The following is a 72,089-nucleotide window of genomic DNA, read 5'->3' on the forward strand; positions in this document are numbered from 1 at the left end:
GAGAAGCTTTAGTCGAAACTTCATCTAGTTACTTCATGACAGTCTTTTTGTCTCTGATTGTCCTTTACTTTAGTACTTGTCTGGAGTGTAGATATCTGTAGTTTTTGTTTACGTGTTGTTATTGGTTTAACAGGCTGAGGAATAGGTAGTAAAACTGAATGACTATAGCAGTTCGTAGAACATCCAGGTTTGGGTGAAGCGGCGGGAACATCATTGCCTTCGATTTATTCTGCTGTTTCAGATCCCATGGAAGTATAAGGACGGTCTTCAATGGTAGTATTGTCTTGAGATCTCAATATTGAGGGACTTCCAGGTTCGGATGAAGTGACTTGTTATGACCAGGCAAAGCGAATATGGTATTCACTTTGCCCAATCCGCTTTGCCCTTCAGGTACATTTTTCAGGTTACTAAAAATTACTAACAAACCAGAGCATCTAAACTCGTCGTCTACGAATAGTTGAAAGCTACATAATCGTACATCAAATCCCGCTCATAACAAAGAACATGTCACAAATAGTATTAAAGTTATAAATGAAACACTAACCTCTGTTAACTTATATAATTTTCCCCAAAACATATTTTGTTCGCTCACTGGCGTCGCGTGAGGTGAGCTCGTCCCGACTTGTTTGCCCCACACGGAGCAGCAACAGGCGACCGTTGCTATGACAACGCGGCTAGCGGCCAACTAATTATTTGGGAGTTAAAGGCGAAATTCGCTTTGCCCGGGGTATCCACTTTAGCCGGGTTTCCCCTAAGTAAAACAGAAAAATGATTAGTAACCGTTGATCCTAATAGTTTTATAGACACAGAATAATTTTCAAAATTTTTCCAGTTTTTTTCCTTTGAAATTAAATAGAACATGTAGAAATTTCCACTAAATGGTCAACTACTGGCAAATCACCCTATTAAACAAAAGTAAGTATTTTAAATCGTATTAATATATTTTGCAACGAAAAATTGTGTTAAACAGTAAAATTACGGTTGAAAAAATCCCTTTCTTAAATTTTTAGATATTTTGTGCAATAGTGCCACCCAGGGACAACAATTTTTGTGTAAGTGCTAACAGGCCGCGTTAACTATTAATTGAAACTTAATGAGACAATTTCTACGTGGAAACATTGCCTTTTTCTATTGACTTCATCAATAATAATAGACTTCAAGCAAGTCCTCTTAGTTCCCAAAATTGGTAAATGAACTTGAACGCTATTTGTATTTGGCTCATAGATTACAGGATTCGTTTTTATAATTAAGCTTTGCCATTGTGCATTTATTTTAACACATTCAGGTCAAACTGTTAATTCAGTTCGGCTTTGTTCGAGTTAACCTTGAACGTGTGAAACGTACCAACGTGGCTATTCCCAAGCAGGGCCCAATTAAGATACCAGGGGGGTAAATGTCAAATTTTTTTGGATGGCTCCTGTATTCAAGCTTAGCAATTTTAGCCATTGGATAAAACATTTCTCGCCATTGACTGAAACAATTTTTGCAATTTGGGGGCTCAAATATAGTGGGGCCTGTAGGGCCGACAACCTGGTTATCCTATTCAGTAATCAAGGCTCGGATCAGAATTTTTTTTTTACTTTGTAACAGGCGGAGGGGGGGGGGGGCGCAGTGACAGGAGGACCTTCCAGAATCCTTGAATATATGCAATCTTGCCAACTCTGCTATGGTATTTTTTATACATACAAGGACTAAGGACCCTCCTCCTCCTCGCACACACAGAAATAAGGTTCTGTCTACACTAGGGGTAGAAAATATGTAACGCATGATTCTTTTAAATTCATCCGTTATGCTTTTCTTTGATTTTATAATGTTTATAGGTGTAAGCTGTATGAGGGATGAGGGTTCCACTTCAGCAGGCTCTATGTATATTTGTTTAGCTTTTAGCATGCAATCACACACAATGTCAATTTTTTTTCCATTATGGTATTGTTGATTTATCATGGCTTATGCAAAGCTGTGTTTATTCTGATTTGTTTGAATATGATTTAAACGTTTAAAAACCACGTGTTTTTTTGCTAGATTTAGCTTTCAAAAGACTTCATGCACAAAATGCAGCTAAGCTTATTTTATATTTTGAAGTCATTCCAATTCCTCCGTGCATTCCCTCTCAACTAAACAGCATGACCTCGTTAGTGTTAAAGCACGACATTTAAGTCTGAATGCGATTTTTACTACACAGTTGATTGTTTAAAAAATTTGTTTCAAGCGTGCTCATGAAACTAAATTTGAAGCATACATTTTCTGAATTCGCCCAAAAGAACAAGGCGATTGCTATGAGAACGTCTATTGCTTACTTTTATACCATCGCAACAAATTAAAATAGACCAGCCTGCGTTGAAATTCGTCACTTCAGTTTATACGTGACTTTTGTGCTATATCGGTAGGTCGTTCAAAGAACGATTTTTATGCTTTGTGATTAGTCGTTTATAAAAATTATAGCACGTGCGTGCTTCTGAAACTAAATTGGAAATACTTTTTCGGAGATATATTTATAAGTAATTTGCCTTTCTTTAAAGGAACATGTAGCTTGTATTTTGCCGCAACGAAATTGATTCTGTAACTAGTATTTCATTAAGGTTATTTAATTTATATCACTTATGGGATAAAAAATATTTTTGCTTTTGCAAACTCCATATCATTTATTTATGAGATCTCTGCTATCGCAGTGGATATTCGTTTCTCGCATTAGAATTGCCAGAAACGAATAGGCTGATAATGTAGCCATAAAAGGAACTAAAATTTAACAACAAAATAGGAGTAAAGCATACATAAATATAAAATACACGAAATGAGAATAAAAAGTGTTATGAAGGAAAAGTATGGCATAAAACTGCAAGAAGAAGTTAGGAATGGGAACGGAAACGTTTCCTGAAACGCAACAAGTTCCATGAATGCCGATTTTATACTACATTAGAAAATATTTTTATCTATCAGTGTAAAAACATATTAGGCTTTCTCATTTGGTGTTTCAAAGTCTTCTTAGCTGCGGTCTCTCCGGATTTAACGAGCCCAAATTTTGGACGAAATGCAATTTCTAGATATTATAGAGGGCCGTGGTAGCCCGATCGGTAGAGTGTCGGATTCGGGGTCGGAGGGTCCTGAGTTCGAACCTCGACGGTCGAAGACCCACCGTCGTCATTAAAGGGGACTGGGCAACGTTAACGATACCTCTGGGGGTGCTAGCACTAGGTAGCTATTAGCTCTTGGACTAGTTCTAAATTCTCATTAACTCTTCGATCCGGTGATGGTCTATCTATCGGTATAAAAATAATGGAGGCAAGGCACTTAGTATGCAGCCTCGACATAAATACAGTTGTAGTCAGTTGTGACTCGGAATCAGATGAAGATATTATAGCTTTAAAGGAATTGCTTGCAATTCCGTCTTAGCTAGGGCAATATTTGCTTTAAGAGCTATCCTCGTAAATCAGGGGGGTTCCAAGCTATTACTGTATGAGTAGAGGGAAAAGGAGAGTTCTGGGCCAGGAGGCGGCTCTGCGGCTCATAGCCGCCTCCCACTCCCCCTCTGGCCTTGGAGATGACCTTGGGCTGCCCCTCCACCCCCTGCCGACCCCCCCTCCACCTCCTCCCGACCTTGGGGTTGACCTTGGGGTTGCGCATGAATCTTGAAGAAGATGACGAGGGTATTTTCCCGCGTTTTTGAATATTTTCGCGCCTTTTTTGGACTTTGTCGTTTTTCTAGTCATAGAAGACTAGGAGGTTTTTCACTTTTTGAATGGCAACGTCAAAGTTTTTGATTGTTATGACAACCGGAGTTTTTTAGTTTTCAGTTGGCAACACTTGTTGCTATGTTTTTACTTTTCGATTTTTACTTTTAAGAACGTTCGTGGCGCCATCTATCGGAACTTTGAATATTTTTTTCCGGACTTTGAATAATTTCGACGAATGGTTGTCAAGACAACCAAAGTTTCGCGAATTTAATTATTTTTATTTTACAGAGTGTCGGGAATCGAACACCCAAACTTTGAGTTAGCAAAAACGTATGCTAACCACTATGCTATATTTTTCATTACTCTTTCAGTCTTAATGTGAATCTGTAGCATGACAACGAATATTACAATTAAATTAATTTTAAAACCATCAGTTAATTCACTCTTTAGTACTAATCATGGCATATCATTAACTGTATTTCAGCTCATAATTGAAACTATCATCATTATTATTATTTTTCATAATAACAAAGTTTTCACTTAAGTAAAGATTTATTTAAATACAACCCATTCGAGATTTTAGATTTGGTTCAATGCTTTGTGGACTTGAAATATATTTTAAACTTTCATTTTCTTTTTCATGCATTTCAAACTTTATCATTTTTATTTTTTCTAACTTGTTAAATTTTCTTAACTAATTTCATTTTTCTTTGTCAAATTTACAAATATTTTTTCTAACTTGTAAAAATTTCGAAGAAATAATTTTCTTAACTAATTTTTTTTTTGACTTTCATACAACAAAATATTTTTTCTTACTTGTTAAATTTTCAAAGAAATAATTAACTTAAATATTCTTTCACACATTTTGAACTTTAACGTTTTTTCCTGTCATTTAGCACTTTGATTTTTTTTTTCACTATTTTAGCGTTTTTCAATTATTTTCAGTCTTTAACTATTTTCTTAACTTTTTAGTCTTTAACTAATTTCAAGCATTTCAGACTTAGATTATTTTTTCGTGATTTCAATTTTTTTTAGTATATTTTAGAGTTTGATCATTTTCTCGCTTGTTTTTACTTTATCGTTTTTTTTTCCGATATTTTTAAACTTAGAAATTTTTCACAAGTAGTGACAGGAATCGAACCTTCAAATTTTTCAAAACGTTATCATGTCTTCAATTTTTGCAATCATGTCAAACTTGCAATCAATTTACTCGTAGTAGTAATTAACACTTATCATTAACAAATTTTCTCAGATTTTAAAAAATCAACTTAATTAATTTTTTCCAGTAAGCAAATTGCGCACTCAAGTTACATTCCAACACTGCATATACGTTTCAAGAGTTTCATTGAATTTATCACATTCCATTTAATTAACTCTAATAATTACTTTTTCATTAATACTTAACTTAATCATTTTATCATACATTTATTCCAGTTACAAAATTATGCTTAAAAGTTATTTATTTTTCTTAGCACAAGAGATTTTAACATGTTCCTACTAAAATGCTTTTCACTCTAGTTTGAGTTTACTAAAATAGCAACTCATTTACGATTTAGATTCATTTAATCGTCTTTGATTCTTTTTTCATTGTTAATATTTTAAATTATCACATACGTTATTATTTTTATACATTTATCCATTTAATTTTCCAAAATCTACAATCAATTTACTTTTCGTATTAATTAACACTTATCACTATCAAATATTTTCATGAATTTTAAAAAATTATCTTCTTAAATAATTTTTTACTGTAACCAAATTTCCCACTCAAGTTATATTTTATCACTACATACGCTTTTCATGAGTTTCACTTAATTTATCGCATTTCATTTAATTAACTCTAATAATTATTTTTTATCATCGATATTTAAGTTAATCATATTTTCCTTTCTTTATTTTTTTTTTTCATGCAAACACTCTTGATGGAATAAAACAAAATTTTCAACTTTCATGAATTAAATCCCCTCTGAATATTTTATTTTACTTTACCATACTTTACTATTTTACTTACTGCGTTTTACTATTTATCATTCATTACAGCTTTTCCAAAATATTACTTTACAACCAACCAATTTCATTAACAGAATTTTCATTACAATTTATAAATTTCACTTTTATTTAATTATTTTTACCTACGGTAAAATAAAACACATAACACAAAAATGTTAAACATCAATGAAGTACCCAAGAAATGTTAAAATTATAAGTCGAGTATCAAAACTTCATGTCAGCAAATTTTAAAAATAGACTTACCGAAAAATAACTTCTACTGAAATTCATTTCAAAACTTGGAATCAATTTACTCTTAGCATTAATAAACACTTATCATTAAGAAATTTTCATGGATTTTAAAAATCAACTTATTTAATTTTTTTCCAGTAAGCAAATTTCGCACTCTAGTTACATTTCATCACTTTATATACTTTTCAAGAGTTTCATTTAATTTATCACATTTTATTTAATCAACTCTATTAATTATTTTTTTGATTAGTATTTAACTTAGTCATTTTATCGCATAGTGTTTTACTTTATTATTATTATTTTTTTTCATACAAGCACTCTTGTTAGAATAAAACAAAATTTTCAACCTTCATGAATTAGAATCACTTTGGCTATTTCATTTTCCCAATAATATTTTACTTTAACAACTAATTTCTTTAACAAAATCGATATCATTTATTTTAGTCTTTATCCTTTTCGAACGATACATTCAAATGGACGTTAAATTAAGAAACTTAATCTAAATTTTGACAAATTAAGTTATAGCTAAATACTGACTAAAATTAAGTACAAAAGACTAACCTTTTTGGGGTGAAATCCCTCAAGTACCAGCTATCGCGAAGTTATTTAAAAACAGTGAATGAAATTGTAATAAGTGGATTGTTAATTATAACTCAATCTCACAAAATTACAATTACACGCATGTTTTATTTGAAATCGCTGCATACGGCTGGCTGCCCATCGTCGATTTGCAGAACGCATGCCGTGATATCGCAAATCAACTCGGCTGTTGAAAAAAACTACCGTAATCCTACAGCACTTCGGATCGTCCACACACACACCGAGGCGAATTGAGAAAATGACTTTATCAATATTGCTATCTACCCCTTTACCGATAACAGATAACAAACCCCACGTGCTAGTATTATTCACCACCTGGCCTACGTCTTTCAAGTGATGTCACTGTTTCTGACCAATTAAAATTAGTTCACGTTTCTCAAATATCAAGCACATAGATTGACAATAGCCTGATGTCAGGTTTTCCAAACAAAATTTTAGATTTTAATTCGTAGTTTCGAATTAATTTCTTTTTCATTTCAAACTTATAAAAAAAATTTCCAGCTTGTAAGAATATTTCTTTCAAAAACAGATTTTTGATTCAAAACAGTATTTTTTCAAACTTGTAATATTTTTCTACTTAGAAAATGAAATCAAAAATTTTTGTTTTCTTTAATCATATAAAATGTTTTTAAGAAATAATTCCTCAAACTTGTAATATTTTTCCACTAATTAAAAAAAATCAATTTTTTTTTCAATCATATAAAAATAAATTTTTAATCTTACAACAGTAAATTTTTCCGCAAAAATATTTTTTTCAAATCAAAATAATAATAATAATAATATTTTTGTAACATATTGTTTTTTTTCCTTTCAATCTTTTTTTTTTCAAAAATTTTCAAACTTACAAAATAAAATTTTTTCAACTGAATCTTCAAACGAAATGATTTAATTAAATTTAAAACTCAATATCACTTTACTCTTAGTATTAATAACCAATAGCACTTAACCATTTACTCTTTGCACTCTAAGTATTAATTAACACACACGCATTACAAATAATAATAATAATGTTTAAGATACTTACAAATCATCCACTCAAGCTTTCAAATATCCATCTAGCATGTTATTGTTCATTCGTGTGAGGGAACTTGTAATAAAACTTTACTTATCAACCGAAATTATAAGCGAAAATATCGCATTTTTTAGCACTTAATATAATCCTACAATTAACAAATTGGTTTTAACTTTGAATTTAAGAAAAATAAAAACTATTACACACTTAGTAACATATCTATCGATGTATATTATTTCATGACAAATCACAAATAGGTGAGGATCTTTTATCGATCATGTGACCAACTAAGTTAAGAAAGAGCGTTCTTATCTCATATGAGAATTTATAAGTCTTTAATATTTCTCTTTAATGTAAGTGTATTGATACGTACGAGTTTGTGTATGTGAATATAACTGTGTATTGTTTTCAAACCATTGTCATGTTTAAGCTTTACGGTTCTAATTTTGACTTTCCACTTAGCATTATTTGAAGTCCTTCGCATGTATTAAACTATAGAAATATCACAAAAATTATATTTTCATTCAGTCTTAATTACAAAACCATACAATAAGATGAAGACAACACCGATAGTATAAAGATTACTTACAAGAAAGTGCATATAAAAAATATATGTAAGAGTGATTTCAAAGTATAATCCATCAACCATATTCAACAACTCAATAAAAACACAAGTCTCTTTTAAAATGATAAACACAATTTATTCACACACACAGTAAAAGACAATTAAATAAACTTACATCTTTAAGTAAAACTCTTCAAAACTTTCAAGCATATTTTTAACATCGATTGCATCAAATAAATCAGACACATGACATTTTAAACATGGACTATCAACATTCAAAGTAACGAAGTCACGAGTCAAGTTTTCCCAATTAACATTAAAAAGAGCCTGTTCGAAAAAAGTGTCGAACTTTCGACCCCTTGTTAATGATTCACATTCATGCACTCTCATGTAAAAAATGAATCCATTTTTACAACCCACACATTCTTTTTAGAAAGGTACTTTATGTTGCATATGAGCTCATCAAATAGTCACTTACGTAGAGAATCAGCCAGTTCACCAACTTCTTGTGATGTATATGTGCTGATTTTATCACATCGACAATCACAGGGATATTTTTTCTCAATTTCCGAAAGGATGTACTCTTTTAGAGTATAAGTCATAAGTTTGTCTTTGACACTACGTGAGATACAAGGGGACGCGTAACACAATTTGTCAATCTGGCTTTTCCAAAAGTAGAACTCTATCAGGCATCAACTGGAACACTTCTCGTTTCAGTTTGAACAATCTTTGCACACTAACACAGATGTTACCATTCGCACTCGACTCTCCTTTTTTATAACAAAAGCGAAATCACAGTCTTCGATTAATTTTTGATTTATATTTTTACGTAGGCTTGAAATAAGTGATCTCCACACATCTGGTTCTAAGGAAATACCATCCATAGTTGGTCGAAAAATACCATCTTTCCCACACGTATATCTTCTATCTATTATTTTGTAAGTTTGAAAATTTTTGAAAAAAAAAAGATTGAAAGGAAAAAAAACAATATGTTACAAAAATATTATTATTATTATTATTTTGATTTGAAAAAAATATTTTTGCGGAAAAATTTACTGTTGTAAGATTAAAAATTTATTTTTATATGATTGAAAAAAAAATTGATTTTTTTTAATTAGTGGAAAAATATTACAAGTTTGAGAAATTATTTCTTAAAAACATTTTATATGATTAAAGAAAACAAAAATTTTTGATTTCATTTTCTAAGTAGAAAAATATTACAAGTTTGAAAAAATACTGTTTTGAATCAAAAATCTGTTTTTGAAAGAAATATTCTTACAAGCTGGAAATTTTTTTTATAAGTTTGAAATGAAAAAGAAATTAATTCGAAACTACGAATTAAAATCTAAAATTTTGTTTGGAAAACCTGACATCAGGCTATTGTCAATCTATGTGCTTGATATTTGAGAAACGTGAACTAATTTTAATTGGTCAGAAACAGTGACATCACTTGAAAGACGTAGGCCAGGTGGTGAATAATACTAGCACGTGGGGTTTGTTATCTGTTATCGGTAAAGGGGTAGATAGCAATATTGATAAAGTCATTTTCTCAATTCGCCTCGGTGTGTGTGTGGACGATCCGAAGTGCTGTAGGATTACGGTAGTTTTTTTCAACAGCCGAGTTGATTTGCAATATCACGGCATGCGTTCTGCAAATCGACGATGGGCAGCCAGCCGTATGCAGCGATTTCAAATAAAACATGCGTGTAATTGTAATTTTGTGAGATTGAGTTATAATTAACAATCCACTTATTACAATTTCATTCACTGTTTTTAAATAACTTCGCGATAGCTGGTACTTGAGGGATTTCACCCCAAAAAGGTTAGTCTTTTGTACTTAATTTTAGTCAGTATTTAGCTATAACTTAATTTGTCAAAATTTAGATTAAGTTTCTTAATTTAACGTCCATTTGAATGTATCGTTCGAAAAGGATAAAGACTAAAATAAATGATATCGATTTTGTTAAAGAAATTAGTTGTTAAAGTAAAATATTATTGGGAAAATGAAATAGCCAAAGTGATTCTAATTCATGAAGGTTGAAAATTTTGTTTTATTCTAACAAGAGTGCTTGTATGAAAAAAAATAATAATAATAAAGTAAAACACTATGCGATAAAATGACTAAGTTAAATACTAATCAAAAAAATAATTAATAGAGTTGATTAAATAAAATGTGATAAATTAAATGAAACTCTTGAAAAGTATATAAAGTGATGAAATGTAACTAGAGTGCGAAATTTGCTTACTGGAAAAAAATTAAATAAGTTGATTTTTAAAATCCATGAAAATTTCTTAATGATAAGTGTTTATTAATGCTAAGAGTAAATTGATTCCAAGTTTTGAAATGAATTTCAGTAGAAGTTATTTTTCGGTAAGTCTATTTTTAAAATTTGCTGACATGAAGTTTTGATACTCGACTTATAATTTTAACATTTCTTGGGTACTTCATTGATGTTTAACATTTTTGTGTTATGTGTTTTATTTTACCGTAGGTAAAAATAATTAAATAAAAGTGAAATTTATAAATTGTAATGAAAATTCTGTTAATGAAATTGGTTGGTTGTAAAGTAATATTTTGGAAAAGCTGTAATGAATGATAAATAGTAAAACGCAGTAAGTAAAATAGTAAAGTATGGTAAAGTAAAATAAAATATTCAGAGGGGATTTAATTCATGAAAGTTGAAAATTTTGTTTTATTCCATCAAGAGTGTTTGCATGAAAAAAAAAATAAAGAAAGGAAAATATGATTAACTTAAATATCGATGATAAAAAATAATTATTAGAGTTAATTAAATGAAATGCGATAAATTAAGTGAAACTCATGAAAAGCGTATGTAGTGATAAAATATAACTTGAGTGGGAAATTTGGTTACAGTAAAAAATTATTTAAGAAGATAATTTTTTAAAATTCATGAAAATATTTGATAGTGATAAGTGTTAATTAATACGAAAAGTAAATTGATTGTAGATTTTGGAAAATTAAATGGATAAATGTATAAAAATAATAACGTATGTGATAATTTAAAATATTAACAATGAAAAAAGAATCAAAGACGATTAAATGAATCTAAATCGTAAATGAGTTGCTATTTTAGTAAACTCAAACTAGAGTGAAAAGCATTTTAGTAGGAACATGTTAAAATCTCTTGTGCTAAGAAAAATAAATAACTTTTAAGCATAATTTTGTAACTGGAATAAATGTATGATAAAATGATTAAGTTAAGTATTAATGAAAAAGTAATTATTAGAGTTAATTAAATGGAATGTGATAAATTCAATGAAACTCTTGAAACGTATATGCAGTGTTGGAATGTAACTTGAGTGCGCAATTTGCTTACTGGAAAAAATTAATTAAGTTGATTTTTTAAAATCTGAGAAAATTTGTTAATGATAAGTGTTAATTACTACTACGAGTAAATTGATTGCAAGTTTGACATGATTGCAAAAATTGAAGACATGATAACGTTTTGAAAAATTTGAAGGTTCGATTCCTGTCACTACTTGTGAAAAATTTCTAAGTTTAAAAATATCGGAAAAAAAAAACGATAAAGTAAAAACAAGCGAGAAAATGATCAAACTCTAAAATATACTAAAAAAAATTGAAATCACGAAAAAATAATCTAAGTCTGAAATGCTTGAAATTAGTTAAAGACTAAAAAGTTAAGAAAATAGTTAAAGACTGAAAATAATTGAAAAACGCTAAAATAGTGAAAAAAAAATCAAAGTGCTAAATGACAGGAAAAAACGTTAAAGTTCAAAATGTGTGAAAGAATATTTAAGTTAATTATTTCTTTGAAAATTTAACAAGTAAGAAAAAATATTTTGTTGTATGAAAGTCAAAAAAAAATTAGTTAAGAAAATTATTTCTTCGAAATTTTTACAAGTTAGAAAAAATATTTGTAAATTTGACAAAGAAAAATGAAATTAGTTAAGAAAATTTAACAAGTTAGAAAAAATAAAAATCATAAAGTTTGAAATGCATGAAAAAGAAAATCAAAGTTTAAAATATATTTCAAGTCCACAAAGCATTGAACCAAATCTAAAATCTCGAATGGGTTGTATTTAAATAAATCTTTACTTAAGTGAAAACTTTGTTATTATGAAAAATAATAATAATGATGATAGTTTCAATTATGAGCTGAAATACAGTTAATGATATGCCATGATTAGTACTAAAGAGTGAATTAACTGATGGTTTTAAAATTAATTTAATTGTAATATTCGTTGTCATGCTACAGATTCACATTAAGACTGAAAGAGTAATGAAAAATATAGCATAGTGGTTAGCATACGTTTTTGCTAACTCAAAGTTTGGGTGTTCGATTCCCGACACTCTGTAAAATAAAAATAATTAAATTCGCGAAACTTTGGTTGTCTTGACAACCATTCGTCGAAATTATTCAAAGTCCGGAAAAAAATATTCAAAGTTCCGATAGATGGCGCCACGAACGTTCTTAAAAGTAAAAATCGAAAAGTAAAAACATAGCAACAAGTGTTGCCAACTGAAAACTAAAAAACTCCGGTTGTCATAACAATCAAAAACTTTGACGTTGCCATTCAAAAAGTGAAAAACCTCCTAGTCTTCTATGACTAGAAAAACGACAAAGTCCAAAAAAGGCGCGAAAATATTCAAAAACGCGGGAAAATACCCTCGTCATCTTCTTCAAGATTCATGCGCAACCCCAAGGTCAACCCCAAGGTCGGGAGGAGGTGGAGGGGGGGGTCGGCAGGGGGTGGAGGGGCAGCCCAAGGTCATCCCCAAGGCCAGAGGGGGAGTGGGAGGCGGCTATGAGCCGCAGAGCCGCCTCCTGGCCCAGAACTCTCCTTTTCCCTCTACTTGTATGTACATATAAGTTTTCACAGAAGTTTCCTGATTAGTGTAGAAACTTGATTGGGAAGGTTTCTGAAATGTTCAGAAAGACTCCAGGTAAATATCAGAAAGGTTACTAACTTTTAGCTAAAAATTTTCCTGGTTTTCGCCAGGCATTTTACTGGCAGAAATTAGGCACATTAGCTGCCCATTTTTTCCAGAAACGGTTGTCTCGCAAAATATCTAAACCACGAGGGCCTAAGACAATAGAACCCTGTAAAAGCGATTCAGAAACGTTCCTGGAAAATAATGGGCAGCTGATGTGCCTAATTTCTGCCAGAAAATGAACTTGCAAAAACCAGGAACGTTTTCTGCTGAAATTCAGTAACCTTCCTAAAATTATCCCGGAAGCTTCCTGAAAAATTCAGAAATCTTCCCGTTAGAAGCCAGTCGTGTCTCTGAAACTTTAGATTAAACTTAGGAATTAATAGTATGATAGCTCGGCATCTTCCTGATTTACCAAGGTAGTTCCAAGGGCATTATTGGAATCATAGTCAAAGCTAAGCCAGAATTGCAAGTAAATGACGAGAATTTTACCCACCTGCAACTCTTGCAAAGCAAAGTAGTCCACACTTACTCACTCCCTTTGGAAGCTTAGTTAGCATGGACGGGCCGTAACTGAACTGAAGCCGATGCACTTTATAAATACGTTCAGTTAATCTTTAAACTGGGAGCTAAAAATAGTTTGACAACAGTGAAAAATCTGCATTCGTGCGACTTGTAGCAATTCAGGAAACTTTTTGACACGGATACTTGATTTTTCCAGGAAGTGAGTAAAAACCACTAAAATCCCGAGACGTAACTCGGAAATACTCAGTAACGTTTCGGAATTTTTTTACAGTGAACCTCGCACATTTGAATTAATCGAAAATCGAAAATTTGCGATGGATATTTGATAACATTTGAATCAAGAAAGCCTAAACATTCAATATTGGTGGGTTAGAGACTTGAGGCGGTCGACAATCTATTTTTTTTTTACACGTCTTGTTCTTAAAGAAGACGAGTTGAAAATGTATTGCGCTGTTCGGTCCCAGTTCAATACAAATACTGTTGTAGTGATTTTCTACTGTACTTCTCTACTGTTTGTGAACTCAACTCCATGCATACTTACAGAGATCAATGGTGTATACTTAAGTGGCTTTGCAATAAAAAAAATTCTAAGAGCAAAAAAGGCAAAATCAACTGTCATAAAAATTAAAACAGGTACCTTTTCATATTGAAATTCTAAGTGCACTCTCTCTATATATTGAAGAATTTTTCTTAGTTATTTCAGCAAAGTTGATATTTCGATCGATTTTCCTCATTTCTTTCATATACTTGACCAGGATAAATGTAAACTTTACACAAGTAAAATTTTCCAAATTTTTATGTACTTTTTTACTACAATATATTCTGGCAGGAGTTTGAGAACCTTTTTTTATGGTGCTGAAGAAGAAGTAAGAAAATCATTGTTCAATTTATCAGTGTTCAGTTATACATTTCAGCTTATCTTATTTAAATAATTGTGCATCGTGATTCACTGACTGCTCAAATAATTTGTAATGTTCCTGGCGATTTTGATCAGGTGTATCAAAAGTAGATTGTTTCTCACATAATAGTATGTATAAAAGCTAAAGCTTTAAACCTTCTGAACAAAGTGTTAACGTTTTGAAGGACAGTACAGCCCGTTAATGTCGTGAATCTTGGTTGCAGATGAATTTGACTATGTATTTTTCCTCTGAAGCAACAACTGTATGCCGAAAATATCTCCTACGCCCCTTGTTTTTATTGCCAAAAGTAATACTAGAGCAATCTCACATTTTACCTACCTAGGATGCGACCTTACTAATGAGAATGAGACTGACAACCAGAAAAAACTGCACAAATTTCAACATAGCTGCGGCACTTTGAACAATATCCTTAAGAAGAAGACACGTAAAGAAACGCAGCTTAAATTTTACAGAGTTATGGCAATACCTGTCTTGCTATATGGGTCAGAGACCTGGACCCTAAAGAACCAATACTTAAACAGAATCCAAGCATCATAAATGAGATAGTTCCGATCAATAAAAGGAAGTCACAATTACTGACAGAATACGCAATGAAGATGTTACAAAAGATATAGGAATATTTAGCTTATGTGAGAGTGAAGAAATTCCGCACCAAGTGGAAAAGTCATGTACAAGGCATGCCGAGTACAAGACTCCCTAAGGCTGTCCTCAATTATGCTAATGAAGGCAGAAGAGATCATGGCAGACCCAAAAAAATGTGGATAGATCAATGAGGCTAGAAATGGCATATTGCCTAATCTTTGGAACTGGTGATGATGAAGTAATTCTACACTTCTTACATTTTTCATGCATAATTGCCCCAAACTAGACAAGGACGGATACAAGAAAGAGGCGACGGGGGTGATCTCCCCTCCCTTGAGGCACTTTGTACCGTCAATTTTTCCTAATTGAAGTCCTAAAACACTAGTGTACGCCCGCGACAAACAGTGATGATAGGAGACCATCTCCTGCACACTTTGAAAAATTTAAGTTTTACGCGATTTAAGTAAGACGCGATCGTAGACATCTCAGGTAGTGTTAATGGGAAAGAATGGGTTCAGTGACTTTCCTCCAGTAATTTTTCAAAATTGATGTTCCATAAAGCGCAATATTAGATTATCTTTTTCAATAGAGAAAGAAAGGAATAGGTTCAGGGACCTCCTTGGTTAAATCTCCATACTTAAGTTGCTTTAGATAAAAAGTGATGTGGCAGCCTCTCCCTCCCCTCCCCCTCAGCATGTATAAATCAGATACTTAGAAAGAAGTAAATTAAAAAATCAACCGCTCCCTCATTGAAACGCTTCTAGATTCGTCCTTGGAACTAGATGACCATCAAAGTATTTATTGAGATAGAAATTCTAAATGCAAACGATTGAAACAAGATAAGTTACCTTCTACAGCAAACTCGATCTTTTCAATTGCGCTAAGGCGCTGTATATGCAAGAGCGTGCACAGGAGGGGGGGGGGGGGAGAAAGGACACCTGTTGGCCCGGGCCCGAGCCAGAAGGGAGCAAAATATTTTTAAAAATTGATTTTAAATATGGGGGTAAACAATATGAAGGGGTGCCCCGGAAAAGTCATTTGTGACGGGCAACAAATTTCTGTTCACGCCCCTGTGTATATGCAGAAATCTATCAAGCTGTCGAATGATGTAAAATTATTCACGAATACTATGGTGGAAAGTCGTGCGCAAACGTAGTGTTCCAAAACAGCTGATCACATGTCACTAGCATTACTATCTGTATAAAATATTAATCATCTGCATGTGAAGATGCCGCCATGGCAGATCAATGGGGCACTTATTCACCATTTCAACATTTGTTTTCGGTATTACTCGTTATATAATTCTTTGTACATAAGATTCTTCCTACACATGTATTCTCTATAAATAAATGAGTGAAACTGAAAGTATTTATAGAAACAAATATATATACAAATGTATAAGAGTTGAAACTATACAACTGTAACAAATACATTTAACTTGAGACGGGATTTTATAACTTATTAACGTGAATAGGAGGCAGAGACCAAGAAGAATGAATCTATTACGTTACTATCCTGAAACCCAGCCGACGAACTAGAACAACTAGGCTTCATCTTTTAAGACATATCTAAGCAGTTCAATGCCTTTTTTGAAAATCAAACCCTACCCATTGCTCTGATTTCCACAATCGTTTCATGAACACGGTAGATTAACCAGAGAATAAACACTTAAGCACGATTTCCTTTTCCTAAATTCATAGCATCGTTAAAAATGTACCATTTATCATTGACCATTTTAATTGGCATACGTAATTATTATTATTATTTTTTTAAAGAAAGATTTCTTTTTTGCTGTTCTACGTCGGGTTATTTAGGGGAACTCTTTCTTTATTCAATTGACGCTCTACTCAACCTTGTTTTTCATCTCAATTTTCGTTTAAAGTGCTAGGTTAACTTACTTTATAATAAAAACGAGCTGATGTGCGCATCACATGACTTAATTTTACGATAATTTAATGATAATGGTGCAATGGACTTGGAATAAGCAAAGAAACACTTTAAATATTTTCATCCCAAGTTTGTAACGAACCAAAGCAAAAAAAAAAAAAAAAAAAAAAAAAAAAACCGTTTTATACGGGTTTTTTTTTCCAATATTGGAAATTTTTTTTGTGATTCAATAGTTAACTCTAAATATCACCAATAATGGCCAAATTAAAACCAGATAAAAAAAACGCCAAATTCGTCGCCAAGTTGGTGACAAAACTTGGCTCCCAAAAGCTCGGCGATATATCGCCAAGTGTTTGACAAATTACAGCACCACTGGAGTTTGCATTGAATTTAACAATGATTTCCCCCAAAAAAGGTGTAAGAGACCCCCTTTGGAACATCCGAATGCAACAAAAAAGAAAAAAGCACAACTAGACCCCACGAGGAGTCGACGTATTGAATTTCAACTTTTTCGGACATACCGTTCTTGAGTTATGCGATGCACATACGCACATACTCACATACATACGTACAAACGGACGTCACGAGAAACCTCGTTGTAATTAACTCGGGGATCGTCAAAATGGATATTTCGGATGTCCCTATGTTCTTAGGCATCTATTCACCTGTGGTCGGGTTGGGAAAAAAAAACTCAATATTCATTCGGGGGCGAGCGAAATGGAAATTAAGGCCGATTTTATGAGTGAAATTTTTTTCACGAATACAATACTTCCGATACTATGTAAAAGGAAGTAAAAACGTTTTATACAGATTAATTTTCACAATATTAGACATTTTAATGTGATTCAGTTTTTAACTCTCTAAATATCGCCAATCGAGGCCAAAATGAAACCAGATTTAAAAAAAAAAAAGAAAAAGAAACGCCAAATTTGTCGCTAAGTTCGGGAAAACACTTACTGACCAAAAGCTTGACGATAGATTGCCAATTGTTTGCCAAATAAAAGCACCACTTGAGTTTGCATTGAAATTATCAATGATTTCCACCACAAAGGTGTAAAAGATCCCTTTTGGAACATCCGAATGGAGCCAAAAGAGGAGGTGCACAACTAGATCCCACTAGAAGTTTATGTACCTAATTTCAATTTTCTAGGACATACCGTTTTTAACAGCCGACACACAAAGGAAGGGGTTATAAGCTTGACATGTGTGTGTATCTGTGTGTGTGTGTATCTGTCTGTGGCACTCTAGTGCCTAAACGGATGGACTGATTTTGAAAAAAAAAAAAAAAATCTTCGAAAGGCGATTTGATCGAGAGTGTTCTAAGCTAAGTTGCATCTTTAGATGACAATAATTAACGAAGATATTATTTAAAAACCTCTAAAATGTTTTTCGTGATTTTTGCAGTGAAAACATATTTAAAACTTAAAAATTTAATACCAAAATAAAGAGAATTTTTTTCCGCGTCTGATAGAATGTACTTGTAACTTCCATGTTACATAGAATTCAATTTACTACGTTTTTTGAAGCAGATTTTAATATTGGCTAAGCCTTTATTCACGCGATCGGTCACCGAATTCATTGATGACCGACAAGGAAATTAAATGCAATGATTTGAAATTTTTAGCTGTGCCAGTTTCTATTTGTTAGCAAATAAAATAATTTAAATTGATTTTTAATAGTATAGGGCATTTAAAAGGATTTTCCTCTTGATTTTACAGTTGCGACTCAGTCGGGATTTTTTAAAATTTTTAATTTTACATGACTTGTTAAGTTATACGCAAATACATATATACATACGGACGTCACGAGAATATTTTTTGTAATTAATTCGCGGATCGTCAAAATGGATATTCGCTTGTCTATATGTTCTTAGGTCTGCATCACGAGTGGTCGGGTTGAAAAAAAACTCAATATTAATTTGGGGGCGAGAAAAATGGAAATCAAGGCCGATTTTTGGGAGAATTATTTTTCTCGACTGCAATACTTCCTTTACTTCGTAAAAGAAAGGGGGGGAAAAGTGAAATTCGATCGACGCAAGTTATAAGCAGCCTATCTGGATGAAGGTGCAAATTTTGATCTAGAATTGAAAACAAATTCTGTAGCGGGAGTATTTCTTGCCATCATCTTAAAATTTAAATTACCCAATGAACTGAATTTGCGCCAAAAGCAATTTCTATTTTGAATGGAAAATGAAAAGTACCACTCTCAAAGTCCCTTTTGGCATCCAAATACACTTCAGCAAAACACATGCTTTTTTCTTTCTATTAGCTGAAAGTAAACTCTGCAAGGACACCAAAGAGACACGTATTAGTCGTCCTAAACGCTTTCATTCTGACAGTCTAGCAGCAGCCCTAATGATCACTTTAATTATTCTTCCTCTGGGAAGCTAACTGAATGATTTACGTTTAGAGTAGTGCCCTTTATTTCAGTTTGCCTTCCCAACTGAAACAAACTCTATCGATGGAACTAAATGAAGTTTTCCAAAATATGCAGGATTTTTTAAGGAGGAAAAAAAATCCTACGGACCCTTAGCATTTTAAGCTTGAAGCAAATTTATATCATTTCTCCCTCAGAAATAGGAAAATGTCAAAGTTTTTTTTTCGTGTGAGAATGCAAACTGTTTAAATAAAATTAAAGTTTTTCAGATTTTCTTTATTAACTTCCCAGTGCAACCTTTTTTTTAAAATATAGTTTCGCTTTTTTAACAGAAAACAATAGCGTAAACACGCGGGCTCTTTTCTAGAAAAAGAAACTATTTTATCTAATTATTTAGAAATTGGTTGGTTAACCTCGTTTTTTAGCGCATCAAAAAAAAAAAAAAAAAAAAAACTCTTCAGTCTAAACAAAATTAACACTTCTGAAAACTATTAACGCTACACACAATTAAAGTCTTTGTTTGAAAATATCTGTTATTTGTTTCTGCCAGGCTTAAAGAAGTCAAATAAATAAAATGTATTGTGTTCCTAGAACTTTGTTTCACTAAGCATATACAACTCTTTTTGGTTCTTCGGTGTTTGTGACAAGGATATACACAAAAAAAAAAAAAAAAAAAAATCCGTTTCCTGCACGCCTTTCAATCTGTTGCGATTTAAGTACTGCATTTTTCTCTTTACTAATAAATTAAACTTTTTTTTCTGATTGTTCATGGATTTTTCTTCATTTTCTTTTATGTTTTTTAAGTTATTTGATTTTACTTTCAATTACTTTTTGGAAAACTGAGTATCTTGGAATGAAAACCCAGGACTTTTTGTTTCATTCAATCTCTTTGCCAACGCAGGCGGTTAAAATATTACGATGGCACTGTACATATATTCTAATCATTTGTTTAATGCATTAAAAGACAGCAACACATTCTATTTTGTTGAATAGCAGAGGAATGTGGGGCAGTTCAAAATAGATAAGGTAAGTTAACTTTTTCACAATGAACAAATCAGAATTTTGTTTTTAAACTAAAGTGCATGAAGAAAGAACAAGTTGTGAGTATTTTATACTAAAACATCACTTGCAGTATTAATTTTTTTCTTGGCAGTAAATTTGTAATAATTATAAAAGCGGAATATTTTAAAAGTTTTTTTTATATGGAGGGGGGTAAAGTTAAAAAAAAAGAGAGATTTTTTTCTATTCAAGTATTTTCTATTTGATTCTTTAAAAATATTTACATCAAATGAATAAATAACTAAACGAATAAATAAACAAATAATGAAACAATAAACAACTATTTGTATAAAAAAATTAATTCGTTAACGAGAAATAATAAATTAGCATATAAAACACGGAACGAAAACAAAAAATATGTTAGTGAACAAATAAATAGTGAATTCATAGGTGAATGAATAAAAAGCACTTAATTAATGAATAAATAAGTGACTAAAAATGAATGAATAAGTAAAGGAAATGAACTGTTTCACTTTCTCCCACGTAAACTTAACAACTTGCATTAAACCCTTACTAAAAAAAAGTACTGTACTAGATATATGTAGATTTCTTCTATACTTGAAATGTTAATTACAAAAACTTTACCATTTTATAATAAAAAACATATGTTTGATAAAACAAAAAATGTTACAACAATAATTATGAGCATCAAATTTAGAAAATTATTTATTATATCCTTCCCCTGATCTTCAGAGATATTTATTTTTTTGACTGGAATCAACAATATATTTAAGAACATAGTAAAATTACTCCTACATAGGTGGCGCTGCAAACTGTGGAAATGTTTCACCATCCCTATTTTAACCGCTATTTCGCTTGACCCCGTATTATTCTGACTTAAATTTTGAGAAAGGTTTAATTTCCACTGAGAAAACTTTTTCCCTCAAACCACGGATGGAGTATAAACAACAGTGAGGCTTTGACTTTAATATTGCATCAATAAACACAATTGTATGATAATTAAATTTAGAGCTCTTTTAATGATGAGGACACTGCAAATGAATTTTAAGTGTTTGTAAACAAAGAAACAGAATAAATATATTGGTTAGAGTATTTTAACAATTCATTTGGAAACTGGGAATGTTGTTTATTATTGACACAATTATGAAATTAATAAATACTTTGACAGAAAATCTAAGTTGTCGAATACCCGATGAAGTAATACTGAATTATGTCAAATGAATTGCGATTCAAGATCAATGGTAACAGTTTTAGGAAAGAGAATACAGACTGTAAAAGCACTTATTTTCGCGAAAATTAAAATATGGTGATATTGCGAGCGGGGATATTTCGATAATTGGGAATCTGGCGATCTTTCTTCATTGGCACCAATTTCTGGCTCCAGCGCCTGCGCGAGAGGTATTTTTCCTTGCAAATCAAAACAAGGAGATCGGAAACATCTATTTACACAGGGTTACTATAAATCAGCAGGGTTACCAAAATAAAATTATTTACGCCAAAAATGAGACGACCGCGTCAGATTCCCAATCATCGAAATATCCCCTTGCGAGCAGTCAATTTCGTAAATTTTATATGAACAAAACCGAAAGTTAATCACACAATTAAAGTTGAAATATTTCGCGAGGCTTAAAAACCTTGCGAAATTAAGTGCTCATGCGTTTTACAGTATTTAGCGTGTTGCAACATAGGAGAAATTCTGAGAAAAATTTCATCAAAAATTAGTTTAACTCATATTTAAAAACATTCATATTCGAATTATTTGAGACATTGAAGAAAGTGGGGCAAAGCGAAATACCGGGGCAATACTAAATGGTGAAATATATACACTGTTTTCAGCACACTTGTCTGGTAATATTTTAATAACGTACAAACGCGTCTCGGCTACTCTAGTCAGGAATAAGTTATCTTAGAAGATCAAAGCATATGATAATACAAGCAATTTTCAAACATGGATACTCATAATGTACTATTTTGTGGTAAGTCAAAAATTATTTTTTTATCATAAAACAGTAAAATTTTTATTTTTAACGTCTTAAGTATTAATTGAAACCTATTAATTCTCAGAACACTGTTTATTTAAAAAAATATTAAGCATATTTTTATTTTAAAATGTTTTGCCCAATTAGTCATGTGCATGCGAGGCAAAGTGAAATAGTGCATTCCGTTTGCTTATTCTATTACTTATCAAGTCACTTATGTATTTTTTTTTAACTAATTACTTCGCTTGAACTCCTTTATTAAAAAAAATCACTATTTTTTTCATTCCTTTACTTATTTTCTTATGCATTAAATATATTATTCACTATTTTATTAATTCTCATGCATTAATCAATTTAAGTTACCTATTTTTTGTTTATTGTTTCATTATGTGTTCATTTATTTATTATTTTTTTCAATTAGGGTAGATCGGGGCACGTTTACGCTGATTTTTTTCAATGAATTTTCTAAATTTTATGCTTTAACATGGAAAATTTTAGACATTGCAGTTTTCTGAAGCAGTTAGTAGAGTCAATATTGGTACATTCAGTTGTTGTTCAGTTTGTGTCTTTAACCGTTAAAAATTTTTTTTTTTTTTTTTTGAGTCCAAGTCGGTTGCGGAAACTTGCCCCGGACACGGGGCATGTTTACGCATATTTATTTTGACACCTAAAGTGGTTCTGTTTGTGTTTTGAACATAATTTCTTACCATCGTTAAAATAAAGCAAATTTATTACAGAGCGAATAGTGTATGAAGTAAAAGCTAAACGGGCATGAAGACAGAACTACATGATTGTAAGCTATAAGATACGAATTTTTAACTCAATTAAAAATTAAATGGTGATTTTAAAAACTAAATAGCCTGAAAATACTACAAAATTTTGATACAATTCGGAGCGAAAAAAGCGCCAGGGCACGTTTAGAAATAAGACACAGTAAGAACGTGCGTCAAGGCTATCAGACGTCAACGCGTAAACTTGCCCCATCGCCAAGTTTGGACTTACTTTAAACGTGCAAAAAAATTTAATAACATTTCAGTTCATACAAATTCAATTCTCAAAAAAGGATAAAATTCTGCTAGTTTTTATATATTTGTTCTTTTTTAACTAAGTATTATTTATTCACAATAAGCTGCAAAACGTTCAACTCAAAATTTAGTCGACTTGATGGAAAACAGATTATTCTTTCTGCACGCCAGACTGAAGCTCGACTGATGCTCAAAAACTTGTGAGGATATTTGCTAGGGAGCAGCATCAATATGTCATGACTTTTGACTCTCCAGTTATAACTCGTTTTGAAAAAAGGGCACCGCATAAAAAAATAAAGGGCCCCGGTCTACCCTACTTATTCATTTGATCAAAAATAATGTTTAGAATCAGACAAAAAATATTTAATTAAAAAAAGACTATTTCTTGATTTTGCTCTACAAAAAAATAAAAAAGCAAATTTTAGGACTTCTTTAAATGTACGAATTTACTGCCAAAAATAAAAATTATGTTTCAATGCAAGTTTTATTATGATATGCATTATTCTGTCCTTATGTAGTGAAATTTTCAAAACAAATTTCCAATTTGTTTATTTTGAAAACGTAAGGTATCTTTTCCTCTTCACTTTGCCAAACATTCTGCTTTATAACTAAAAATGACAGCATAACAGTAAAATTATGATTTCCTTTGAGCCCTTTGAGAAATAAGAATACGACGAAATAAATCAACATCATAGTCCCAAAAAATCAAACCTGCATTACAAAAATATAAAAGTATTTACTTTCACATATCAATGATCAACTTCCATGTAATAGGGGAACGTTGATACTTAGAGAATTCATCAACGCTATACTTTGTATTAAGACCTGTCTTTTTCAATGCACGTAAAAATGTTTATGACTAATATATAGACAAGAAACTGCTTTGGATAGTTATCACTAAATTGAGATTATTAAAAAAAAACTAACCTGAGGTACAATACATCACGGTACCTAAGACCCGTGTACAAAAATTAGGTTTGAAATCATAATGGCGGGAAAACAACCAAATAAAGAATTCATAAAACTAAAATGATTAGCAAAGAACGTTAGTTTATCATATAAAGGGTGTCCCAAAATTAACGCAAGATTTGAATTTGCCGCCATTTTTGCAATAAATGGTTGGCAACCCTGAAAAAAGAACAATTTGACAGCTGAGAGTTTAGGGTAATCAAAAATGGAGCGTTATACGATACAATAACGCGCTTTCATTATTGAACAATTGTTTCAAAAATAATGAAAGTTGAGACTGGTCAAGCAGTTGCTGTTATTGGCGCTCGGTATCGCAACACGGTAATGCACGGGTGGTTGTGGGCTTGTTGACATAAACCTTTGAATTCAAATAACCCCATAAGAAGAAATTTAAAAATGTTAAATCACACGATCTAGGGTACCAATTCTGATCATCGAAATGAGAGAGTACGCGACTAGGAAATGCCTTATGCAGTAATTGAAATGTTTCACTCTCTCTAGCTGTATGGTACAATAACACCCCATATTTACTAACCCTAAACTCTCAACTGTCAAATTGTTCTTTTTTCATGGCTGTCAACAATTTATGGAAAAAATGGTGGCAAATTCAAATCTTGCGTTAATTTTGGGACACACTTTATTAACTATTTCAGTTACAATGCGATAAATTTTTCGTGAATTTTAAATATGCGCATAAAATATTTGATCTTATCCTTTAAAAAATGATTCTAAAAATCAGCTGCGTACATTGTCGTTCGGCCGACTGGTGGCGTAATGGTGAGGAGCTGGCCTTCTATGCCTTGTACTCGAGTTCTGGCCTGAGGTGGCCAGTCGGTGGATTTTCGAGATGCAGAAAATCGTCAGCGCCCATGTCTTATGATTATGCAGCATGTAAAATATCCCTCGGGTATTCGTTTGGTTTTGATTCCCTCGGCAAAATTAAATTCCTAGTGCTGTTTTGCTTTGAAGAGAGCCCAGGTGCCTCCCATCTGGTGGAAACTGGGCGTTAAAACTACTTGTGCCGTGGCTCATGAAAGACCGATGCATTGTCGGGGAGGCACTAGGCCTGGTAAAAGCTAAATGACCTCTTACGCAGCCCCGTTGGAAACATTGTCGTTCTACTAACTTTGCAAAAACTTTCTCATTTTGGTCAGAATATACAGACAAGGGCCTAGTTACAAGGCAACTATCTGGTCTTAAGTACAACACCAGATAACTTCATATAAAATGTCTTCTTCTTGAAATATCCGCATTTAACTAACACTTATTTAACACTTCTTTCAGTTCCTAATGCGTCAAAAAAAAAAAAAAAATAAATAAATAAATAAATAAATAAATAAAATAAATAAATAAATAAAAACCCCTTTAGGGTCGGTATTTTAATGGTTCAACTTTAGATCCTTCCCTGTGTTTTGAATGAGACATAAAATACTGTGCATTGTGTCTGAGACTACACTTTCTAAGAGTAACTGAGCATGAAAGGTTTGACTTAATGAGTTTGTTAGTAAGAAAATCGGGTGTTCTTTTACACCAGAGATTATGGGTTAATGGAAACAGCAGATTTATTTCCCCCTTCAGATTGATGTAGGTTGATAATTGCTAAAATGCGGGAAGAAATTTCCCCAGCACAATTCGTTAAGTTTTTACACACGTGCTACTCAAAAGCTAATCAGTCTAAACTCAATAATATGGTGAAATATATTAACAACGAAAATCGCTTTATGCTCCCAAAATTTCAGTCTTTCAGTGAAATAAAATTTTCTGAAAGCTTAGCTTAAACATAATTCATTTTATAAAGCTGTTCCGACATTTTGAAGCCCTTCATTTGAGCAGTCCTAGATCCTCAGGATCATAGAAGCTGAAAATTTGCATGTCGTCGTCTCAAAGCAACAGTAGGATATGTTAGGGTATGTTCGAATAAAATAACCGGTTAACCAGTGTTTTAACGGATGTATTTTAATAGAGCTATCGGTTGATGATAACTACTGAAAATATCTATGCACACTCACCACCTTAACCACTGACGTCATCAAATCAACGGACCGGTGACACTGGTTGCTCTATGCGAACATGCTCTTACTGTTATACTGGGATTAGATATGGTTTTTAGTATTACTATTGCTTTGAGGCGTTGATGTGCTAGTTGTCTTTGGTACCAGATCATTTGCGGAAAATGTATAGCACGGGCTGCGTGCGGGATGAAATGAAGCCCAAAAATCAATTCTATAAATTTGGCAAAATATCAAGTGGTATGCCGGCTATCGTCCACTACGCTACGGCACACACAGCGCAAAATAGTGCAAATTTGTCGAAATTCGAAAATCAAAACTTTTTTATAAACCCAATACCTTTATCTTAACATTTTGGATATTGAAGAAATAAAATGTTAAATATAAACTCATGTTATGAAGTAAACAGGAAATAACTAAGTACAAATATTTAATCCGATCCCAGAATTCAAAGTATAAATTCATTACAGTTTCAATATGACGAAAGCTTCCTCTAATTCTTTTTCTTTTAAACGATTTACGGTTAAAATTTCATTAGTACGAATGCATTATTTAATTAAGAATAGCATAAGTGCACATTTTGCAAAGCGGCGGTTAGATATAATTTTTCATAATCAGTACAAAGCCATTCGAGAAATTACTCTCTTAAAGCTGTTTCGTAATAAAAGAATTTCTCCTTCTAATGTGTTCTTGCGAATAATTTGATTCTCGAAAATTGAGAAAGATTAATGCTGCATTTTTATTTTATGTTTTTACAAAGACAATGCTTCATATTTTCGAAACCAATTACAGGAAAATTAAAATATCCTCCTTCATCATTTACAAGGACTGATTTCAATGAGAAAATCAATGCACCACACAGAGAGCTGAGGGGTTTCGATAGAATTAAAATTAATCCTGTTTTTCGTAAGCAAATTGAATCCTTTCGATTCAACTTTTCTGCGACTAAAATTTAACCCAATAATTTAAGAGAATCAAATGAGCTACATACAAGAGGGGATTTTTTACTCAACAGGGAGTACAGAGTTGAGTATAAAAAGTTTATGTACAGCACAGTGCATTAAGTATAAAATCTGATGGCATTTATCATGTATTTACCTATCTATGTATGCCATTGTTACTAATCTTGAATAACAGAGAACTGACCGTTGAACCAGAGGTATTGATAGACTCGTAATTTTTCAGGCTACGTTGAATAATTGTACAAATTTAATTATTGGAGGTATTAATCTAAAACAAATTTCCCCCTATCTTTCTTCTTATGAAACACGGATTCTGCTACTGGCAAGTAGTCAATTTGTCGAAGTGGAACTAAATTGTAGACCGGAAGGTCACGCGGGTAAAACGAATGATAATCGTACGAGGAAGTGCTTTTTTTGGTACGCGGGGAAAATTAAGGTTTCAAATGGCTGAAGTCAGGGGTTCCCAAAGGTGTGCCGCAGGGAGAAGCTGGGTACTGCCGCGAAATGTGTTACAATTTCAAATAGATATGCATATTGGAGATAGACTAGGCTGCCTTAAAAAATTCTAATTCTTCAAACAGTGCCGTGAATCGGAAACTTTAGGAACCTCTGACCTAAGTATAGCGCGTTTTTGCTTACTTAAGCTGTCGCAAGGGGGCGAGGACGGAGTGAAGCCCTATAAGTCCTTGCAGTACTTTCAATAAATGGAGTTGCGCACAAGCCTTCTGCAAGCGGCGACAAATAGAGGGCGAAGCCTCTTGAAGGCGGTGCACACCAGCCCACTGTAGGTGGCGAGGTACAGCCGGTCGCCAAAGACGGCTAATCTCACTACCCTGGTGGTTAGTAAAACTCTTAATTGTCATCGGGAGAATTATTTTTGAATTGATTAAACACTAAATTTTTCTTTTAGAAGTAAAGTTTCAATCCATTGCCAAGTTTATATCTTCACTTTGAAATACTTTTCTTCGGGGCTTAACTTCGTGCAAAAGTGCGGGGAGCGGTATAGTCTGAAAAGCTTATTTTTATGAGTAAATAGCATAAACTTTACCTCCGGTGGGGGAAAGTGCAAGATATGAGCTCTTTTGAACTCACATGAAAATTTAGCCTTGCTTTTCTAGTTCAATATGTCAGCAATTTTCAAAAATCTACTACATCGTATTATTTCGACGAGATAAAAAGAATAGAAACCCTTCTTTCTATAAATTGTATTAATCTCCTTGTGGGGTCACAAGTGCTACAAAATCAAACTATTGCAGCAGATTGATTTAATGTTAACATTTAATGTCCTTATGATGTAAAAACCATCGTTTCCTTGTCTCTTTTGGAAGGTCCCCCGCTCTCCGGAAGTAGGTTGTTGGTTCTGTGCAAACCTTTTTGAAAAATCTGCTAATGTCGTTTCTTTATTTCCATGTACAAAAGAAAGTGAAAATTGTATTTAAAAACACTTTCCCACTCTAGTTTCTACCTAAATTTAAATGTTTAACCATCCTTGATTGCCATTGAATTAATTTGTTCAACAGTTTTCTTCACGTGCTTACCTACAACTCAAAAACATATGGGCAACCGAAGCATCCATGTTAATGATCTCATCGTCCTCTTTTACGAATTCTATGGTAACATGTGAGTTCTTTTAGTATGTAGGTGCAAGTGCATTTACAGGGGGTGAATTGATGCTGGAACGCCGTTCCGATACTGTTTTTCTACCAAAATCAATTCCTTTTCCGCAAAAGGTTGGTGAATCACTCACAATTAAACTATTTACTGCTCCGGAACTGGGTAATTTACAAATTCAACCTTGCTCCAATTGCTCAAAAATAATTGTGTTTTGAAGTTGATTTTTTTTAAATGCGGGACTTACATTGTCTAAATCAGAGGCCCCTTTTCGGTTTGCAGTTAACCATCGAGTGAAGTTTGCACGGATATGATCTCTTTATGATTTCATCTAGCCCTACAACTTATATTACAACTCAAAAATGGTTAGCTGTAGAAGGCTGTAATTTCGTACTTGGGACCTGCGAAACGCTTGGCTGTGAACCTCTGTTTCTTGTTACAACTTGATATCCCTGAAAGTTCTTGTTGTTTCTCATGGAACTGTGTATTGAATCCTCATAACTTGAAGACCTTGTACATTCTTCAAGGAATGGCAAGACATTCTTTCACGTAGCAACACTTTCGGTTGATAAAATTACCATTTGAGGGTTTAATGTCCTGTTCAGCCGTTAGAACATGACCTATGTTAAAGTACTCCTTATGTATTGATTTTAAACAACAGCAAGATTGTTTCAAATTTCCTCCTAGAAATATTTCTCAGTATTAAAATTTTCAAATAAATTATAATTTAGTTTGCTTTGGAAAAATAGAGTTCAAAATGCTTATGTGAATTTAACTTCAATGTAGTACTATTAAAGTTACTGTTAACTATTAGAAGCGTAAGATAATTTTATGAAAAAATAAAACAAATTAAATCCTTGGAGAAATTAGGATTTTATTGCATTATTCAGATGGCTTTTTTTTCGTACCACAACAATAAAGTATTGAAAAAAGACATTTATACAACCCAAATTCAAAATAATAGAATACTTCTCACTTTTTTAGAAAAAAGTTTGTTTTAACCAAATATAAGTGCAAATTAGGCATTGAAATGAACGTGCCACCTTTCTTAGACCTTAAAGTGTACATTCCATTTCAAATATACTCAGTTAAAAATAACCTTAGACATTATGATCCAAAAGTTTATAACGATGAAAGTTTACATTGAGTCAAAAAATTAAAACATTCAAATTAAAAAGGGGAAAAACACTTTCAAAAGATACTAATATCAATACTAGAATGTGTCATTTTTTTGCTGGATTCAATGCTTTAGTCCTTTCACCACACGGATTCTACCACCTGTTTATATTAATTGTTTCTCTGACACTGTTTCCATACCCTCTTCAATGCTGGCAACGAGCTCAATTTTGTAAGGGGGGCACCAGGTCTTGAACCGCTTTTTTTTTAGATTTGACAGTACCACAAATTTTTGATCGTATTGAGATTGGCAGAGTTGCTTGAACAGTTTAATACCGAAATTCCTCTTTCTGTTTAAAATCTATGAGTCGATTTAGAGACATGACACGGAGTAGAATCTTGATGAAAGATAAAATGTGTCATTAAATGTGTAACTACTGTGCTTCAGATGAAGTATCATGCATTATTATTTATTAAACAGCGAAAGTCACGCATTGTTGTATCATATAATTTCCCAATTCCAGCTGCCCTCATGCACCCACAAACCAAAAAGGATTTGTCAAATTGGAGAGAACGTCTTACACAAGGTTTTCTCATACGCTTTTCTTTTTAAACGTCCATACCCGAACACCTTTGTTTTGTTTACAGATATTTCAAAAAAAGATTCATCACTGAATATCCAAGGTTGTTGCTCCTGTATGAGCTTCTCTTTGCTCCAGGAGAGTCGTGCCTGTTCCTGCTTCATGTTAATCTTTGGTCTTACTTCGTAGATCCGCAATTGCAACTGCAGTTTATGCAACCGTCCAAGTGTAGTTGGCGTGGAAAAGATAACTATACATTCTTTCCAACACTTATGGACGTAAAAGGCATTTTTCGACGATTATTTTGGGACGATTTACTTTAATTTGGGTTCTTTTCTACCAGGAGTTACAATTTTTCTACCTCGTTTACATCGGTTACTTTTTAGATAGTCTGTTCTTCTATATTCCTTTAAATTCTTACATACCATAGATTGTAAAGCGTTCATTTGAATGAAGTCGGATAGTTTTTTCTAACTTTATAAAATGATACAAAATGTACACTTGTTGTTTTTTCCTATTTATCACCTTGACGACCCAATTTGAGCAATAAAAGGCTTTTAAAAGAGCGTAAAATTATCCAGGTGCCAAACTCCATACTTTTGACAAACTATCGATTTACAAGTATGCAAATATTTTCGCTACTTTTTAAAAATTCACATTGAAATTAATATATTATTCTAATTTTTAACCGATATAAAAAAATCTATTTTTCCAATGTGCTAATGATCCATAAATTGTTAAAAATAATATCTGAAAAGTTTTTAAATAGATTTACCCATACATGAATAACGAGTTTTACTCTTTAATTTGCATGCGTTTATTTTTTCCCGTCTCAGGGACAAGTTTTGTTCAAAAAGTTCTAATATTCTATTATTTTGAATTTGGGTTGTATTTCTTTTGCCGAGAAGATTTAATTAAACAGCGTTCAATAACTTCTCAGAGATAAACCTTGTACCGACGAATTAACGCCAAACCACTAAGGCACTAATTTCTCTTATAGGCACTTACAGGCACATTAAATCACTAAATTAAGACATTTTTCTTTCTAATTTTGTCGCTGAAACAGCACCTTTTCGAAAATTTGTGCTGAGAAATATTAAGCAGTAAAAATATCTTCGATGTCGTTAACTGGTTTTTATGCAACACTATTTCTTTCTCGCACGATTTTTCGCGAATAGCGTCTGCAAGTTATTTGTATTTAAACGGAAGAAAATTGAACGGAGAGCAGATTAAATTACGATCTTTTTAGTATCAAGAGAAAAAACAACCACTCAAGCTCTAATAGTCTTTTCAGCGCTTCAGCTGCTAAAGGAAAGCCATTTAGGAGCCTCTGCTGTTCTGAAGTAATTCTTTTCATTAGCAATAAACACACTGTTACGGAAAGCATTTATTTTGAGGAAAACCAGGAACACTTCGAGCAAATAAATTTCCATCGGATAAGATAAAGTATTTAGCGGACGATCCTATGTTTGACCATACATAACAATGAAGACCAGTTACACTGACCACGCCAAACGTACTAAATGAAGATTTAGTAGTCAGCTAATGTCCAGCATCATTTAAGTGTTTAGCTCTTAGACCTTGCGAGTATTTTATTGGATTTTGAAAATGATGGTACATTGCTAATTGTTTGCTTCGCAAATTCTGGTGACCAGCGTTTCATTCAAGTTGATGTATCGAATGAAGCCAAAAAGAAGTTAGAAATAAGAGGATTAGCTTTAAAAATTTGTACCTCAGAGCTAGACTAACGTAAGTCACATAACCGCTAATTTGCAGGAGAGTGAAAAAAACGATCTTTTGGTTCATGCAAAGGATTCTACTCGCACTTTTTTAACACTGACAAATTATTTCAAAGGATTTTTTTTAAGTTTACGTACGCTCATATGACTCGATGCGGAATAGGATTCTTTATAAAATGCACTAAAAAACGGAAAACCACAATTTTTGGACTTACATTAGTCTGCTGTGAGGTACAGATGTAACTTAAATAACGAAATATTTTTTCCCTTTTGTATGGGTTATTTAAGATAATTTATGTGTTAAAAACTTAATACATACTTTTGACCTAAAAAGTAAAAGATAATAGTGCAGCATTTAAAATGTATGAATTTGCAGGAAAATGTAGCCTCTTGTTTTGAACCCACTTTTTCGATGGGAAAGTTTTTACCAAAAGTCATGAGCTTAATCAGCAAAATATATTTTTGTATCAGTTATTTGAAACATTGATTATGTGTTACGAAATAAATAAATATGTTTGACTGAAAACTAAAGATTTACAGCGTTAAAATTGCATTAATTTGCAGGAAAGTGCAGCCACATGTTTCGGGCCCCTTTCAATGGAAAAGCAGTGAGTTTATGGGTGAAAAGACTTCCGCAAAAACTATTCATGAGCTCAGTTAGCAATATATATATGTATATATATAATCTAAATCAGTGGTTAGAAAAACTACATTTTTTTGGTAGCGAACTACAACTACAGCTACTTTCTTACAAATGTAGTTAACTACAACTACAACTACTTTTTTAAAAAAGTAGCAACTACAAACTACTTTTGAAATGTAATCGCTACTTCGCCACTTTTCAAAAAGTAAGTAAATAAACAAAAATAAAAAAAAATGAAATAAAATAAAATAAGTGGGTTTAGTGTGTCCCACAGAAAATGAGTCGATTTTTTCAAGTCATACCCTCTTATATTTTTCCAGTTATGTCAAAACAATTTGAAAAAATGTTTCATATAATTTGTTGAATAACGGCAACCCGTGCCGACTTGCGTCTGAAAGTGTAAACCAGCACTTGTATTGCTAGTTCCTCCCCCCTCCGAAAAAGAAAAAAAACTTTTTAAAAATTCGAAATTCCTGTTGATAAAACGTTGCCCCTAAACCCTACTCCCCACATGTACCACAAAAAAATATTTATTCAAATTAAAATCATTTGGATACCCCAACACATGGCCTAAAAATTATAATTTTCCTTCAAATAATTGATTTTTTTTCTTATTTATCTTTTAAAAATTTACACATGAATTTAAATAAAAAATCAAGTTCAAAAATTATTAGCGAGCTCATTTTCGGATCAACATTTTCAAATGAGTAACAAAAAAATAATACATTTAAAATGAAAAAATTCAACTTAACCTTGAAAAAATCCATATCTTTGAGTACTATGTGGAAAGACTTCAATATTGCAGGAGAGCAAAAATTTCTATTTATCGCTAATTGCCTACTTTACTGTCGATATTTTTCAGCTTGGTAATTTCGTAAAATTTACCATAAATTTGAAAAAATATGTATCGAAAAAAAAAACAATTTTTTGAAGAAAGTTATAATTTTAGGCCAAGTGTAGGGGATACCTTAATGTTTTCTAATTTGAATAAATGCATGCGGGGTATAGGGGAGCAACGTTTTATCAACAGAAATTTCGAGTTTCTTTTTTTTTTTTTTTTTTTTAATTTGGCATTGGTTGCAGTTGTTCAAATTATATGAAACTTTTTTATAATTGTTTTGATGTAAGTGGGAAAATATAAAAGGTGTGCGACTTGAAAAATAAATTTTCGATTTTTGGCGGACACCCTAATGCAAACACACACGGTAAGAGGATTGAACGAAAAAAGGTTTAGATTGACAAATTAGCTCATTTGAACATGGAATATTAGTAAGAATTATCTATTATTTATCCCCCCCCCCAAAATTTCCGTTATTCTTCTCTTATATGTGTATCTTCTCTGTAATTCTGGTATTCATTGTAAGCCGCAAGGGCAAATTCAATATCATCCTCATCTATAACATTTACAGTAGCTTGAAAATTTAAGCTTCACGAAATATATATATTATATATATTTTTCTTCTCAACATTAGGTTTGTTCATATAAAATTAACGAAATTTTCAATTCGCAAATTGTCGATATCTTCATTTTCGCGAAAAAAAAATGTTTTTACAGTGTTGGATCTCTTTGAAGTTTAAAACGTTCATCCACGGGACATTCCCGACAGTCAGAAAAAACAAAGGAGTTACTAAATTGGCGGTTATCGCTAATTCATATATACTTCTCTTTTTAAGTCAAGCTCTATTCAATACAAATTTTGGCGAAATATGAAAATTACAATTGCAAACGAACTAATGGCGTCAAACAGATAGAACGTATGGCCTTAAAATGATATGCCAGAGATCATCTCGTAATTTTTATAAGTCTTATTTCTCATTGCATCTGTTGATGTACTCGCGTAAGATTTGCACGAGCCAAATTCGTTTGAACCGAATTGTTTCTTAAAAAAAAAAAAATCTTTCTTAAAAAGTAGTTTTCAGAAATCGCTACAAACTACTATTTTTCTGTAGCGAACTACTCACTACACTACTCTTTTTTAAAAGTAGTGCGCTACACTTCAAACTACTGAAAAATGTAGCTACTACAGTAGCGTGGCTACTTGTAGCGCGCTACTTCCAACCACTGATCTAAATTTAATTTATATTTATGTTCTTATAGCTTAATACCTATAAAAATACCGCCAGATTAAAGTTAATTTTTTTCATTTATGAAAGACATCTTTTCCAGAGTGGCGCCATCTTTGAGATAAAAGGAAAACAATTTTTTTTTCTCTCGCATTGGGATTAGATTAGAATGCGAAACTTCTGTCATCCCAAGCAATAGGATGACGTACCTCAATCTCAAAAAGTTAAGTTTTTAGCAAAATGGAAAGATATTGTTCTAATCGATTTTCAAAATCGAAATTTATTATTTTCTTTTTTATTTCTTCTCTGAAGATTCTTTCAAATGATTACGAATTCATATTCTTAATGTAACTAAAACAATTGAAAGATATATTAAGTTGACGATAGAAGTTGTGCGAGAAAGTGCGCACGTTCAGTCATGGGAGAAGTTTTTTCTTATTACTTAACATATTTGATACTGAGACGAAAAATAAGCACAATTTTAGGGAGGCTAAATACTTCAATAGCAGCATAAATTCATAAATTTGTTTTAAAGTTAGATTGTTTCACATTTTTGATTTTAGGACGTTTTTACCAGATTTCTAGGTCCTTCTCAGAAAGTTTGTGAATAGTATTTCTTGAATTTATGTTGTTCATGAATTTACTTGGTTAGTTTTTATATGTAGTGTCGTGTTCTATTTGTCTTGTTCTTTACGTTTTTATATGAAATGTCGTGTTTTATTTGTCTTGTTCTTTAATATTACACTTCTTATTCTAACTCATACGGGATTTAACACCCGACATCCAGCATCCAGTACACGAAATCCAGCTTTCAGCCTCCAACCTTTGACATTTATTTGAATATTAATGAAAAATATCAATGTATTTCGCAATCACGAATTGCAATTGGACCCTGCTCGCTCTGTTTCTTGTTTCTACAAATAGAAGTGTAGTGATATTATAGATTAGGTAATACAAGGCATATTCATAAAAAAGAAAAAAAAATGTTAGTTAGTATTCGAAAATGAAGATATGGTTATTACGGCCAATTTGTACTTGTACAAGTACCATCAAGATTATATTTACAGCGTATACAGTAATGGTATTTTTTTATTTCTTATCAATCGCAAATGATAAGAATAAGTAATCTGAAAATGTTGTATTCAGATGAAGTTTTCCTCTTGAATTTATCTAATATGTGTTTTTCCTGAAAGAATGCACCGTTTCAAAAAAAAAAAGCATTTTTTAAAGTAAAATCTGCTTGAGTTAAGCCTTGAAAGAAAGAAAAGAAAAAGAAGAAGGATCTGAAACGGAAGACGATTTGTAATCTCACCGAGGAAAATTAGTCTCTCTGTATAATATTAAAAACAACGAACTTGACTTATTCCCGTCATCATGGTAATCTGAAAAATCAAAGGAACATCAACTGCAGTCAAGTTCGGAAATGAAGCGAGTTGTACAGAATTGCTTCGTTCCCGAAAAAAGAGCTGATGTGTGCATCATATGACTTTCTTTTACTCCAATTAAATGTCATTTCCCCATTACTGGCAATTTTAATGTGATTCAATAGTTTACTCTCTAAATATCACCAACAGTGACTAAATTGTAACAGATTTTTAAAAAAAAATTAAAAAATCGCCAAATTTGTCGTTAAGTTGGCGACAAAACTTGGCGACCAAAAGCGATATATCGCCAAGTGTCCACCAAATTGTAACGCCACTTGAGTTTAAATCGAAATTAACAATGATTTCCCCCCAAAAAGGGACAAAAGACCCATTTAGAAACACTCGAATGCAACCAGAAAGAGAGGTGCACAACTAGACCCCACTAGGAGTCTACGTACCAAATTTCAACTTTCTAGGACTTTTTGTTCTTGAGTTATGTGACATACATACCCACATACACACATATGCACATCCGCACATACGCACATACATACATACGTACATACAGACGCCACGAGAAAATTCGTTGTAATTAACTCGGGAGTCGTCATTCTGGGTATTTCGCGTGTCTATACGTTCTTAGGCACTTATCCACGTGTGGTCGAGTCAAAAAAAAAAAGAAAAAAAACTCAATATTCATTCGGGGGTGAGAAAAATGTAAATTAAGGTCGATTTTTGAGTGAAAATTTTTTCGCGAATATAATACTTCCTTTTTTGAAGAAGGAAGTAAAAAGAAGACGCTCGCCATAGTATCGAGTAAATGATACAGCTTATTAGTCATTATCGTTCATTTTGCATGATACTTATTATGATAAATAAAAAAAACCCTGAAAACTTAAACTGCGATTTATGCAAAATTATAACTTTTAGACATACGGAGCAATGCACTTGGTTAGAATCCATGAGTGTGGAAACTCCAATTCGTCAGAATCAAATTTCAAGTAAATTTCTATTTTTCCTTAATTAAGTTGCATACATTGTTCAAATTGAACTGCTAGTTTTAATTCTGTTGGACTTGGAATAAGGTGGGGAGCATTATGATCATTCTTGTACGGTATTTATTATTGTCTTGGAAACTCAATTGTTTATTGAATTCAGGAGATCTAGTTTTGCAATGGAATCAACTACCGTTGGAATTACATGGATTTCCAACGGTGTCAAAATAGTTCTGGCTTAGTTGAGTAAGGAGTAATTCAACTCTAGGTACATTGCCCCAAGGCTTGCACAACCAGAGCTCTACAGCAGATTCATTTTACTTCAAGTTTATTAAATCTGCTTGGAATATATCGCCACCATTCGTCTTTATATATTGTACTACTGGTATTGGATGGCGCAATGTATAAGCATTTCTGAAATTGCCATGTTCTATTTAATCAAAGAATAATATTTTCAAACTAGCATATACAGGGCCTTAACCAGACCTTTGTTCTGGAGAAAGTTTTATTAAACAAATTTCTTGTGAAATATATATTATCAATAAAATTTAATTTCATTTGTAGTCTATTGATTTTTGCTACAATAGGTTTAAATGATGACTGTGATATTTTAAGTGCATTAACACGAGCAAATGTAAAAAATGGCGCATCTATTAAAGGAAGAAAAAATCCGATGTGAACACTACATAACCCCTGTTGAATATTCGATGCCTTTATCACAGCACAAAAGAATAGGTGCGAGTGCTCATGTACCTTCTTTTGAAGTAATTCCTTTAAATGCATGTTTTTTGAGTTATAAGATATCTTAATTATAATATTTGGAGCTTAAAAATTTAAAGAATTTTTATGTTTTGTTAGCGTTAGTTATTCAAAATCTGGACGAAAACCTGTATTGTTTTATAAGAAAGGATGTTCTCAAAAACTATAATATAAATAAACATTTCTGATAAAAACCTTAGTTTGTACTATTTTTTAATAATGATAATTTCAGTTTTCAAGTGAAACTAAAAAATAAATAAATAAATAAAAAATAAATAGTAATAACTTTTTTTTTCAGTAAAAATTAATAACAAGCATTTTTTAGAAACCGTTTGAAAATTTTCGGTGGAGTTTGAAGCCTGAAAACAAACTCCTTAAAAATGACTCTGATCATATCGATTGTTGGCAAAATAATGCTACGTTTCAAAAAACAGCTTTTGAGGAAGTCAATGTTTTTACTTTCTTCTAGTATATCTAATAATAGAAGAAAGTATTGGATTCGTGCAAATTTTCGAATTTCGAATTTTGACGGATTCGAACGTTTTGAGGTGTGCTGAGTCCATTTCGACTATTTTTTGGAAAATCTCTGTGTGTGTGTGTGTGTGTGTGTGTGTGAGACCAGTTTTTTGTGGCCGCTCAACAGCAAAAACTACCGCATGAAATCGAACGAAACTTGGTACACATATGTGCCCCTATGTAAACTTGTGCCCATTAGTTTTTGGCGTGAATTCCTCCAAGGGGGGTCGAGAAATGGGACGTTTTTTGAGTTACGCGTGATTGCTATTCCTCAGGAAGAAACTGGCGGAATCAAACAAAATTTCGTCCATATGTTGCCAGTGACAGGAACAGGTGCTGATTCAATTTTGGTGTCAATAACTCAAACGGGGGTTGAACTATAGAACGTTTTTTGTCGTCAATTGTGACTGCTGTATCTCAAGAAATAATGAACGGAATGAAAGAACTAGTATGTTGTGGCCATCACGAAACTTTCTTCTATATTTTTTCTTTTTTTTTTTTTTTTTTTTTTTTTCTGATCCCTCCCCATGCTTGACGAGGAAGCAATATTCCCAACAAAAACAAAATTACACATGCAAAAACTTGACCCAATGTCTGAATTATTGCAAAAGCAAAGCAAAGAGCGAAAATTGAAAGTTATTTTAAAAGCCTTGCTTGAATGAATTACAAATATTTTATTTGTTAACAAACATAAGATGGCAACAGTTAAAAATTTTAAATCATTGAGATAATATTTCCGATCATTTCCATTCAATTAAAATCACGAGAAATACGCAGACGACAATCTATTACGATTTATCTTTCTTATTGTTGCATTAATAAAAATATTTTTATTCGCAAAAAAAAAAAAAAAAAAAAATCAACACCTCTTGGAGCGATCGGCGTCAAAATAGAACCAAAGCCTGTTTACATATGGATTCACATATATTCCAAATTTCAACCAGAACGTAGCATTACTTCTTGAGATAGGGCACTCAAAATGGAAAAAAAGAACGGGTGATTGCGCTACCCCCTTTTTAGCTGTTGACACAAAAATAAAATCAGTTCTTATACCCACTAAGGGCTACTTGCCGATAAATTTTTCTTTCATTCCGTTCATTATTTCTTGAGATACAGCAGTCACAATTGACGACAAAAAACGTTCTATAGCTCAACCCCCGTTTGAGTTATTGACACCAAAATTGAATCAGCACCTGTTCCTGCTAATACCAACAAATGGACCAAATTTTGTTTGATTCCGCCAGTAACTTCCTGAGGAATAGCAAGCACGCGTAACTCGAAAAACGTCCCATTGCTCCACCCCCCTTGGAGGAATTCGCGCCAAAAACTAATGGGCACAAGTTCACATAGGGGCACATATGTGTACTAAATTTCGTTCGATTTCATGCGGTAGTTTTTGTTGTAGAGCGGCCACAAAAAACTGGTCACACACAGACGTGACACACACACATACACACATACATACACACACACATACATACACACACACAGACAGACAGACATTTTCCAAAAATGGTCGAAATGGACTCAGCACACCTCAAAACGTTCGAATCCGTCAAAATTCGAAATTCGAAAATTTGCACGAATCCAATACTTTCTCCTATATATTAGATATAGAAGAAAGTAAAAATTTATCGGCAAGTAGCCCTTAGTGGGTATAAATGCTGATTTTATTTTGGTGTCAACAGCTAAAAAGGGGGTAGCGCAATCGCCTGTTCTTTTTTTCCATTGTGAGTGCCCTATCTCAAGAAGTAATGCTACGTTCTGGTTGAAATTTGGAATATATGTGAATCCATATGTAAACAGGCTTTGGTTCAATTTTGACACCAATCGCTCCAAGGTGTTTTTTTTTTTTTTTTTGAGCAATGACGATTGCTTATTGCTCTCATTTGACCGTTTTTGGTGTCCGTGCCTTTTTCAACTTGGACCAGAAGCCTTTGCAGCACCACCGCCCACCGTCCTCTGCTGGCGGCGCGGCGCGGCTGCTCCGGTTTTGAGCTATCCGATCTCCTGGTCGGAGGCGTCCATGTCCTACACACACGCACGTTCACACACATACACACACATGATTTCACACACATACACTCACACACGCCTACGTGCATACACGCAGGTCTAAGCACACACACAACTATGCACACGTAACCGCCCAGGAGGAGAGGCAGACTTGGGGGGGGGGGACAGGAGCCGTTTCTAGAAACAATAATTCCAATGAGTATGGTCCTGTCTCAGTTCGTGATTGCGAAAAACATAATTTGGATTCAGAATTCAAATTAATTTTTTTTTTTTTTTTTTTGCGAATAAAAACAGCTTTATTAATGCAACAATAAGAAAGATAAATCGTAACAGATTGTCATCTGCGTATTTCTCGTGATTTTAATTGTATGGAAATGATCGGAAATATTATCTCAATGATTTAAAATTTTTAACTGTTGCCATCTTATGTTTGTTAACAAATAAAATATTTGTAATTAATTCAAGCAAGGCTTTTAAAATAACTTTCAATTTTCGCTCTTTACTTTGCTTTTGCAATAATTCAGACATTGGGATGGTCGTCAAGTTTTTGCATGTGTAATTTTGTTTTTGTTGGGAATATTGCTTCCTCGTCAAGCATGGGGAGGGACCAGAAAAAAAAAAGAAAAATATTGAAGAAAGTTTCGTGATGGCCACAACATACTAGTTTCTGTATTACCTTTATTATATTTACTCTCAAATGCTGCAATTGTTCAAGATATTGCTTTACAAATGTTACGTTTATTGGACAATTTTTGTAATCAAAATGAGTAGTGTACAGTTAAAGTTTGTAAATGTTTCTTCTTAATTAAGAGCTTTTTGTGATTTGTCACGTTTGATCGTGTATCTCTCCCACGCTCCAAGTATGCAAACTATCTTTGTTCGAGTTTTGGAGAGTGAAAGCGCATTGAATTATGTTTTAAATCAATAGTTTTTTCGCTTTTTTTCTTCAAAAGTTGAGATTTGCCACTATTAAAGCCAGTTAAAGTTGAACAAAAAATATCAAAACAACGGCCGCTTTTATTACTAATGTTTTAATTTAATAATATTTCGCTTGTCTGAAGTATGGTACATAAAAAATAAACAATCAAATAATCTTACATAAAGAAACAAATAAATTTCCTTGCAGTGGATGTATTGAAAATATCGATACCGCTTTAAGTTCAATGCATCCAAACAAGTCACATGCAAAGAAAGAAGATTACTTCAAACAAATCTAAACTCAGTTCGTAAAGATTTTTATGCAAATGTATCCGTCAACTTTATCACAGATGGAGAAAATTTTCTCTTTGCATTTGCATAACAAAAGCGCATTTTATGAGACACTCACAATAAGTTAGAACGGACTTCGGTGACTCTAAAATACATCAAAAAATATTTCCCTTCCTAATGGTGAGCGTTCCACAAAAGGGTGAAAGACCCAGTATGAAGACTACCAATTTTGCAGAGTGCTTTCTCTTTCTTTTAGGTCAAACACTATGATTTTTAAGACTTTTGAGCTGTAACTTTTTATTCTATTCCTTGATTTTATTGTTCTCTTTTTAGCTTTTATCTTTGAAGCACCGATTTCCTACCCTTGATCACTGTATGTGCAATAACATCATAGAGCGATTTCTTTCAATCTTGCAAGTATGTTTCTTTTAACTTGGTTCTTAAACTTTCTGATTAATATTTTTGCTGTTTTAATTCTGAACAAACGGCAATGCGAAAAATTATATTTTGGTACAAAAATTAGGAAAAAATTGTGCAGGATCTGTTTGCTTTCGCAATCTTTGGATTCAATAACTAGAAGAAAAATTATTAACAAATATCAAGATACCTTATTTCGTAGACATGATACTGTGGTAAGCCAGAGAAAAAAATGACTAAATCAAAATGTAATGAATTCTAAGCGCAAATGTATTTACCATGGCTTCGAATTCAAGAATTTTTTGGGCCGTCCACTCGACTCCTGTACCTCAAATGCAGTCCGACTCCAAATCTACTTTAGCGACTCTGACTCCTCAGCCTCAGCACAAAATGCAGACTCGAAGGGAAAATGACCAACTCCAGTTCTTGGAATTTTAAAGTCTTCAACTCTCGACTCCGACTCCTTTATCCAAATAACAGTTTGACTTCGACTCCGACACCGCAAGCACTGGTAGGGTTGAGAACTTTGAGGGAATATGGCCGACTCAGACTCTTGGCATTTTAAACCTTCTACTCCTTTCCCCAAAATCAGCCCGACTCCGCAGCCTTGGTTTCGAATGTGAAATAATGATTTGCTTATATTTTCATTCTAAGGCTTAATTTATTTGTTCTATTTTTGGCAACGGAAAATAAAAGAAAATTCAGAGTCCTTTATGTTTCAACAAAAAGTGCTGTACAGACTTTTTTTTATGATGAAAATTATTTATTTAATTTGGCATTTTATTTATTTTCTAAAGTATATTTATTTATTAATTTTGATTTTTGGCAATATGGGAGAAAATAAAATACAAGACGCTTCGTTTTTCTCGGAAGAAAGGGCTTAACAAAACGATTTTTTTTCCGGTAAAATGTAGCTATTTATTTTGCTGAGCTATTTATATTTAATTCTTTTTCTTTTCCTTTTTGAAAGAGACAAAAGAATTTTTTTATGGAAAAAAAATAACTACATTGCTTAAAAGCTGCTGCTACTTTATTTGTTCGTAAATTTATTTTGTACGTATCTATTTTATCATATGTGCCAGGCTATTTTGTTTCTAATAATAAGATTAAAGTTTTAAAAACGTATATTTGACGTACATTACAGTCTCAGCTAGATAAAAGAATATTGGTTACTAGGGTGGGCCGAAAAACCCCGATTTTCGAAATCGGTTTGCGGATAGGGCGGAATTTTGGCCAAATGGCTTCAACATGACGTAAAAAAAATTTCAGCTCGATCACTTAACTCCTTCTGCTGCCGCCGGAGCCCTAAAATTTGGTAAAAATGACCAAAAACTATGATTTTTTGACAATTTTTAAAATTAATTGGTTTCCTTAAATTGGTTTGCGGATAGGGCGGAATTTTGGCCAAATGGCTTCAGCATGACAAAAAAAAATTTCAGCTCGATCACTTAACTCCTTCTGCTGCCGCCGGAGCCCTAAAATTTGGTAAAAATGACCAAAAACTAGGATTTTTTGACAATTTTTAAAATTAATTGGTTTCCTTAAATTGGTTTGCGGATAGGGCGGAATTTTGGCCAAATGGCTTCAGCATGACGTAAAAAAAATTTCAGCTCGATCACTTAACTCCTTCTGCTGCCGCCAGAGCTGTAAAAAACAACTTCCCCTCCGCAGACTTGGACTCGCCCAGCGCCAGCAGCGCAAATAACCGACGCACAGTGGAGTATTTGACTGAAAATCCTGGCCAAAAGTCCAAAATTAAAAATTTACCCGATTTTAATGAAAATTTATTCCATGATAGTTGACTAACTGGTGCATCGATCGGCACCTGTTTTGAAAACTTGAGTCACATACAATTGCTCATAGCCTCAGTGAAAGATGAGATTTCTATAAGAATTTTCGCTTTTTTGTTTCGTTTCAGCTTAATTATTACGTTTCAATGTAGATTTTTTTGTGGCTTTCTAAATGAATGGAATTAAACCAAACCAATTTTACGGTATTAAGAAATGTCAGGGCTTAGTGCTAATTATAAATCAAAGTAAATATTTTTATTTTCTTTTAGTGAAAAAATAAAGAAAACTTGGTACGTGAGGTTTTTAAAGGCTTTTCGCCTTAATTTATAACTAGAGAAAGCTTTTTAAATGGGTGTCGGGCATGGTCGGGCTGTTTTGAAAGTTGCATCGTATTTGGCAAAGTCTCTAGTGCTAATTTCAGAAAAAAAATCTTCCGCCTACAACTGCCCTTTTTTTAAATGATTTTTTAAAAAAAAAGTGCATAATCCGATCTTTTTGTGACAAGTCATGATTTTAAACTGAATTTACCTACAAAGATTTAATAAATTTGCAAAAAAGTTATCATAAGTACTACTGAATGAAAAGATCGACATATTTGAGCGCACAAACAACAATGAAATTTCAGACACGAGTTTCATGGTTATGAGAAACCGCTTCATCAATGTGTAAAGATGTAAGTTATGGAATGAGAATCATCCAATTAATTTCGAAAACGCTTACCTTTATGCATCGCTAAAGAGATTCACTGCACCCCTAAAACATGTGTTTGAGTTCAGTTATGTTAATTTTCTCATGTACGTTAATGAGTTAATAAATTAAATTATTTTGTGATCTCGCTAAGAAAATTTGCTCTTCCTTAAAATTGATATAGATTTTAGATAAAATAAATAAATATTTATATTTTTTCAGATCATTGCTGCAAATAATGTGCCGGGGGAGGGGGTCTTTCCCCCTTAGACATAGCAAAAGAGGGGAAATACCCCCCCCCACACACACACACACACAATTGCTAGCGTTAGGAGACAATTGTAATTGTCTCCTAACGTTCCTACGCTAGCGAGCTATCCATATTTAAGACATTTTACCTACTCATTGTGAAATTAAAGTTATATAAAATTTTAGTTCCAAATTTGTTCGTACAATTTTTAGCGGGACACATCACACAATGTAAAACTAAGGATCGACCCAAGGTACGAGTACAATATATACAATTCAAAAACAAAGAGCTTTTGAATATCCATTTTCGAGTGTTTTTACAGTTATAATATCCTAGTTCATTTATTTATTTTTTTTTCAATAGAAAAAAGGTTCTTTGTAACCCCGAAACCCTTGTCTTTAATTCTTTTTGTGCATGATTAACTCAGGGTTTTAATAACTGAAACCAAACGAAAAGAATAAAACTGATTATTTTTTTGGTTTCAAATTAGTGTTTTGTACAGAATACTAGGATTTTTTTAACCGCTTTTTGCTCTTTTCCCCCCTCGAACAGTGCACTTAATTACATATCTTCAAAGGAAAACAGCAATTCGCATCGAACATGTTTACTTATCACTTGTCTAAGCATTATTGGCAAAGAGCCAACCGTGGCATTCATTTCGGATCGAGTGAAAATTATTGAAAATTTTTATTTCAACTCATTGAAAAAAAATTCATTATAAATCAGTGAAAGAACATAACTTCACCGTTTTCGCTGTAAATGAAGGTAAGGTGTTTATATTATTTCCTTAAAAAGTTTCAGAGCCATAACATGATTAGAATATTGGATGCAAGAATTTTAGTTTACATGGATTGAATAATTGAAAAAAGTCGAAAAAGTGACCTCCCTTTGTAAATTCTTAGAAATTCGGTTAATTACGTTAGAACTTCAAACAAACCATAATCTTGAAGAAAATTATTTTTCCTATCTAGTGATGCATTGGGTTTTTTTCTACGTTTACTAGGATCGTTTTTACGGTCGTAAACATGCATAAGTCTAAACCGTGGATAAAATATTAAATATTTCATTTTCTAATTCAAATTTTAAAAATCGAGTTTCAAATTGTAACATTAGACATTTCAGACAACTTGTATACCAAGTTTCATGTCTATAAGTGGGATAGCTTCGCCGTACAGCGCACAAACGCACACAAGGATGTCGCCTTCAGAAGGGTGAAAATTTCAAACTAGTTTTGGCCAAGATTTTCAGTCAAATACTCCACTGTGCGACGCATCTAATCTACTTCTCCTTTCCCGCGAAACAACTTTGGGCTCGTCTACGGAGCGCCAGTTAGACTTTCAAACTGCCATTGTTAGTTTCCTGAGGCGTTTGTTCCCTAGTGCTAGTATTAGGGTTTTTAACGTGCTCGCTCGTTAATTTTCTTTCCTGAAGTGGCGAACTACCGATGTTATCTGTGAAATAGCATACAGTTTTAGTGCATATTTTTAACTACCTTGAACAGAACATATGGCATCTTTAAATGTATTACGTTCACATGTGTTTCATGACATTATTGGGTCGCCCAAGGAACTTTCTATTTTAAAACTACCGACTGTAGAAGACGTTTTAAGGCATTACTTGTGGGAAAGAAATAAAAAAATGAGAGAGTTAGAATCTCGAAAGGAACCTTCTGCCAAAGAAATATCTTATGTTGTAGGTAGGAAAGTTGTGGATATTTGGACTATTGCTTCATTCGGTGACAAAGCAATCGTCAGTGAAAGGCGCATAGTTGCTATGATTTCGAAATACCTTGAACAGCTTCGTAAATTGCAAAAGTCTTCAAAAAAAAATTCTTCTTTTTCTAATGAACAGATTGCATCTTTTCAACGCTATGCAAAAAATAAGCTGTTTGACATAGCTGCGTGTAAATGCATCGATCCCGTTCTTCAATGCTCGTGCAAAAATGAAAATAAAGTACCTAAATTGGAATTGCCCTTTCTCCTTGATCAACGATCTGAGAGGAAAATGGTTGTTGAAAAAATTGACCATAAAGAAACCAATCGGCTCCGCAAAAGGCATAAACGTGATACAAAAAGAGAAGAGAGAGAATCAAAAAATAAAGAAACTAGTCAGCGAGATATAATTGTTCCCGATTTGAGTGAGCTTGAGGACGAGGAGCATGTTGTGCATAATCAAAGTGAAACGGACTCGGACACAGATTTTCAGCCATCGAGAAAGGTACAGCGATCAGTTTATGTTCCCGTGACACAACAGAGGTTTAAATTGCCCAATTTTTCTAGTGCAGTCTTCAGGACACAAACATCTAAAAGAGACGCTGCTCTTCTGGCTTCTTCTCTTCTTGAAGACATCGGGGTGGTGACCCCTGAAAATAAAGAAAAGGTTATTGACCCAAACAAAATTCAAAGGGAAAAACAAAGTCTCTCTAAACATATTTTAAAGGAGACTTCCACAACACTTCAGCAAAAGAAATTGAAGGCAATATATTTTGATGGAAGAATTGACAGCACGTTGGTGATTGAAAGGAAACAGGACGATACATATTATCGGACCACACAGAAAGAAGAACATATTGTCCTTGTTGAAGAACCTGAATCAAGGTACCTTGGACATGTAACTCCTTCTGCGGGTACGGGGAAATCTATCAGTAAAGCGATGCTCAGTTTCATTCGTGAACACAAAATGGACTTATCCGATATTGCTGTCATAGGATCTGATGGTACAGTAACAAACACTGGCCACACAAATGGGGTTATGTCGCTTATTGAGAAAGCCATTCAGAAACCTCTTCAAAGAATTATCTGCATTCTTCACACTAACGAATTGCCTCTTCGTCATCTATTTGAAACTCTTGATGGCAGAACAACAGGGCCAGAGACTTATCAAGGACCAATTGGAAAATTGTTATCAAATTGTGAAACCATGCCTGTTGCGAAATTTTCTCCAGTCTCAGTGCGCTGGATCCAGGATTTGAAATTAGAACAGGTACAAGATTTAAGTAGTGATCAGCAGTATTTTTTGGAAATCTGCAAAGCAGTGTCTTCTGGAAGGTGTCCCCAGCGTTTGGCCGAACTGAATCCGGGAAAATTGCATCACGCTAGGTGGTTAACAGCAGCAAGCAGAATTTTGCGTGTCTATCTAGCAACTAGCACTCCTACTGAGTCTTTAGTGACAATCGTAGCCTACATTATGAAAGTTTATGCATTAGTGTGGTTTTCAGTCAAGTGCAAACCATCGATTTCGGACGGAGCAAGACACCTTTGGAAGATGCTTTCTTTTTCTCGTTTCTTGGACGAAAAGGCTAGAATGGTGATAGATCCAGTCATCAGGAGAAACGCGTGGTTTAGCCACCCCGAAAATTTGCTCATAAGTTTCATTACGGACATTCACCCGAATATAAGACAACTGGGATGGCGAAGAATACTTAAAGCACGAACAAATTCGACTATGAAGTCTCCCAGAAGGTTTTGTGTTCCACAAAACCTCAAATTGGATGCGTCTTCATACACTGATATGATTGACTGGTCTGAATGCATTCTGACAGAACCTCCTCTCACGAAACATCTGAGCATAGAAGAGATCAAACACAACATACAGATGTCTGCTTTTCCTGAAGAAACCAGTAACATCATGTGTTATCCATCTCATACTCAGAGTGTAGAAAGGATGGTGAAGTTAGTAACAGAAGCTGCGTCTTTTGTGTGTGGATCAGACGCAAGGCACGGATTTGTGCTCGCCACTTTAAAATCGCGAAAGAAAATGCCACAATTTATATCAAAGAGTTCATACGTCACTTCACCGGAGTAAAAAGCTCGCCTCAGCTGTTAACTCAAGCCTCCTTGCAGACGTATAAATATAAATGGTATGTAAACACTAATTGAAAATAAATATTAAATAAGTTTCGCACTGCGAACTGTAATGTTACTTTTTGCCTATTTTAGTAATTTTTCAAAATTTTTTTGAGGATTTTATGACAAAATATATTTATAAATACTATTTATACTAACTTTACCATATTTTCTTCTTTTTTAAGCACTATAATTATTTTAGCAACATTCTTAGCAACTTTTTTTAAATTGTCAAAAAAATTCCCGTTTTCAGTCATTTTTACCAAATTTTAGGGCTCTGGCGGCAGCAGAAGGAGTTAAGTGATCGAGCTGAAATTTTTTTTACGTCATGCTGAAGCCATTTGGCCAAAATTCCGCCCTATCCGCAAACCAATTTAAGGAAACCAATTAATTTTAAAACTTGTCAAAAAATCCTAGTTTTTGGTCATTTTTACCAAATTTTAGGGCTCCGGCGGCAGCAGAAGGAGTTAAGTGATCGAGCTGAAATTTTTTTTACGTCATGTTGAAGCCATTTGGCCAAAATTCCGCCCTATCCGCAAACCGATTTCGAAAATCGGGGTTTTTCGGCCCACCCTATTGGTTACACATTCGAAAGTCGATGTTGGCATACGAGAAAGTAGGTTCATTTAGTTCTGGACAGAACTCTTGTTATTTATTTATTTATTTTTAATAATCTTTACTAATAATAAAGTTGAAAGTCTCTGTGTTTGTTCCGTGACGCGCATAGCGCCTAGACCATTCGGCCGATTTTCATTAAATTTGGCAAAGTTTGCAGCATGGGAGTGTGCACCTCAAAGCGATTTTTCGAAAATTCGATATTGATCTCTTTCTATTCCAATTTTAAGAATATTTTCCCGAACAAAACTATCATAAGATGGGCGAGTAAATTACTAAGTTATCATAACGTGGAACCGAAACGTGGGCGAGCCATTTAACATAGCAAATAGGCGAGAAATTTATCATCCATTATTTGTAAATATACAGGCGAACCAAAAGTCCTTTTAATTTTCTACTAGGACAAAGCCGTGAGGGTACCACTATTATTCTATAAAATAAAATAGTGTTTGGATACAGAAATTGTCAATGGAATTTTCTTAAAGCAAAATAACTTCAAAAGACAAATTTTTAATCAGGTAAAGTTTTGGAATTGACTGCTTGAGAATCACGGGACATAAATGCGCTTGCTCTAATACAGAGGCTTTCAATCTGAGTTTGCAGAGGCGTCATGTTTCTTAGAAAATTGCAAGAGATTTCGCAAGAGATCACTATTTGCTTAATCCAAGCGTCAAAAACTTTGTGAAACTTTAGTTTTCATAAAGTATCGAATATTCTTCAACATTTCTGAAGCATTTCTTGAACATTTTCCTGCACAAAAAAGAAAATTATATTGGTTCCAAAATGCTTTTCATTACTGAGACCTACAAGTTTTCAATAGAAGAAAGAACAATGAATCGGTATCACAACTGACGCTCAATTGAACTTAAAATTTAGTCAAATTGTTATCATGCATTTTTTTTTAATGGCATTGAAAGATAATTTTTATTTGGGTCTGAAGTATCTCATTTGTTTGAACTTTTATATGCGGAAAAAACTTTATCTTTGCATGTTGGGGCAAAAGCAAAATATAGAAACAGATTAGATGCAGAGGATGACTTTAGGCTTCAGATTATTGCAAACGCAAGACATACCTTGTAATTCGTTTAATCACTGCCAAGTCATTAAATAATTTAAAATTATTTTTTTGTAGGTTGTAGGTGTTGCTTTTGTCATTCATTGAATAGATTTTAACAAACAAAAAAAAGGAGGGGGGGGGGCAACCGTACATTACGACATTAAGATGTTTGTGTTGTGATAATATACAGATGCAATGATAAATTTGTAAATTGAGTGGAATAAAACATTGATTGCTTTTTTATCTGCTCTTTGATCACGCTCTTCAAGAAAACGGTAAGCTCAGAGGATTCACTGAAAGTAAAAGGTTGAATAATACTGTCTAGCAGATGAAGTAGCGCTCGTGCTGTCCTCATTAAACGAAAAACAAAGCCCCACTGAAATTTATTTTAAATCTAACTTTCGAAACAAAATCTTGCTGTTGGTTTAATAATTTCTCGAACATTTAGAGAAATGAAAAAAAAAATCCAGTTTTATCAAGTGGTTTTTTTAAGGCTGCGTCTAAACAAGTTTTTTAGAACTAAAGTTTTGAGGTTAAGACTAATGTTTGCGTGTTAAGAACGGAAACGTGAGAATGATGGAAAGCAACGTAGCTCCAGTATCCTGCAAAAGACATAAATGGATATTAAAAGAAATTTTTTTTTTCATAGTTTCTAAATTTTTGTCCTACGAGATTGAATTAATAATCCTTGAGACATCGGTGTAAAATCCCACCTGATCCCGATCCTGCGGGATCGGGATTGAATTCCTTATATCATCGTGTCATCGATTATATATTTGACAATATTAATTACCCAAGTTTTTCTTTTAGTACGAAATCATTAGAAATTTGCTAAATTTGTTTCTGCCGCTATCCAGCCAAATTCAGTAGTTAAAAATAACTCCAAATAGCAGTTGTATCTATTTCTGTGCTGCCTGGCTTACATACTGCTTTTTTGCAGAGGCTAGCTGCCCTGAAATCGCGGCAGGGGGTGCCCATCTAGGGGGGGGGGGGTAATGGCGCAGACAGCGCCATTGAAAGTTTTAGGGAAGAGTATCTTAAGGAGTATTTTTCACTTTTTTCCGGGGAGAGGGCTCTTGCTTTTGGGGGATTTTGTGATATTTAGGGGAGTGCCTTTTTCTTTAAGGGAATGGGGCACTCCTGAATGGCGGGGTTTCCGTAGTAAGCCGAAAAGTCACAAAATTTTCGAATGCATCAGATGAACAAAATTCAGTGCAGTCTCATGCTATAAAAAAAAAAAAGGAGGACTCTCAAATTCTCAAATCCGCAATACACCCTACTTTGTTAACGACCGCGAAGTAACAAGATCAAACAAGAGAAAAAGCTAATCTAGAAAATGCTAGAAAATGTAACCTTTAAGTTAACCATGTGTACTCTTTTGGAAATCTCTGCCTTATGTAAATATTTCCAGCATTACAGCACTTTTGCTATAGAATTAGTACTAAAACTATTCATTGCGAATATAAGCACTGAGAAGTATTTGTATGTCGATATTTTGATGTTGCCCGATCAATGAAGTGTATGCATTAAGAAGTACTTTTCCAAACACCTTGCATACTTTAGGTTGAAAAAGAAGCTAGCGGCGTTTCAGTTTTCCTTTGATTACAGGTTAAAAGGATTATGAAGCAGTTTTAGAGATAAAAGATTACGTGAAAGAAGAAAGGTTAGTTATTTATTTTTATCCTAACTGCATAAAAGTACTTAACTTCTAATTAAAGAAAGTAAACCAAAATATTTTTTTTGCTATACACTATATGGTTAGAGTTGGCACTGATTTGTAAGAAATTTATATTTATTTTTCTGTAGGAAAAAGTTTGAAAGCAAATCAAGAAAAATAAAATGGTGTAGTTTTCAAAGAAAAAATACTTCGTGAGGAAAAAAAAAAGTATACTTCGGGGGTAAGAAGAAAATTTGATCTTAAAAATTCTGTGTGCGTGTGAGTGTGGTTCCGCGTTTCTTTCTTACTAACAATTCCTTCTTAATAACAGTTAACTTGAGTTTTTTTTTTACTTAGTCTGTTAAACGAATTCAGTGATTTGCAAATAAATCTTCTTAAAGAAAATCATGCAGTAATTATCTATAAAAAATAAAAATTCCTTTTTTTTAATGAACATTGTGTAAATTTTGCTACAATTTCTACTCTTAAGTATTTATTATAGCTCGTTTACTTGTTAAGTTATTGAATCCTTCATTCCAGCTAATTTATATGTCCGATTACTTTTACCGACAACCATCATTTAAGTTTGTCGGCACCATAAGCGGATTTAGGACTGAGTTCCTGGGGGGGGGGGCAGGATTTTTTTTTAGCAACATTTATATTGTTCCCCACTCCCATGTTTTTGTCTGTTTCCTATGATGCATAAGTCCATGCTTTATTTTTTTGTGTGTCGTTTTCATTAATGTGTGTTTTCATGCTGTCCTTTTTGAATTGACCTTAAGAGAGGGAGCTGGTATCAAGAGAGTGACGCAGGGCTCCCTTTTAAGTGGGAAATAGAATATCTCCAATTTTAGAAGGCCGGGGGTTTCTCCCCCGGAGGAAATTTCGTAAAATGGATATAAAATTCTGCATTTTAAAGCCTTATAAAGGTTAATTGGATAGACATAGAAATTGATAACTAGATTATACAGTTGTACAGTATTGTTCAAACTTTGTAAGAAACAGCCATTTTAAGTTTGAAAGAAAAAATAAACTATAGATTTCTCATTACAATAACCTTTTTTTAATTATAAGTAGTGCAGAAAACAAAAAGGAATAGAGGTAGTGTATCATTTTTTTTTCCTGGCCAAACAGATTAACAATATGCAGTAGAAGTAATTGGAGCCCACTTTGCTTAGGATTTTCAAAGACTTATCTAATTATTTTCAAGGACTCTAGAATAAATAAAATTATTTAACGCACTTCATTTGGACTTTCCAATCTCTGATATTTTAGTACTTGATTGTAAATTTTTACAGTCCTGTTCAAACTTTGTGAGAAATAGCTATTTTAAATTTAAAAGAAAAAAGAAACCATAGATTTCTTTTGACAACAACTTTTCTTCAGTTGCAAGTGGGCAGAAAATGAAAAGAAATGGAAGTAGTGTGTATTTGTTTACGTGATAAGCAGGTAGACAATATGCAGAAGAAGTAAAATAAAAGCAATCAATACAAAAGAATTTCCAAAATACTGTATTCGAGATTAGATAAATAGCAAGATATGAAACATATGAGTCACAAAATTTTTTTTCAAATATGTTACAAACGAGAGAACCATGATTTTTACATTTTTAATACAGGATGTGGCAAGGAGCTGAATTTGACATATTTTGGCATTCCTCCCCCTCTACCATTTGTTAGAAATTTTAAAATTTAAGGTTTGTAGCCACACGTTCCAAATATTCAAGGTTTTCAAGCACTTAAAAATGAAATTAGTTTTTTCAAGCAATTTCCATTTTTTAAGGAACGAATCATGAATTTTTTTTGGGAGTTAGGGACCCACTTCAAAGCAGGGGCCCTAAGCAATAGCTTGTTTATCCTATAAGCAAATTCGGCCCTGTTTGTTATTCACTCTTTCCTGCAAATTTTTGCTTGATTTTTTGTAATTTTTACGAAAATTCGTCAGTTTTTATGGTTAAAGGATTTTTACGATTTTACACATCTTTGTTAGGTTTTTGTAAACTGTAATAAAATTTCAGCAATTTTTTTCCTAAACTTTTGATGACTCAATTATTTAGATTTCAATAATGACATGGACTGACTCACTTAGATTTAGATGATTATGACTTACCTTACTTTTTAAACAGTATTTATAAAGTAAGTAAAATTGTACTCTTCCTCTAATTAAAAATATTCATTTAATCAGAACACTCAGATAACTGAAATTCATTCAGTTTGCGGTAGTATTTATTTTCTCCCTCTCTCTGTCTTAGAATTTCTCAAAAGACCAATTAATCTACTAAAAACATAAATAAAATGCACAAATATACTTGAAATGTGGACACAAATCATAATGAGTAGATCGTTCTGTTAGCGCATATGGGGGGGGGGGAGTTTTCCCCCCTTTGCTTTAGGTTCTAATTTGTTAAAATAATCGTCAATTATAAGTGTTGCAGCTTAATGTATAGCTCATTTAGCCTATATTTTCATTCATATACTTGCCCAAATGGTTCTCAGTCAAAAATAGTGAATTTAGACACATTTTCAGCACTCCAGTGACAGTTGTACTATTTGTATTTAATGTTCGTTTTTCCCCCCCCATTTTCTTTTCTCCCATCAGAAAAAGACATTCGCTTTTCTCTTCGTTTTCGTTAAACTATTCAAAAAAGAAAAAGTCATGATTTTTTGTTTTAAGATTTTGGAATATGTGTTGTTACTTATATAAAGTCCTCCCAAAACTGGGGGCATTGCCTCCTATGCCCCCTCCCCCCTATAAATCCACCCATGCCCTTCTAAACTATTCAAAAAAGAAAAAAAATATATATATATATATATTTTTAAATTTTTGGAAGATGTGTTGTTACTACATGAAGTCCTCTCAAAACTGGGAGGGGGGCATTGCCCCCCTCTGCCCCCTATAAATCCGCCCATGGTCGGCACCACCTTTAAAATGCCTTAAAAAAAGAATTCTCTCCAATAAATGCTATTAATCTTTTATTTAAAAACAGAACCAGTTTGATCACGTAGCTGTTTCTGCGACAATCAGCAAGTATAATAGAAAAGTTCTAACAGTTTAAATCTTAGTTTGTTTATGTCAAAAAAAAGTAAGTTGTTCAGCTTGAGGAAGAAATTTTGATTGTACTTTGAAGTTTTGTTCAATAACATATTAACTAAAATGGAGAATATTTCGCGTTTCTGAAAAATTATTGTTCTCTTTTATCTTTTGTAATAAACGAAACGAAAACAGTTTAATTTTCCAAAAAGAACTGCTAGTTACTCAGAAGAGCAAGGATGGATTATTCATTGAACAGGGGAAAAATTGTCTGTTGGTCTGCCTGTTTGTCCGTCCTTCTGATTGTCTTTCGGAGCATCTGCCCTCCCCCCCCCCCCTTCCAATAACTTTTGATGAAACAATTAGATTCAAAAAGGAAAAACTTATTTTTTCGTAATACCTCAGTCTGCACACCGACCCGCGTGCCCCTCGTTTGGATTTTGCTTTGAATTTAAAGAATATCCGTCCAATTTTGACACACAACTAAGTGAACAGGCCGATAACTGCGACTTTTGACTACTAAAAACAAAAAAAAAAGCCTCATTTGAAAAAGGCAAATCTTTCAAATCCAACATGCGGATTTGCGTGGGTCGAAAGGAAATAATCAAAAGGCGATTTGAAGAGAAACTTTATTTTTATTTTTCGATTTTATTATTTTAATGGAATTTTTGAACAATCAAACAATTTTCAACTAAACCATGAGCGGGAGAAATTCATTACATTGCAATCTAAAAATTTAAAAATATACTTATAGTTCTTCAGCTCTATTATTTTTCTTTCATTAAAAAAATACAAAGATTTTGAAAAGTCCTTCGTTCAGAAAAATGGTTTAAGGTGGCAGGATATTGAATGAGTGATTTCAAAATTTATATTGCTACTCTTGACGATTTTATATTTTTGCAAATAAATATTTGGAAAATACGAACTTTATATTTTGATTCCAAATTTGTAATACCGTTATTCTTTTCACGTTTTACGAAAAAATCAAAAGGGAAATGGTTTTCCCTTTTAATAAATATTTTCATTCGATTATCATCCGTTAAAAACAAATGCCTTTGTAAAGCATATAAATAATTCTTTTCTTTTTGTATATATATATATATATATATAAACGAATTAAACGTAATGAAAAAAAACGTAAATGAAAATTAAACATTAGAACTGGGGATGCGTAGTTCATGAACGAACTGGTCAAAAAGAACGAATTCTTAAAATAAACGGATCCGTTCATTCACTCAAAAAATGAACGACCATTCTTTTGAACGTGAGCATTTTGGATGTGTTGATACACTTGTGAAAAAAAAAAAAAAAAAAAAAATGACATTCATCTTCAAATTTTAATTCTCAATCAATCTCAAATTTCTTTTTTTTTCTTTTCAATGCAGTACAATATATTCATTCGAACCTTTTAACTTTCTGCTTCAGTCATCATTTTACTTTAATCGTTGCAGTTCATTTGCAATTTCCCAACGTATCCATTAGTAATGTTTTTTGTAACTTGTTTGGACGATTAACAAAATGTTTGGACATTCCACTTCCTATGCCATGCAACTGCTAAAAATCTTCCGACGCTTTCTGCTGCCAAAATTATTTCTAAAAATACATTTAAACACTTTTCTGGCAAGCTTTTTGATTTCTATAACATCCCTATCACTACCATCTATATTGATTTGACTTTATTTTTTACTGATTATTACTGTGTAATATTTTTCTCCATTTAAAAAGTGTTGCTGTTTTCTCCGTTCTCATCGGTACTGTGGAATAAGTTTGAAGCTCCCTAATATTTTTAGGTGAGTCTCTTTTTTTTTTTTTTGAAATTTAATTTTCCGATACTCTGACTGAGCTACAGATATATTAATTGTTTTATTTTTCGTTATACATGGTTTATTGGCAAAGCTATAATTATATATACAGTGCTGTAGCTGGAAAAAATTAAAATTTAATTTTTTGACATGCTGAAATGGAATCTGCGATTTTTGGAATGGAAAACATTTCATAGTATTCGGCAACTGAAAAATATCTTCCAAAATGAACTATTATTGCTTTATACATCTAAACCTGAATAACATTTTTTTAAACTCATATTTTCTTACTTTTAGATCATTTTAGTTATTTTACTTTCAAGGAATATTATTGATTTAATGAAACATTTCGATTGTACGTGAGTATGTCGTGCAGAGAGATCACCTGCAACTTCTTTTAAAAACAAAAATTTGAAAATCCAATGTCTTTCTTACATGCTATTTTTAAAATTTAGTTTTTATGTCTCGTGAAGGAATCACTTTATTAAACACGTGTTTATTAAAGGTGTACTTTATAATATTTAAGTTGTTTTTTATTTATTTTGTTTAAAATTTGTTCATTCTATTAGTTGATAAGTTCAGTTAAATGGGTTCGTTTAACTAAATGTGTTTTCTTAACTGAAGCACTTGATGGTATTAAAGTATTTTAAAGTTAAATGTGCTTGAAATTTACTCAATCGATTGATTCACAATTTTAATAAAATATTCTTTCAAAAATTATGCACTTCATGATTCTGTATTAAGGATGTTTTTTTATTTATAGTTTTTAAAATTTGCTTGCTTTGTTAATTCACAAGTTTAGTCAAATGTGTTTCCACAAATGATGCACTTGATGATTTTAGAGTGTTTTTAAATAAAATGTGCTTGCACTTTGCTTAATCGAAAGATTCACAAGTTGAACAAACTATTTTTTCTTGGATGATGCCCTTGATTATACTGCACTAAAGTTATTTTTTTATTTATTGTGTTCAAAGTTTTCTCCCTCTATTGATTCACAAGTTTAGTTAAAAATGCTTTATTTCGTGATATTTAACTTTTTTTAAATTAAATGTGCTTAAAGCTTTCTCGCTCGAATCATTCCCAAGTTTAGTCAAATGCGTTTTCATTGCGATACATTTGATGATATTAAAGTCTTGTTTTATTAATATGTATTCTTACAATTTTTTTACTCAAAAGATTCACGTTTTTCATAAAATGTGTTTCCATAAATAATGCCCTATTAAATCTTAAATTAAATGTGCTTAAAATTTACTCACTCGAATGATTCACCAGCTTAATGTAATGAGTTTACATTAATTTTGCAACGTGTGAATCACTCAAAAGAGTCCAACTCCAAACACTTTAATGTAAAAAAAAAGCCCAAAAATTATCAGAATTCTCTAGTTAGTAGTAACATAAAACAGCACTAACTACTTAAGATACTTTTTGTGTCGAGTAAAGAGCACAACTAGGTAGAGAAAGGGTAGTGTTCGCAACTTTTCTTCGCCATTATGCGGAAACTAATCCGAAAAGGAAGGGAAACTTTCCGCTCCCGTCTATTGACGGAATTCTTCGGCTTTTTTATGCTTTCCGCCTACTTCTTTCCAAAGCAGGATTTCCTGTAGCACAGTTCTAATCCACTAAGAATCACACTGAAGAATTTTATGAAAAGACCAAGCAAGGAATAATTACACGGAAAGGAAAATAACTTCAGTAGTTGAGAAGGAATGGGATAATTTCTTCTTTTGCGGATATATAATTTACTGTCAAAAAAGAAAATTTCTTTTTTTTTTTTAAAACTTGTAATGTTGTTTTGAAAAGTTTTAAACAAATGAGGGGGAAAGTAAGTACATTTTTTATATTTTGTTTTTAGTAAAAGGTTTAATGTATCTGAAAGGTTGTTGCACGTCTATACTAATATAAAGCTGAAGAGTTTGTTTGAACGCGCTAATCTCAGGAACTGCTGGTTTGAATTGAGGAATTCTTCTGTGTTGAATAATTTATTTATCGAGGAAGGCGATATAACATCATGCTATGACTAATAGGAGTGGAGCAGTAAGAAATTGAAATGAAATCAACAGTAATCACGATGCAGTTTTTGTTCTATCACTAGCTTTAACTTTTGTTGCTCGAATAGCTCAGTCATTAAAGCACTGGGCAGGCAATCCCAGGGTCTCCAGTTTGAACCCCGTTGCGGGAGGGAAGATTTTCAACATTTATTGCTCCGCTCCATTTAAAAATTAATTCATTTTTTATTCAAGGGCTTTCAATTACTTTTTTTCGATTATCTTATTTAACGGAATACATCGACGTGGATAAGGAGTGTGTGATTTCTTACTATATATATATATATATCAAAGCGTGATGTACTTAAAATAGTTTTTTAATTAATTGTGTCTCATTAACGCGGGTGAAACTGCGGGACGCAGCTAAAAATAAATAAATTGAAGTATAAATTGTTTCTCAATATTATTACTGACCCAGGCAACACTGGGTATGTTTGCCAGTCTTATGATATTATAGATATTATAAAAACCTTATGATGGTGTCGCAGTAGCTAATGAAGTCCTTGAAACGCTACGATGTAGAAAAGTTGAGCTGAATTCCATAATCGATATGTAACATTGTTTTAAGCAAAGGCTGAAGTAGACCAAATATATGGTTTTCAATAGATTAATACAATATCGGAGTAACATTGTGTATGCAGTATAGCATAACATGTGATAAGAGGATAGGACAGGTTGAGGTGAAGTATAACTTTTTGAGAAGGGGGGGGGGGAGGAGGTTTAAAAAAATGATATCAATAAGTGATTAAAAAAATCCACTGTAATTAGTTTCTTAAAACTTGATTTTAGCTCTTTTTAGTGTTTTTTTTTCTTCAATCCTCATTCGGAAGCTATTTTGCTCTGAGTTCCACTTTAAATACATATTAAATTTCACTGTTCAGTTAATCGAATTCTTCTTCGAGTGCAGAAAGGATCGATTTCCATTTCGCCGAAAAGTGATGCACAGCCAGTGTATTTCACAGAAATAGAAACGAAACCGGTTCGAGGGAAAAGGCTCAATATTTCACCTACTTGAATGGGCCCACATTTTAAATTCCAGTGAAAGGCAGAAATAATTTCCGAAACGAAGATCACAGCCTTCTAATGCTTTGTGAAATGAAAAGCCCGAATTTCCATCAATAAAGCAGGTTTTATTCATAAACGAGCTTCATTTTGAAACCATGTAGATTTACTTGTATTTTGTTTTCACTCTTCAAACTCATTTGAAGTTAATAGTAACTTAGGATTTAAAAGTAATTATTGTTACCATAGTTTTTTGGGGCAAAAAAATATTTTTTCAGTTGTGGAACATAAATACTTTTCTACTGAAGTTTCAAAGGTACATTTTCAAAAAAAAATTTCCAAATAAACTTTTAACACGCTTTACGCTTTTAAACGTGAAACACATGACGGTGGGTCAGTAATTAGCAGTAGAAAAGTGAGAATATTGAATATGTACAACCTAAGTATGTGCTTCTTACATTTCAGCATTTAAAAGTGATTACTGTGTTTTTGAACGGTATATAATTATTATTTATTATGTTTACCACTCTGCATCTGCTTGAAAATAATTCATTTAAATAAATAATTATTATACACACATCAAAACACTTCTTTAATTTTTCCTAACTTCTTATTAAAATTTAATTCTAATTGAAACTTTTTTAATGCATCAATTTTTACAATAAAATTAACCTTCTTTGACTTTATTGTGAAAAAAAAAGCTATTTTAACATATCGTGCAAAAATGTCCCAGGCCCTATTAGCGTGAACGGCTACTATTGAACCTGCAACGCTTCGGATATGAGCTTGGTGCTGAACCAATAATTAAAACACTTTTTCTCACACTAATAAACTGCAACATATGCATCAGAACTAATTAATGACTTCGGTGCTCAGAGGGTGCAGCTCTACTTTTTGTCGGTTTTGAGGCATTCAGAGCTAAAGTGGATCAAGTCCGTTGACACCTTGATCCACTTTAGTCCTGAGTGCCTCGTTTAACACAAATCATTTGCCGTTCTTATTATAGGAGGTTTTCAGAGCTAAAGTGGATCAAGTCAATCACAGACGTGATTCAATTTAGCTCTGAACTTCTCATATATGATGAAAAATATTTACTTTCTTTCTGTGCTATAGCGAGACATCTCCAATCAATACTTCATTTATATATATATTTTTTAAGTCAAAACATTTTGATGCATTATTTTAAATTAAAGTGTTTTTTTATATTTTTTTATCACTAGACTCGCATTGTTTTCTTGTTCGAATCGAACATTATTTGAATTATTATTACAAAAAAAAAAAAAAAAACTCAATTTTGATAATTACAATACGCCAGCGACGTGCGGTTCGCCGAAACATACCAAGCAGAGCATGTTCACCCCAAAAATAATTTTCATTTCTCATTTTATGCTCATAATTAGCAAGAAGCGTGAGTTGAGGTTTTTCCTGATCTTGACTGTCACTGAAAATGAAATATAAAACAATATTTATGATTTTTCGTCGCTGGAACGACAAATCCAGGGGTGGGGATCATCCGGAGCACGTATGATCCCCACCCCTGGCAACTGAAAAGGAAATCCAGCAAGTCTAACCCATGCACTAGGAAAAATGAAAGAGGTGTTGCTATGACAACATAGCGTCGCCATAGCTCCTATCCAATGATAAGAAACCGTTGTTTTACGCTTCTTCAGATTCGAAACCAAGCAAGCAGTTCCAAGCATGAGGAGATTGAAGAGACTGCAGAGTTGCCACATTGGCTTTTTTTTTTTTTTTTTTTTTTGACAGAACAAAAGTGGTTTTCTAATCTTTGACTGATTTTGATTGAATGTGAACTGTTAACTGCTCTGAATAAGAGAAACACGTTTTTCGATTCTGTAATTTATTTTTTTTTGCTGCTGGGTAGTTTTTAAAACGACAAACAGTTTGCTGTCCCGACTTTCTCTGTTCATTTTTATGTTGATAAAATTACTTTTTTGATTCAGTGATTTTTTTTTTTTTTTTGCATCCAGTGATTTTTTTTTTCATGATAGTAGATTAATAAGCCTTTTCTATTACTTTAATTAGCTAATAACGGAAATTTCCTTGTCCTGACCGGAAAATTCACATTTCCTAAATCTTTCTTTTACGCTTTCAAGCAGCCTTCCTACTTTTTGTGCATTGAAGAAGGAAGTAATACTTGTTTGTTACACACAGCTGTAATAGATTTTACTCAACTGCTCATCTAACAGTTTAAAATTTTTACGCAGTTTGTGTCCTTCTGTGCAACTCATAAGTGTTTCCCCAGGGAAAAGTAATTATTTTTTACGCGTCAAATATTTTTTATCGTAGTTAGCAACGGTGTTAGAGAAACTATATTTGTTTTTTCTTAGAATGTGTAAGTCTAAAAATATATATACTTATTTCCTATATGTTGTATGTTGAAATGTACAATTCGATGTGAAAAGTATTTAGATCATCACTCGTGAGTGTTAACGCTTTATTTTGTAATATTTTTTGAGTATAGAAATGTACAATTAGAAAGTTATATATTTTTTGTTTAGGAAACAAGAAATGTAATTAAATTTTCAAAAACACCGATAGAATTTATTCCAGCAAATAGTTCTTCTATAAATCTCATGAATATTACTTTTGACAGGTAACATTCATGAAAATGGGGTAACACTAATGATAAAAGACCAAAATAGGGAGTAGATCCAGAGTTATAGATATTGCATTGCTTTCAACTTATACCTTTATTAAAGAGATATATTTTTTCACACACATATATACAAAATAAATTAACTTTCATTAAAAATTGAAGAGTGAACACTTACACAAACCTAATGTTTGCAAAAATGAAACTTGTGTGCGTTGTTCATGAAAGACCCCAAATTCTCAAGATATGGCATTCAAATAACTACATATTTTAGAAGAATTACTGCCAAAACTCTACAAAAAAAATTTAATGAGTCCATCTCTTATGAGTATTATTACAGCTAAAATTCAGCATTTGTACTAATGAACTTTTTCTTAAATCTTAAATGAATCTTAAAAAATTGGTTTCGATATTGAATTTCTTTAGCTAAACATGGTTATTGCAATGAAAGCATTAAATGTTTAATTTAATATGTTTTTGTCGTAAACTTTACACTTTATTTAAGAAATAAAGTAACATTCATGAGAAAAACAACTTTACAAATACTTAAGTGTACGAAGAATAGAATTCTTTTATAAACGAACTGTTTAATTAAAAGCAGTATTTGCTTCTAAAAACTCGAAATTTGGTAGTACTTTAGTAACATTTCGTAACGTTGCTTATTTTGACCCCAGTTTCAGCCATTACACTAGTCAACAAAAAAAAAAAAAACTTTTTGTTTGCATCCTGGTTTTAAATAGTTAATTCCTACTAATTTTGGGTCGAGAAAAACGAATATGGTAGTGAATTTTTTGTATTAGCTCTTGTTTTCAAGATACATAAAAGTCCCCTGGAGAGAGATGCACAGCAACCTCACATTGATTTAAAGGAAATTTTAAAAAGGAAGAAAAAAATCCTGCGCAATAAATGATGTTAAATAGGTCCTGTTTTATTAAACAATGCTTATTTTGGGGAAAGCAGTGGTTGCTTTTGGCTTACTGATGTAAACGTTTCATTTTCGATTGCCTTTTGCACGTCAAAAAAGGACCATCTCTTGTTATTGTTCAGCAGCATTTTTTTGTGCATTAACTCGGCCCAGTGACCCTGATATCTGCGTTGAATTGTAAAGTAACTTTTGTCATGCTCACTGCTCAAAGCTTTAGTTTTTAAACAAAATATCCTGGAGGAGGTGAACAAAATAGAGTTTCAGAGACGCATCATTCGTCAATGGTCACATAACTTCCGCAGAGATTGTTTGACCAACTGTTTACAGTTCTCGTTGTCTCTGCTACTTAGAAAAACTTGTAATATACCCTCAAAGGCATCGTGGATTTACCCTTAATGGCTTCCCCCTTCGCAATTTTGTTTTTTTTTTCAAAACATTGATTTTCATAATTGCGCGTATTTGAAGGGCCGTTAAAAATTCTCTCCTTAACGTTAGCCTCAATATATCATGGAAATTTCCCTCTCAGGTATGGGAAAATTGTCTTTGTCTACAACTTTCATGGAATTCTTCATTATTCCCAGCAGAATGAGCATGGGTGGAAGCAGAAATGGTTGGATATACCTAGAACTCCAAGTTTTGGCCGATTTTACAGTTCTTTTCCCATAATTTAAATATCTTGTACTAGTCCATTTCAGTTTTCATGTAATGAGCTTTTCTATGCTAACCTAGGGTCGAAGTTTAGAGGACAGTCATTCCCAAGGGGGTGTTTCTATCTGCCCCTAAAAAGGTTCGAGCTAAAAACGCAAATAATTCCCGCCGTATTTAAGTCAGAGCATTGAAACAAATTGCGTAGAACGCGGAACATTTTTCCCTTTCCAACGATATATAATATTAATATATGCAAGTAATGTTTCACCCATTTAATAGGGAATTATAGGCAATTTACGCGATTTTTGAGCTTAAAAAAATTATTACAAAAAACTAATTCGAATTTAAAAAAACCTCAGGTGCACACCCCCGAGGCTCGAAGTAATTTTGTACAAAATTTCAAGGCTGTAAGTGCTATGGGGCGTCCTGGACGCACGTCCGCCACAGACTTCCCTCCAGAATTTCTTGGAAACCTTACTTTTTTACTATAAAGAGAAAAATAGATTTTTTTTTACCTGTGTCTGTTTTGGCTTTGTACGATGTTCTCGAATTTCAATACTGCAATCATAGGAATATTTTCCGGTGCTGACAAGGAACCCCCTTAGAGAAGGAATATAAATGCAGAGAGCAAGTCCAATCTTTGGCTCAGAAAAAGCTGAGGCTACGGCTACAAGTCACGTAACTCAGCAACGACGAATGGTTGACTCGTATTGCGTGAAACTAGCGAAAGAAACCTGATTTCTTCCAATGATTTGCTTTAAAATCTATCATCACTTGACTTGGGGTCTTTGGTTCACGTAAGAAAGTCTTCACTCCTTCCGTTTTATTTCTTCTCAATGGGACCCCCCCCCCCTTTTCTTCACGAGTTTTGATAATGAAACATTTAAAGGGTTATTGCCCCCCCCCCCCCTTTAATTTGTGCCGCACGTGATTGTTCACATATTTCATTAAAAATTAATGATTTTAAAAGTATATGAATAAAAGTTTTTAATTAAGAAATCATGCATACGTTTGAGATTTTTCAACAACAAAATTTTGTTCACTACCCTTTCAAATAATTATCTTTTAATGAAATATGTGAACGGGACACGCGCGGGAAAAAAATTAAGTTTTTTCCGTGGAATGACGCTTTAATTTTTCAGAAACTAAAAAGAAATATTCGTTTTTTGTTTAGATTATGCATTTAACTTAGCTTAATACTAAAAATACATAACGTATATGTCGAAGGTAAACTGATAATGCATTTGACTCGTAATCCCAAGATTCATAGATTTTGATTAAATAGCTTATTCAACTTTCTGAATACATAACATAGTTACCTGAGGCAAACCAAGCTCAATTCAAGCATGAATCGTTAAGCATTTCATGTTAAATGAGCGTAGGAAATTTCTGCATCACATAATGTAAATACAAATACAAGTAGCCACGTTTCCATATACTATAAATCAGTGAGGGAAGTTGATTCTAGTTTTGAAAATGATACATTCTCTATATTCGCTCTTGCTGAATAATTTGTCGTAAGCAATAAAAATTAAATATATACTTAAAAAAAACTCTATTGACTTTCAACATAAATACAATTAGCCACGTTTCCTTATAAAATAAATCAGTTAGGGAGTTGATTCTTTTTTAAAGCAATGTTACATTCTCTATGTTCGCTCTTCTTGAATTATTTAACATTACACACACACATATATATATATATATATATATATATATATATATATATATATATATACATATATATATATATATATATATATATATATATATATATATATATATATATATATATATATATGTGTGTGTGTGGGGGAATGTGAGGCAAAGTGAAATATTTAAGCTAACTGAGCTTTATCAAAATGAAAAATTCGAATATTCGTTTTGAAAATTGCAGAACATAAAGAATGAACATCATATTTAGTAACAAAACTTGCATTGAATCATTATTTTTATTTTTGGCAGTAAAATTGTGCTTTCAAAAAAAAAAAAAAAAAAGGGGGACAATTTTCACTTTTTTTTTAATGGGGCAAAGTGAAAAATGAAATATATTTAAAATGAAATATTTTCTATTCAATCGCGAAAATATTTTTGAACAAAATAATGAGTAAATAAAAGGATAATCAATAATTGAAAAGATGATGATACAATAAACAAATTTACTAATTTATTTATTAATTAATACATGAGGGAAAAAACTGAGTGAATATAATAGTGAACGAATAAAAAATAAATGAAAGAATGAATTAATAAGTGATAAATGAACATGTTAGTAATTTAGTAAATGATTGAATGAGTAAAAGTTCGTGAAGTAATGAAATTCAAATGCTAAGTTTTACGTATTGTTTTTTTCTTAAAGTTTTAATGATAATAATTTACAAATTTCAGTGTTTTCAAGAGATATCTAAGGTTATACTTAAGGGCATTTAGGGTCAATTTTGTGGGTTTTTTAATTTATTAATCTTAATCAATAGTCATTATTTAAGTCAAGTTGGTAGTCATAAAAACAGCTATTTAAGAAAAGTTCCCTTTTAGTACAATTACGAGGATGAACAGATTCCGGTGGACCGTGCTGCAGATGGTGGCCCAGGACCAGATTAGAAGCACTTGCATGGGCCGGCGGTACTCAAATATGACCCAGGTCTAAAAATCATTGGTACATCAATTTTGTTTAAATGAGGTAAAAGCATTTCTTTGATTTCCTAATGATTGTACCCCTGTACTGTCTGACCACGAATTGTATGGGAAGGCAAACATTCGGTTTACAGGTGGAAATGGACGCATCTATTAGTTTTCAGGGATGTTAGCTTTATCAGACGTATGTTAGCCTCTAATTTAAGAAGAGTCTCATTCAAATGAGCGGAGTATGCACATCAATTTTTTCTTTCCCCCCTCATTCAGATAGACTCGTGTTAAATGGACGTTTGCCAATTCCATGCAGTCCGTGGTTAGACTGTATTTACTCTTGGAAAATATTTAAGCATTTCCATAAAAACTGCTTAAGGCTTTCACGGCCGGCGTCAGTATGAAGATATAACGTTTCCGGGCTTATTGGTCGTGGTCTAAAGGAAAGAGAAAATCCAAACGGTTCGTCAAGCTCTGCGGCTGACATCATGAGTGGAAGGGTTCGATGTGCTGCTCCAGTCGCTCAAATATTAGTAAAACCGCTGTTGGGTGCCGGTTCCTTATTGGATGGCTTTCCCAAACTGCTGGTGGATGCCGGTTCCTGATTGGATGACGGTCTCCTCTGATTGGTGCACTGATGGAAAGTGAGAGTGGCTTCAGATTCGAAATGGGATCGGTTGTCAGTCTGTTTTGAACCGTCGTGGCTAGCAGATCTAAGAGCAGGGTGCCATGTTTTTGGTGAATTGAAGTTATCTTCTTTTCAATTGAAATTTAACGGATGTTTGAAGATTTCAATAGCTTCGCGATGAAGGCGGGCATAGTAATGGGATGTTGTGCGCGGCATGACGTCGGCAATGACGTCATTGCTAACACAGCCAAGAAGAAGGAAACCATGGCATCAAATTTAAAGACACTGAAGTCCTGGTGTGAACCACCTGAAGTGTTAGGTAAACAATTAAAGCATAATTTGAATTTATTCACTTATTGCTCTTTCTTTTGCACTGATTTATTTAAATTTCGAACATTTTGACCAATAATGAGAAGTATCCTTACATTTTATATACCTATTAACTGCACTATTTAAATTGCTTCTGGATGTATTTCGAATTTCATTGCATTCGTTTGAATTACATATTTCTAAAAATACACATTTATTATTTAGAAACTCCAGAAACATTTCGAAGGTAGAAAATCCTTCCTTAATTATATGTTTCGCCCATTCTTCCCGTGTCTTGCTATCCGAATTTTTGTAATAAAATATAAATAAGCCAAATATCTCTAGAATCTGCTTTAGAATCTATAGATTTTAGACCTCTGATCACTTCATCGGAAGTATCAGTGAGATTGCGCAAATTAGCACAATTAACGTTAACAATCCATGCGTTAATTTGATCCATGACGGTTTTATTTAAAGAAGAAATTATTTGTTTCTTATTATCATAGCGGAGTTAACAGTTTATCCCAATCTTCAATATAATCAGTTTCCGATGTAGGAATATGCTTGATTATATTGCTGGTTCAAAACGGAAAAGCCCTTTAAGTTATTGATATTTTTGAATATTTGAAAGCCTACTATTTTTATGCACTAATAAATCATACAAATCTTTAAATGAATTCCAGTCTTGATATTGAGCAGCAAAAGATTTAATGTTTAATTTTTGGGTAGCTTTTAAGTTATTACTTATTGAATTACCTGTAAGCATATAATCATCATTTTCATTTTGAACTTGATTTAAACTTATTGACAAAATTTCAAGAGCTTTTTGTAGCTTGCCTTAGGTTGCATAATACGATTCTTCGAATTTTCCAATTTCCGAAAATTCTTCCGGCAAATTCAGAATTAGCTTAGTTAAATTCAATAAATATGGTTTCTAATCTTTCTAGTTTGATTCTTAAATCAAATATTTGTCCTTCGACATTAATGAAGTTAGTTATTCTAGAGCCTATTCTAGCCGCTTAGGCCCGTCCACGTTTTTGAAGTTTTATCTTCAGCACTATTGCTGGTCATTTTGAATGACGAATGGTAACCTAAGCCAAACTATTTGATTGAAAAGATATACTTATCTTTGAACTCTTCATATGCTGAATCCTTGAGTCGACTCCCCTACAATCTCACCTGGTGCCTCCAAATGTTTATTCGTTGTAATGATTGTACTTATGTAGGCAAGAAAACTAAGATTTAGTTTAAAAAAAATTCATTAACTTAACATATTTACAGCAAATTAAAAAAAAAACATTTGAAATTTTACCCTTCTTGGTTTTATAAAAATTCTGCAATATGCAGTGTAACGGAAGATTGTCCGCATTCTGTTGAGACTCATCAGGTAGGAAGAAGATTCGATTCCGAGTCACAACTGACTACAACTGTATTTATGTCGAGGACTGTATACTAAGTGCCTTGCCTCCATTATTTTTTTTATACCGATAGATGGCAGCACCATCACCGTATCGAACAGTTAATAAGAATTTGGAACTAGTCCAGGAGCTAATAGCTACCTGGTGCTAGGACCCCCAGAGGTATCGTTTCACTTGGAGGACATTGAAACCACGAGCATATTTAACGTCGCCCAGTCCCCTTTAATGACGACGGTAGATCTCCGACCATCGAGGTTCGAACTCAGGACCCTCCGGCCCCGAATCCGACACTCTACCGACCGGGCTACTACGACCCTAGGTAGGAAGAAGCCGCCCGTTGTTATGGAGCTTAGCGGTTTTATACTCACAGTCATGTGTGCTGCCCTCTGCGGGCAGCGCATTTGCATATTGGCCAGACATACGTGTTTCGGGATTACAAGGAACCCCTTTTTCAATGCAAAAAATGCGAGCTTCTGAATGAAAATCTTTTATGGAGTGTCTTTTTTATCACAAGCTCACTTATTTTGCATTGAAAAGGGGGATACTTGAAGGCCTGAAACATGTTTAGGCAGTAGTCTACAATTCTTGAGCAGTTAAACAGTGTTATACTTTACTTTACTTGATATTATAATGCTTACGATATTTACCGACATGACGCTAAAAGTGCTGTGTAAGCAGTTTTTTCTACTTGTGATTAGTGTAGTGCTTTACAATTTATACAATCTTTTTCCACCTTCCACGTATTTTTGAAAAATAAGTGTTTTATAACATTGCTTTTATATTTATGCTTTCAAAAAGATTCTTTTTTCGTTGATAAAAGTCAATTTTTCTACTCTAGTTGTCCTTTATAATTGCTCATAAAACACAGAAATAACTTGGTGTTCAAAGAATTTTAATTAGGAAGGCAATTTCTTTATAAAAGATAGATATTCGGCTAAAATGGACATTTTTTTTAAACGGACATATTTAACTTGTTATTAGTAAAGCTCAAAACCATCCATGTTTGATTTTAATTAATTTGAACATCAGTTATTTTTTTACTAATTACGATGAATAAAGTTTTAATTAATTAGAAACGTAAAACAAGTATTATGACAAAGTATCATGAGCAGAACACTCAGTTTAGTTAAATTATTAAAAAAACTTACTTTCTGGAACTGAATGTTGAACGTGTTAGTTTTTTAATCGAGATATATTATTTTCTCTGTAAATTTGTTTAATATCATCGTTTTTTTTTTTCTATCTGGAAAAAATATTTTCAATTCGACTTAACTAGAGTTTCAATATTTATCCTTACAATGGCTTAATTTCTGGCAGTTTTTTTTTTTTTTTTTTTTTGTCTTTTAAGATTATTATTGGTGAAAGTATTTAGAAGATATCCAGAAACAAAAATCAGTGTTGTAGAAAGTTTTTTTTTTTTTGTAACAAATTTTTTCTACCTCAGGATACAGTTTGAAAAGAATTTATTTGAAAGCTTTAAGAAACATTTATAACTTATTTATGTCTACAGAAAGCTTTTAAATTCTAACTTCTTTAAGTTTTCTTTTTCCTAACCAGTGTTAAGAAATGTTTACAGTGAACAGAAAAAAAAAAAAAACATATCTGATTGTTCTGGAAGAAAACTTAAAACGATTTTCTATTGAAAAGATTTATAGTCTCAATTGAAGAGTTGCAAATATTTATTATGATCAGTGAAAAATGTTGTAGGACGGAAATAATTGCAAATAATTTAATTCTTTTATCGTATTTTGGTTCGTTTTCAAGAATGAAAAAAGTAATATGATAGGTTAACTGTTAGCCATATTCCAAACATTGTTAAAAAAAAAAACCCTAATTAAAAAATACTGTTACATTTCAACATAACATAAGTTGAATATAACAAATTGTATTACACATCTATGGCTTTATATATAGCATTTCAGAAGCAAAGTGAAACTCATAGAATTTTGCCTCCTTTATCCGGATCAAGACGACGAGCAAATAATACTCAAGTAGAAACAGCTAGTTTAACAATATTATGTATGGAGTGGCAATAATAGTGCTATAAGTACAAACTTTTTCTAAACCTAATGTAACCTTCACACTGGTAGCTAAATAAATAAGGAACACCGTCGAAACCAGAATCTAACGCAACTCGCCTCTTAAAATGAAGTGAAAAGCTAAGTAATTAGCATATAAATTTCTTCCCTTACTCGGAGTAAGGTGGCGAATATCCTACACCTCTTTACAACATCTAAAGCAGGCGTTGCTTTCCGTTTTAAGGGTATGACCCATAATGCAGGGAGAAGATTAGCAAATAGCCCCAAAAGCGTTTATTCTAGAGATAAATTAGTTATTTGCAGTTTTTCTTTAAATTGCGAAAACAAGTTCTTGTTTAATGTTGGTTTTAAGAATTCGTATAAAGAAAACACATGTGTTTAGCAACTTGTTCATTTATCATTTGGCGAATTGAGAATTTTGGATCGCCCAAAAAATTAAGCTCGGTGCTCCCCTGCCAGGAAATTATTATAAACTTCGGTACTAATCTAGATAAGCACTCACTCTTCTTTCTTGAAATGTCACAAGTAAAGTCTGCAAAAGAAATTGAAAATTTTTATTTCTAAAACTCACGCTTTGTGAGACGGTAAAGTGTTATAAATGTTATGAAATATAAAGTGATACATTTCAAGAAAAAAAGTAAATAAATAAATAAATAAAATTAAATGAATAATAAAATAACTGAGCTCAAAACCTCTCTTAAGTCAAACTTTATTTATGTACTTCATATTTACAAGAGCTAAATTTCATTTAAATTAAACGCAGTTGATAAAAAATTCAAAATTCCCTTTAAGATTGTTACTTTCATGACTGTGTT

Source organism: Uloborus diversus, chromosome 1, assembly GCF_026930045.1.
Source record: "Uloborus diversus isolate 005 chromosome 1, Udiv.v.3.1, whole genome shotgun sequence".
In the NCBI taxonomy this organism is placed as follows: Eukaryota; Metazoa; Arthropoda; class Arachnida; order Araneae; family Uloboridae; genus Uloborus; species Uloborus diversus.